Source organism: Equus asinus, chromosome 20 (assembly GCF_041296235.1).
Source record: "Equus asinus isolate D_3611 breed Donkey chromosome 20, EquAss-T2T_v2, whole genome shotgun sequence".
Taxonomy (NCBI): Eukaryota; Metazoa; Chordata; class Mammalia; order Perissodactyla; family Equidae; genus Equus; species Equus asinus.
Genome location: NC_091809.1, coordinates 20,488,039 through 20,548,986, shown reverse-complemented (window position 1 = coordinate 20,548,986; position 60,948 = coordinate 20,488,039). Strand labels below are relative to the sequence as shown.

General features: G+C 38.3%; 3 protein-coding genes and 1 pseudogene across 3 annotated transcripts in view; 3 read left to right on the top strand and 1 right to left on the bottom strand.

Annotated features, from left to right (window-relative positions):
• Positions 1–771: 771 nt before the first annotated feature.
• On the bottom strand, positions 772–1,705 carry LOC106827797 (olfactory receptor 7D4-like; annotated as a pseudogene).
• Positions 1,706–12,560: 10,855 nt separating this feature from the next.
• LOC106827783 (olfactory receptor 7E178-like) lies at positions 12,561–28,168 on the top strand. Its single transcript, XM_014835851.3, has 2 exons — positions 12,561–12,605; positions 27,170–28,168. Exons 1-2 carry the CDS (start codon positions 12,561–12,563, stop codon positions 28,166–28,168), a joined length of 1,044 nt encoding a protein of 347 aa, XP_014691337.2.
• Positions 28,169–42,713: 14,545 nt separating this feature from the next.
• On the top strand, positions 42,714–51,739 carry LOC106827794 (olfactory receptor 7E24-like). Its single transcript, XM_014835855.3, has 2 exons — positions 42,714–42,733; positions 50,797–51,739. Exons 1-2 carry the CDS (start codon positions 42,714–42,716, stop codon positions 51,737–51,739), a joined length of 963 nt encoding a protein of 320 aa, XP_014691341.3.
• A 6,642-nt stretch (positions 51,740–58,381) lies between these two features.
• Positions 58,382–60,948, top strand: part of LOC106827781 (olfactory receptor 7E24-like) — a 7,522-nt gene continuing 4,955 nt past the window's right edge. Inside the window, 1 exon segment of the mRNA XM_070491552.1 lies at positions 58,382–58,410. Within this exon segment, the coding sequence (XP_070347653.1) occupies positions 58,382–58,410 (29 nt within the window).

Sequence of the window (60,948 nt, the reverse complement as noted above, 5' to 3'; positions counted from 1 at the left end):
CTTGAAGATATGTCCCCTCTCGATTAGATTTTCTCACTCTCTGGGCTCCTGTGTTTGGTCCTTGGAGAATTCACCTGAAAAATGAAGCAAATAGACTGAAAAACATATTAGAACCTGATCTAGTTCTAATATTCTGGACTCCGTGTTTTTTCTATCTCTAGTGCTACATTTTTACAGCTTATTTTGGAAATGCCCTAAACAAACATATAGAGAAAAGTTCAGCCTCACTAATCACAAAATAAATAATTTATCCATCAGTGTATTTTCTGTTTGGACATATAACGTGATCTAATGAACTCTGAGATCCAGGATTTAAGCTTCATAAGGGCAAAGATTTTCTCTGTTTCTTTTTCTTCACTGCTGTCTTCCAGAGAGCCACAACAGCCTGGCCTACCAAAGGTGCTCAGTAAATGTTGCCATTGTTTGACTTTGATAATAACTAGCAATGGTTCTCAATAGATTTCACTATTTAATAATTCTTTCTGAACTATTCTGAGTCAATACTTGAAGTAGTTGGGGTCAATCTGCAAGACTGTAAATTCAAGCAAGGTGTAGTAATGGATAAGTAAAAGGAGGGATGAGGAGAGTAGAACTGAGAATAACAGAGGAGTCACCATAAGAGGTTAAGACAAAGTGCCTATAGTGCAATTCTGACCAAAATCACTTATAGAGGTGGGCGAGAAACAAACTTCCATGTGATTAAGAGGTAGGATGTCTTCAACCAACTGCTGCTGCCACAGTCATCTCAAAAATCTAGGATGGTTGTTCTCATCACTGAACCTAGAGAATTTTCCTGAGGACTTTTTGTAGAGCACTCTTGATGTCCCTGTTCCAGATCCTATAGATGAGGGGGTTCAGCATTGGGGTGACCATGGTATACATCACCGAGGCAATCATGCTTCTACAGGAAGATGCGTTAGAACTGAGATACACAGCAAAGCCTCCCCCACGGAATAAAGGAACCACTGACAGGTGAGATGCACAGCTAGAAAATGCTTTATATTTTCCATCAGCTGATGGGATTCTCAGGATTGAGGAGACGATTTGTGTATAGGAGAAAAGGATCTCTGAGCAGAGAAACATGCAAAGAAGGCCAGTCACTATGTATTGCAGAATGTGATTGATGAGTGTGTCTGAGCCAGCAAGCCTGAGGGCCTGAGCAAGTTCACAGTAAAAGTGTGGTATTATCCAATTGGTACAGAGGACAGTCACAACATCAGCAGACTATGGGTCAGGGACTACAGAAAGCTTATAAACCAGGACACAGAAACCAGCTGGCCACAGAGGCAGGGGTTCATGATGACTGTGTAGTGCAGGGGGTTACAGATGGCCACAAACCTGTCATAGGCCATAACAGTGAGGAAAAAATTGTCCAGCCCTCCAAAAGCCATGGAAAAAAAATTCCTCTGGGTGATGCAGCCTAGTTAGGTGATAGATTTACTTTGTGTCTGGATATCCAGCAGCATCTTGGGGCAGTGGTGGAGGTGAAATAGGTGTCAGCAAAGGATAAGTTTGAGAGGAAGAAGTACATGGGGTTGTGGAGATGGGATTCAGAACTGATGACCAGATTGATGATCAGGTTCACAAGCATGGAGACCACAAACATGGACATGAACAGACCGAATAGGATGGGTTAACGCTCTGAGTCTTGTGAAAATACCAGGAGTAAAAATTCTGAAATGTTTGTTTGATTTCCTGGTTCCATGATGCTGACACAAACAGCTAGATGATTGACAAAGGGAAAGAACATGAAATAGACACCATACAGAATCTATAGTATCTCTACATTTTTACCTCTTGAAGTGAAAGATTGGGCATAAACACCTTTACATAACAAAACTGTGGAATCCTACATTCTGTGATGTGTTATAAGCAACATTTCTTAGTGTTGATCAACCCCTGTCCATTGGCCTCTGGGACATTCATTCATCCTCTTTATCTTTGGCTTATAATGATAAATGTAAAAGTTAAGAGCAACTTTGGACCTTAGAGATAGAATGGTCCATACTCGCTCTAACACAAATGTGGAACACAAGGTCCAGGGAAGCTCAGTAAGTTGATTTGGGTTATCTACCTTGTGTGGGACTCAGAAAAAGGTCAGACATGTCTCAGAAGTGAGAAAATTTGAGAAAGTATTTCAGGATGAGTAGAATGTAGGCTTACTTCTCAAGGGGAATAAAAAGAAAGAAAGAAAATATTTTCACCAAATACTAAACCACGTTCACAAATGCTTAATGCTCTGTGTACCAGGAACCATCAACATTCTGCAGGAACAGGGCCAGATGCTTTGTGGGCATTTGCCACTTGAGAAAGTGCTCTTCATCTGTGAAGTTAAGGAATTGGTGAAACCATCCAAAGAAAGCAGGGATATCAAGGCTTAAACCATTTCAGTATGATAAGGTAAGATACTACAAAGGTCACAAACAGAATTTAGAGTAAAATCTTCTATGGTGCTCATTAAATACTGAAGGGAGAGAGAAATTGCACAAATATATTTATATATAAGCCTTAAAGAATGAGGGTCAGACATGGCAATCACATTAGAGTGATGTTTAGAATGGGGCTGGGAAGACTGGAGCGCTCATGCCAAGCCTACCTACACTCTAACTCTGTCTACTTCAGGTCCTGAGGGTTCTGTACTCAGACACAGAGGAATGGATCCTATACCTAGGGACAAGGAACAGCATAAGATCATAAAATGATCTTCAGTGTTTTGTTTGTTTTGTTAGAAGTATTTTTACACAGTTGCTATTCTGTAATGCCCCTGATTAGAAAGTAAATAGGCCACAATTGGCTGTCATCATTGTCAGTCTTTTTAGGCATGAGAAACAAAAGCAGATAGTGTCTCTGGAGTGATAAAAATGGCCATATCATATGCAAATTGTTTACCTATGGATGAACACCTTTGTTCTGCCCCTTTGGGGGATGGGCAATCTGCAATCATCTCTGGTGTTTTCTGATCAGTTGGGAGATGTTCTAAGTAATTGTCATGATGCATCTTTAAAGTGTGATAGTTTATAAAAGATTCCCTTGACTTTTAATGAATGTGGCTTGCTCTCTTGCATTCCAATTTGTTTTATTGAACAGAATAGCAGAGTCTGTGTGTGAAAGACCTAAGATTCTGGGTCTTCCCTGGAGTGTGCTGTGCATGTTAATGGCATCAATTGCATTGGGAAAGAGGAAAAACAATTTCATTTATTACTAGATCTATTGCAGGGCTTCCTTCCTGGTCTCCAGGCTCACATTGAATTCCACTTGATTACACAGTCACCTGACTGATATTTCCAAAATGGAAATCTGATTGTATCACTTCCCTATGTAAAACTCTTAGAACACCTTCCTTCCACCTTCTGAAAATGTGCAAACTCCTTGGTGTATCACGGCTCCATCCTTACCCTCCAGCATTATTTCTCAGCACTTCTCAACTTTTAAACTAAATTCTGATCATTCTTAAAAGCTTCCCTTTGTACAGATGTGTCATACTCTCTTATTTCCCCACAATTTTCAAGACCGTCTCCCTCTGCCTAAACTTCTTTCTACGTTCTTCTCTAATTCCTATCTGTTATTTTATACTTGGCACAGCTTTCACCTGCTCAGGCGATTCCTGACCTCTCCAGGTCTCAATACCAGCTGAGTTCTTTGCACACAGGAGATCCACCCCATTGGTTTGATGACTTACTAATAAATGGATGAGCCTAGAACTCAATATTTTTCCATTGCTGCAGCTTTTCAAAAGTTCCTGGGTGTTTATGACTCCAAAAGTTTCAGTAACACTTGCCTCCAGGAGATTACTGTATGGAAAGGATAAAAGAAAGATGATGGTGGTCGAAGAAAGCTGGAAAGGGAGACAGAAAATGAATATAAATTTCTGATGATTAAGTATCCAGTGTGTCTTCTCAATCTTTATAGAAAATGTTGACCCATCCCTGGTCCCAACGATTTAGCCTATTTTCTCTTGTTCTTGAATCTGCCTATTCTCTCATTTGAAATCTTTACCCATAGAAGTGTCAGAAACTGCTTTTCCACAGCCTTTGTCTGAGATACCTACTTGGATGTCCCTGAATTTCTGTCCTAATTATCTAGAAGTAAAAACAGGAGGTAAATGAGAGACTAAATAGGCCAATTACACATTGACAAGAAATTTTGCAAGCAATCAATTGTCACACAGTTATTTTTCTGGGATTATAAATGAAGACACTCATCATCTTCCAAATTCCCTTCCTGGAGGTACCTCAACATTCATATTCTCAGTCCTTTTACTTCTGTGTGAATATGATAAATACCGTCCAGCCCTGAATGAGGAGAACCTGCCTTCTTTACACTCTGTCTTCAAACAGTTGAAGATTCAGTTTCCAGGAGAGAGCAATAGAAGAAATGTTGATGAATATACTCATTCCTTTATCTCTGGCAAAAGACCTGGAAAGGAGAGAGCCAGAGGATGGGCAGAAACTGGACGAATGCCCCCTCTTTATCCCTCCCCCTAGTGCTACTCTAAGCATTGCCTAGTGTCTGGCCCTCACCCTTGAGGACTCATATGTACATATCCTGGTTCAATGTCTCTTCTTACATGTTTAATGAGCACTGTAGAGGATAGCACTCAAAATTCTTTTTATGACCTTTTCTGACTTGAGAAATCTTTAAAGAAGGAGTCAGCCTCCAAAGCTGGAATATGTTTTCAGCTGGATATTGCTTACCCTGAGAAAGAGATGTACAGACTATGCAAATCCTCAAGGTTTAGAAAGTAGATGTGCTTGGTAAAAGTAAGTAGATAACTATTTGGCCACAGAGATGGTTTGTTTCCTACTATGGTCAAATATTGCTTCCTCAAGCCAAATAAAAAGATTGAGACAATGAATAATATTCAGTGAAAAAATAATGAATACTAAGGAGAGAAATCATAAGAATCAATCTTGTTCTGGTGGACAAAACTGTGGGTCTGGCTTCTCCAGGGTTTGTGCTTAGGTTCTCAAAATTCAAATCCACTGCAATGATTACTTCTTTCATAAAGTCTCGCTTGAGTTTTGAGCAGTGGCCAAATTATGATCCAAATGTGTCATGAAATTATGACTAATAACATTCCTCCTAGGAAGAAGTTTTCCACACATTACACACCTTTTACCTTAGGAAGAGAGGTTAGAAATTAGAAGTGGAGGATACAGCCATTTGTCACTTACACTCCCCCCTTATCCATGCACCAAATAAATATGTCCTATTCTGTCTCTAGGGTCTAGTGTTAGCACATAATTTTTCTGAGATATGCCAGAAAGAGAGAAGAATTGAGATAGACTGTTTGTCAGTCAGAGAAAAAGTCCTGGAAGCCATTATGCGAGAAGGGCTTCTTTGGCTCCAGCTACATGTACGCTGTTGGGGACACAAAGATTAATGGTGTGGTGTTTGTTCTCAGGGAGCCCACCTTCAAGAGGTAAAGATGGATGCAGAAACTAGTCATTGTACTACAGTGAATTAAATCCTAAGAGGAAGGCCATCTGCAGAATGACATAGAGAAAGAAGTCCCAAATCTAGCCTGGAGTAAGGGATTCAGGGAAGGATTCCTGGAAGAAGAAAATTATGGGCAAAGAGTTATCTAAAGGGATGACTGAGTAGGGGCTTTTGTGGGAGAGAAGCGAGCAAGTGAAAAGGCCCATAAGCAAGAAGCAACATGAGACGGAATGCTTTTAGATTTTGCTTAAGCATAAAGTGAGAGATGAGAATGGTGAAAAATGAGGTTAGAGAGATGGGTGGGGATCACGTATCTGGCAACATTGAAATAAATAATGGCTAAAGGATGGAGGCTATGGAGGATCTGTGGCCAAAGGAGTAACATGATCTGTATCACAATTTTCCCTTGTACATGGAGTGAAAGATGGATTTAAGGGAGGCAAATCTAAAGGCAAAGAGATTTTCTTGGGAATTCTCACATCATTAACATTGAAGGGGCCAAACCACTTGTTTTGAGGAAGAGGAACAAAGTCCAAAAGAAGTGAAGAAATGATTCCAATATATTGCTACTGATTTCCTGTCCCTCCTTAAGAATGAGGCCTGACACCTAAGTGGAATGAAAAGGGACTATAGGGAAGGGATGTGTGAGTTTTAATGTTTCCCAGAATGTCCCCAGATTCAAAGTATTGGATATTAAGAGGGGACTGGATGTTGGACTTTCCTATGTCCTTCACTTTCCCTCTCTTACCTACCCCACCCCAGTATTCATACACTGCAGCCCTAGATACCAGGGAACGGAGACCCTGCTCTTTTGAAGTTCTCACTGGGTAAGAGTGCAGATGGAAGGGTAAGAACAGATCCTTTTGGAGAAGGGGGAGATGTTCCCAAGCAGATGAAGGTGACAGAAAAGAAATCAGAAACATTTGTGTAGGCTGAGTGAAGATGGAGTCTCTAGAACTGTTGGGCCAGATAATAGGAGAAAAGAAGAAGAAGAGAGAAAGACTTCACTGTGACAGATGTAAAGCTCTATCGGTATCTGGAAGCATCTGTTTGTATATCTCAGACTGATAACTGTATCACTGCACAATGTCGTCTTTGGGAGCGCTATGATGTCAAGATTCTTTCCAGTTGGCTACCTCTTTCCTGTTTCCCACAACACTCACTGGGCTATGCATGTTTGGAAATGTGGGCCCACCACAGAGACTAACTCCTCTGAAGCTCCCTCTCATGGAAGATGGCTGTTGAAGAAAGATCTTTCCTCTAAAAGAGCAGGGATACAGAGCCAGGCCTGTGTTACAGGGCCTGGCTGATTATTTCTGGAGAAAACACGAGTGTCTTGAACTTGGCACATGGAAACCTTGGTGACTATAAGTTGATGTGTTACAAGTTTTGTGGCCCTGAGGGTTGAATCCCCACTGAACCTTCTTAGACAAATGGATCAATGGATCTCCCATTCCCTGATCAGTTTGATTCTTTAAGGGCAGGGATCACAGAGAAAGGGGTGTCTGACCAGCTAATTCTTTATCTTTGAGAGATTAACATAACAGTGGGGCCAGCTCTGATTCCTGCCTCCTGGGTCTTTTTCCTCTGGGAAGAATCACACTAGTCTTTCTTGTATTTTCTCTTGGGGACAAGTGTCAGCATTTTCTGACTTGCAGTTTCCTCATCAGGAAGATGGCTAAGTAGTGAAGGGTCCTACGATTCACTAGGGTAATGCTTCTCAAACTTTAGCCTTCACCAGGATCACCTTGAGGGTTTGTGAGTCGTACCACCATGTTTCTATCTCAGTAGGTCTGAGTCTGAGTGTGACAAGTTTGATTTTTAACAAATTCCAAATTTTAATGGTCTATATATATCCAGAACCAATGTCTTGGGGCAATGTTTCATCATTTTTGCTTTTTCAAAGTGATCAACTCAGGCTTTTGCTAATATATAGCTTTCCATCTCATCCCAGACTTACCTGGTCAACATCTCCAGGAGAAGGGCCTGAGGATGTACTCTAAAATGAATATTACAACAGTTTTGTTTTATCATTTATTTACATTATTTACATTATTCTGTTGCGTGTATATATATATATATATGTAATGAAATTTACCATTTTAACCATTTTTAAGTATATAATTCTGTGGCATTAAGCACATTTACAATGTTGTGCAACCATTCCCTCTATCCATTTACGGAACTTTTCTATCATTCCACGCCGAAATTCTATACCCATTAAATAACAATTCCTCATTCTTTGATCCCCCCAGCACCTGAAAACCTCTATTCTAATTTCTGTCTCTATGAATTTGCCTATTCCAGGTACCTCACCTAATCAAAATTGTATAATCCTTGTGCTTTTGTATTGGTTCATCTCACTTAGCATAATGTTTTCAAGGTATGACCATGCTACAACATGTGTCAGAATTTCCTTCCTCTTAAAGCCTGAGTAATATTCCATTGTATTGATATACCACGTTTGTTTATCCATTCATCTGTTGATGGACATGGGTTGTTTCCATATTTTGGCTATTGTGAATAATGCTGCTATGGACATTGCTGTACAATAATCTATTTGAGTTTCTGCTTTCAATGCTCTTGAGTATATACCTAGACACAGATGATGGATCCTGAGAGTCTACTTTTAAAAGCATGCCAAAAGATCAAGCACTCTAGGAAAAACTGTCCTAGGACTTTGAAAACAAATCCTGGAAAGTCCCAATGACCTCTGTTCTTCAAGTTGATAGTCCTTAAAAGAAAATGGAAAAAACAAGGAATCAGTAAGTCACCTTAGTGGATCTGAAAGATTTTGAATGTGTTTTTTCACCTAGATGTCACAAATTAATTAATTAGTAATATCTTTACTGAGTGATTTAGGTCAAGTACTGTGTAAGAACCCAGCATTAAGTGGTAAACAAGATACCAGACAGAATTCCACTATAGAAGAAAGTTCACTGGTTAATGCCTTGATAGAGGGGCAGATGTATTCTCCATAGAATAATTTGGGTTGAAATGGCAACTTCACTGGTAGATGTCAGTTAGGCATTTCTTCTTTGTTAATCACATTAGAATTCTAAAAGTGAGCAAAACGTATACTTCTTGTAGACTTTAAAACAACAGACAATATAGTAAAATGAGAAAAATAAAGTACAGGAAAACAAAACAGGATCCAAGACATCCATGCATATCCAAATACTTCTCTCAGAAGGCCAGGATGTGTATTATCTTCCAATTATAAACCATCAAATTAAGTGCAGATATCTCAGTGTCAGGGAAGTAAAAGCATGAGTGCACTGAAAGGTCAGTTAAGCCCCATTGGTCACAGAGTCAAAACCAAGCTATGCAACCCAGTTTTGGATCATCAATCTATAAATTTTGAATGAACGATGCAGAAAAGCCGATATGGGAGATACAAGGGAGGTTTCTGTATTTCAAACAGCACATGGTAAGTTATTACATAGTTATACTTCATTTCTATCTTGAACAAGACTTAGTATCCTGATTCCAAGTGACCTGGGAAATAAGCCTAGAGATACTAAAAATCCAGTTGCAAGTTAATCCTATCCTTGCATGCCCATCAATAGGGAAATAACTGAATAAGCATGACAAGCATACATTGGAATACTATGCAGCATGTTGATAAGGAAAAACAACAAATCAATATAATCAATACAATCCCATCTAGTTAAAAAACACAATACAAAATCACACATTTTCTGTGGTTATATATGCATGTATGTGTAAGGATATAAAATATTTTCATGCTAGATGAGAGATGGCCACCATGGACCTCCCTCCCTCCAGCATGCAGAAACTGTAGATTGTAAAATTGGTGCCAAGAGGGCGATAGGTTGAACAATATATGAGATAGAAGAACCATCTGTTTCCAGTCTCTCCCCAAGAGTTTGCTCTCTTAGGATTGGGCATAGAGAAGAGAGAATTGGATATGTTGAGTAATGGAGGTTGTAGTTTGCTCTGATGTGATTCCCTAGAAATGGAAAGATCTTAATTTTGGGAATTGATTTCTTTTGGGGATAGAATGAAGTCAAGACTTGGGGACAATTGTAGGGACACTGGCAGGGAAGGAGTGCAGGTTCAGGTGAGCCACAGGTAGAGCCATAAAGTCCAGAAAGATGGAATGCCATCTGCATCATGGATAGAAGATAAGGACAGTGCAATCTAGTGACTGCCTTTTAGAACAGATGAAAGGTTTACCATTCTCTTCTTTTCTCTCTGTTTCTTTCTATGTCTTACCAAATTAAGAGCTGTTCAGTCACACTGTGATTCTCCATGCAGCTCCCTCAGTAAAACCTTATAGACTCAAATTGTGGCAGTTTTAAGACAGGGTACCCAAATTCTTTGGTATTCTTCTCATGAGAAATGTCATGTCTCCTGTCTTGAACCTTAACCTGTGATGCTAAGTTTGAATGACAGTTGAAACTACTTACTACCTCTGTAAACTTTGGGTAAGTTAGCCAGCTTCTCAAAACATCAGTTTCTTAGTTTTACAAATGGAGCCAATAAAAACGACAATTTTGCAGAATATTTTTTAAAAAGTGAGAATCAAATAAGGTAATATCTCATCTATTTATTCCCACATGACAGACCAAGCCAAAATTTAATGGCTTAACGAGAATCATTTTACTTTTCTCTCATGATTTTTTGGGTCAGGAGTTCAGGAAGAGCTCAGCAATTCTGCTCTACATTACATGGTGCTGTTCAGCTAGCAGTTTGGCTGGCTGAGAAGTCCAAGAGGGTGACACTCCTATGTCTGATGCCTTAGCAGGGAGAACTGGAAAGTAGCCTTAGCTGAGACTGTTACCAGAGCAGCTACATATGTCCTCTCCAGCATGCCAGTCTCAGAGTAGTCAGAATTCTTATATGGTGGCTTAGTGCTGCCAGAATAAATATTCAAAGAGGCCAAGGATTTTATAACTTAATGTTGTAGGTGAGACAGCATCACTTTTGTTGAACTCCATTGGTCCAGTCACTGGCCATTTCTCATTAAAAGAGAGAAGAAATGGACATTGTCTCTTTATGGGAGAGAAACTGTATTCGTCTTTAATTTGTTACACATAATGAATGTAAGCTTAGTATTAAATCTAGCACATGGCAAATAATTAATAAACGTTGGCTCTTTTAGTATTATAATGGTGTGCATCATCATGTGTGCAGAAATAAAAATGCATCAACAGAAGCAATGTGAGTAAAGACACACTCAATCATAGAACCAAACTAAAATTTAGCAAGCGATGCTTTTAGATCATTGTTATTATTATCATAATTGTGATCATTATCATTATTTGAGAATACTATTCTTTCGTGGGACACCTAGAAATGCTTCAAGTCTAAGTTTAGTACTCACTGGCGTAGATGTAGGACATTAATCAAGACAGAAATTTTTAGATATCATGATGATAGAAACTGCTAAAGAAATTACATAAGGAAAACTTGATTTTCCTAATGTATAAAGATAAATTTGTAGATGCCCAAGGAATAATGAGCAAGAAGCAAAGTTATTGAAAGATGAGCTAGGTTTTACTATTGCTACCTACCTATAGGATCCATGTAAGTCCCAAATTCATGATGGACAACAGGATGTTCTGCCTAGGAATATTCCCAGGGCTCCCATGCAGAATTCTAAGATGTTTCTCCAAGATTCCCAGCCCTTGGAATGAGATTTTCTTTCAGTTATTCAATCAAACCCTAATCTAGGTGCCTCTAGGAAGGGATTTTGTAGCTGAAATTAAGGTCCCAATGCATTTGACCCTAAAATAGGTAATTATCTGGGTGATCTTAATATAACCATATGAGCCCTAAAAACCCAGAGTTTCACTAGCTGGTCAAAGAGAGGAAGTAGGAAATTTGAAGCATGAAAAGGATTTGACATGTCATTGTTTGCTTGAAGAAGGAAGCGGTAATGTGTTAAGGAGCACAGGGGGCCTCTCAGAGTTGGTATCCCTAAGTTAACAGCTACTAAATAATAGGGACTGTAGCAGACAGCATAATAGAGCTCCAAGATGCCAACTCCAGAATCCCCAGAAGCTTTGAATATGTACCTTACGTGGCACAATGGCTTTGCAGATGTGAATAAATGAAGGATCTTGAGATGGGTAGCTTATCATGAATTCTCAAAGTGGCTTAATCCCAATGTAATCATGAGGATCTTTGAAAGAGGACATCAGGAGGATTAGAGTGAAAAAAGAAGATGTGAAAATGGAGCAAATGAGAGAGAAAGAGAGAGAGATTGACAGTATTACTATCGTTGAAGATATAGGAAGGGGGCGAGAGACCAAGGAATATCAGAAGGCTCTAGAAACTGGAAAAGACAAGGAAATGGGTTCTTTCCTAGAGACTCTGGGAGGAATGCAGCACTGCTGACTCATTTTAGACTTCTGACTTCCAGAGCTGTAAGGTGATCAATGTTTGTTGTTTTAAGCCACTTAGTTTGTGGCAATTTTTCTAGCAGCCATGGGAAACTAATACAGGGCCTCAGTCCTACAACCACAAAGGACTGAATTCTGCTAACAACCCAAATGAGCTTAGAAGCAAAATTTCCCTAGAGCTTCCAGATGATAATTCAGCCTGTCTGGCACCTTGATTTTCACCTTATGATTCCCTGACCAGATAACCTTGTTAAACCAAGCCTGAATTTCAACCTACGGAACTATGAGATTAAAAAAAGTAAATTGTTTTAAGCCACTAAACTTGTGGTAATTTCTTAGATAGCAACAGAAAACTGAGCCTGGTATATCAAGCTGTAGATGCAGGGGTTCAGCACAGATGTGACCATGGTCCCCATCATTGGAGCTATTGAGCTTCTCTAGGAAGAATTGATCATCAGAGAACTGAGTTATAACACAATGCCTGTCAGACAGAACTTGGAGCCCAATAGATTTGACCTTCAGAGGCTCATTGGCACAAAAATGAAATGCCTGAGAAATGTCCCTATATGCAGAATGAGAAGACAGCCAGTAGTGACATGGATACTGAAAAATCAAGTATTTGAAGAGTGAAAATATCCCTGAGAATTTATTGAGTACATAAAGTCACTGCAGACCTCAGGGAGAACAATTTGGGATGGAGGTAGAAAGACTCCAGGTGAACTGGATGAAGAGAGAGTGAGCAGAGTGGAAATGGAAGTAACAAAATTCTTCAAAAGTTTGGAGCAATATCGAAAGGTGAGTACGAGTCTAGGAGTGAGTTTCATTTTCATTGAAAGAAATGGGAATGTGGATCATTCCCAAGACACTGGAAATTTTAACATTGCATGCAGACATAGCAATGTCTGCCGGATAAGGAAGGGATAAGTGATGGTGTAAATCCCGCCAAAAATAATGAAGGGATGGGATTCAAAGTTCAGGTACAGGTTTTTAAGAGACAGTCAATATTAAAATATTAAAATGGAAGTAATTATTTAATTACCATGGTTGCTAGTGTTGTGATAGATGGTATAGAGTCCAATGAGAGCCTTATCCAGTGGGCCTTATAACTGAGAACTGAAGGATCATGGGTAGGATTTGGCCAAGCATCAGCTTCTCTTTCTAACTCCTGACTCTCTCAACAGGAACTTCTCCCTTTTTCTATACAATTAGTTGATTCATACTGTCAGCCAGGGAGACAGATGATCACCAGACCTATACGTTTGACCTCTGAGAAAATAGCACCAATGAGGTGTTCTGTATGATCCCCAACTCAAGCTTTCCAAGATTCAACCAATGTTTTGTGTTCCCTAAAATGTTGCTTTTCCTCTGATTCTCTTCTCTTTAAAAGCTAACACTATCAACTCTGGCACCCATGGACTATGCAAGTTGTTCTCAGTCAGGTTGATGTTTCAGCCTCCAGGACAACTGGCAATGTCTGGAGACATTTCTGATTATCACAACTCAGTGCTGTCCTCTAGTGGGTAGATGGTAGGGGTCTGTCAAAAATCTTACCATAAACAGGACAGCCTAGACCAAAATGTCAATATTGTGGTGGGTTAGAAATCCTGGTAAAGTCTGTGGAGGTCTAAAGTTGAAATTTTTATCTAAAAAATCCCAACCATGCTTTATTTTATAATGATATTGAAAATTCATCTGAAAGAAATCTCACAATATTTCTGCATTAGTTTGTGTTACTTCATCTTTTTTCTTGTGGTTAAATTTGTATAACATATAAAGTAGGATTTCAACCTTTTTGAAGTGTACAATTCTGTACACCTGGCATTAAGTACATTCACATTATTGAACAACCATGTCCAGCATCTGTCTCTAGAACTTTTAATTTTCCAAAACTGAAACTCTGTCCTCATTAAATAATACTCATTCTCCCTCCCGTAGCCTCTGGGACCCACCAATCTGCTTTTTTGTGTCTATGAATTTCTCTACTCTTGTTCCCTCATATAAGGGGAATTATATAATATTTTTCCATTTGGAATATCTCAATTTTAACATTTCAAACACTAATTTCTGATATTCCCTTTCCTTCCCAAATTTGCTCCACCCACAGCCCTGTCTTTCTCAATGGATGCAATTCCATTCTTTCAGTTGTTCAGGCTCCAAACCGTGGAGTCATTCTTGTCTCTTCTCTTTCTCTCACACCCATATCCTGACTAAGAGCAAATCTTCTTGGCCCAACTGACTGCCTCTCAACCCTTACATTACTATTCCCCTGGGTCCTAGCCTCCTATATCTGACCTGGTTTGTTGAATTCAGTTCCAAGCAGGCTTCCCCATACCCTAAAATCCATTCTCAACCATGCAGTCAGAATGATCTTTTAAAATGCTAAGTCAGATCACATCACTCGACTGCTCACAGCCCTGCAATGACTGCCCATATCATTCAGAGTAAATGAAAGCAAGAGTCCTTCAATGGCAGACACAGTCTCACAGGATCAGCCCCTGATATCTGCCTATCTCTTCTACTGTGCTCCCCTCACTCTCTCTGCTCCAGCCACATGCTCTCCAAGTAACCTCCCATCTCAGGGTCTCTGTATTAGCCTCACCTTCTGCTGGGGGCACTCTTTCCCCAGATATGCACTCATCTAGGTCATTCACTGTTTCACAAATGTAAGTTTCTCAATGAGGTCTATTAAATCATCCTTTATAAGATGACAACCTGCACTCCCCACACTTGTGATACTCTTTATCCTGCATAATTGAGCCTAAAATAATGAATGACACATAGTAAATACTCAGTAAAAATAGGTTTGACAAATTGAACAAACACATGTGGTTGTGAAGGCACTGCCAGTAACGTTATCTCTTGACCACAGTTGATTGATCCAAGGTGGGTAGAGGACATAATTGTATCAGTTAGAATTCTTTTCTGGAAATGTTTTTTTACACATGAGGAGTTAAAACTAGTTCCTCTTTAGTACTGAAGCTATGAGGTGTGAGTTGTGAGAGCTGTTGCCTTCTGAGTTTCTTTTCACCTGGGGGTAGCCAGTCTGAGAAAATAAGGATGATAATCTGAAAGGAAATCTACTTAGCGTTGGAACCCCTGTGTCCAGTGTCCAGCTGAGCCTCTGTTTGGTTATATTCAGATGAATCAGGAAATTCTCTTCTATTACTTGCCAGCAAAGCAGACCTGTCTATTGCGGCCTTACTTTTACATAAGCCAGGACCATGAGATGATCTGCCCAATGAAAATCAACAGGGAGTGCTGTGACACTTTCTCAGTTCAAGGCCTTATAAATCAATTACTGGCAAATTCTAACACACACACATATATATCTCACAGTAGGTTGAATAGTAGCCTCCCAAAGATGTCTATGTACTATACTCTGGAATTTGTGAAAGCGTTACCTTAGACTTCAAAAGGTACTTTACAGGTCTAATTAAGTTAAAGATCTTGAGATGGGAAAGTTATTCTGAATCATCTTAGTGGGCTCAATGTAATCACAGGTGTCCTTAGAAGAAGATAGGAGGGCTAGAGAGAGATTTGATGATGCTATACTGTTGACTTTGAAGATTGAGGAAGGGGCCACAAGTCAATGAATGCAGGGGTCTTCTAAAATTTGGAAAAGGCAAAGAAGCATATTCTCCTCTAGAGCCTCCAGAAGGTAGGCAGATATGCTTATACATTTTAGACTTCTGACCTCCAAAATTGTAAGATAATGTATTTGTGTCATTTTAATCCACCAAACTTATGGCATCTTTCTTCAAAAATCTACTCATCTTGGGGCTGGCCCCGTGGCTGAGTGGTTAAGTTTGCGCCCTCCGCTGCAGGCGGCCCAGTGTTTCGTTGGTTCGAATCCTGGGCGCGGACATGGCACTGCTCACCAAACCACGCTGAGGCAGCATCCCACATGCCACAACTAAAAGGACCCACACTGAACAATATACAACTATGTACTGGGGGGCTTTGGGGATAAAAAGGAAAAAAAAATCTTAAAAAAAAATCTACTCATCTCACTGCTACTGGCTTAGGTCAGGTACCCATCATCTCTCCCCTGAACTACTTCCACAACCTTCTAATTATTCCCTCTGCCTCTAATTTCTCCTACTCAGGGAAATCCTAAATTCCTCGTGTTATATGTATGATTATAGCATGGCTCTGGTACTCAATCGCTTTTAAAATATTTAGTATGTCAAATTAGACTCTCAATGATCTGTCCTCCATCTACACATCCAATCTTATTTCTGATGTCTCAGCCATAAGTTCCATATATCTTGATGATACGCCTCACTCTTGAATGTCTCTTGAATGTCACCCAAACCCATTCTCTAGTTAAATTCTATTCATTATTTGTTCCTCAACACTCAAACATATTCTCTTATTAGAAGTTTTTCCTAAATAACAAGTGTTGGCAAATGTGTGAGAAAACTGGAACCTTCGTGCTTTCCTAGTGGGAATATAAATTGGTGCAGCAACTTTGGAAAATAGTTGGGCAGTTTCTTAAAAGGTTAAGCATAAGTTTACCATACAGCCCAGTAATTGCACTCCAAGGTATCTACCCAAGAGAAATGAAAATGTGTGTCAACACAGAAACATGTCAACACAGAAAATGTTCTTAGTAGCATTATCCGTATTAATCCCAAACTGGAAATATCCAAATGTACGTCAACTGGTAACTGGATGAGCAAAATGTGGTATATACATACAATAGAATACTACTCTACAATTAACAGGAAGAAAATATTGAAATATACGTCCACATGGATGAGCCTCAAAAACATATGCTAAGTAGAAGAGGCCAGATACAAAAGACCACATATTGTATGATTCTATTTGTACAAAACATCTAGAAAACGCAAATTTATACAGACAGAAAGTGATAAGTGGTTTCCTAGGGCTCTGGTAAGAGTGGGAATTAACTGTAATTGGGCACAAGGGAAATTTTTGAAGTGATAGACATATTCTAAAACTGGATTTTGCTAATGGTCACATAAACCTACATTTATTAAAATTGTTAAATTTACGTTATCAATGGATGAATTCCACGTATGTAAATTACACCTTGGTAAAAACGTTAAAGAATAAATGTCCAAAGAGTTTTTCCTGGAATTACTCAAGGGGAGTTGAAAACATTTACCTTTGTTTTCCAAAGAATCTACTACACATCAATTTTATTATGCTCACCTCTCTGTATTGCAATCATTTGTATCTCTCTGGTCTCCTCCTCAAATTGTCCACAGTAGATGATAAATGCACATTAGGTTAGACCTAAAGGAATCGCAGTGAATTAAAGTCATACCAAATAAGTCTTTTATCTTTAACAAATTATAATATTTGAGCAATTTTGCAGTCCTTACCATGTCTGCAATAATTACTTTCTTTTTTTCTTCCTTAAAGTCCCTAAATCCATTCATGATATTGTCTTGATACATCACAGTCTTTATCATCTCTATTGGTTTTGGTTCCCACAGAAGCAGACACTGAGCCAAGAATCTATGTGCAAGCACTTGTTGTAAGGAGAAAGGAACATGGATGGGAGAGAGGAGAAAAGATACATGGAAGAAAACACATCCAATAAAGCTTGCATTAGATCAGCTACCACTGTGATTGAGCAGTTTTCATCCTGCGGGAGAAATTCTGGAAAATGGTACAAATCTAAACCTCAGAATTAGTCCTGCTTAAAGGTCAAGGAGATGGCATACCCCACATTTCTTGCTCAATGGCTGTCTCTGATGGGCAATAATTCCCTATCACTTCTGCCACCACATATTGGGCAAAGTGGGTTCCAGTTGGGGCTGGCCATAGGCAGTCACTCAGTGAAGAGGGTACAAGGATCCAGGGAATGTGTGAGGAATATTGACAGCATCTACTACTCCATCCTTCCCTGCAGACTCGATTCTATCAAGATTGTTCTGAAAAAGTAAAATAGGTTCTCAATACCTTCCACACGTGTGTAACTATGATTCCTGATGGCGCCTCCAGAGAGTCTCAGAAGAAATAAATTAAATCACCCAAGAAAACAACTTTGATTCTATTGTATTCATTATTACATGATTTGGGATCTTAGAGGGTATATCTCAAAATTGCGATGATGAGAAATAAAGGTCAGATAAAGGAAGGAAGGAAAGAAAAGGATGAAGGAAGGATCATAAAGAATGAAGCAACAACTCAGTTATCTTTGGTGGTGTACTTCTATTAATCATCTGAACAAACCAACTTTAAACCTATATTCCTCCTTTGAAGTTGAAAATCACATCACTGTTCTTATGAAAACACAGGAAAGCAAAGTTAGTGTCAGGTGGCCTAGTTAGAGTCCAACTCAATCTCAGTCTCTTCTTTTGAAAGTGGAGTGAATAGGAGAAAATATCTCAAAGAAATGTTCTGAAGATGACATATAATGATACATGTGAAGAAACAAGCACAGACCTAATACGTAAGCACTTGTTTTGATGACTGTATTATTTACATTCATTTCTTCTGGAACAAACCATCACAGAACCAAATGAGGTTAAAAACACCAATGTTTGAGAGGATAATTTTGGGGTAAGTATGGCAGAACTTGATATGATAGTTTCTTTGAATCTAAAATTAGAATATATAGCTTTTGTATCTTTCAGATCTCTTAATGCATGATATGTGTAAGGATGCATGTAACTGGTCCTCAACTTTGGCTTCATGTTGGGTTCCCCTGGAGATTTTTAGAAATATTGCTGACTACTTCTCACCACAGATTATAATTTAATTGAACTGAGGTATAGCCTTAGCATGAAGATTTAAAAATTATCCCAGTTTGTTCTCATTTATAACCAAGGTTGTAAACTACTGATTGAATCACATATTTCATTCAAAGATGACTAGTGTGTTTGGATCTTTTACTGCTCATGAGCAGATGCTGAAGTTCTTAAAGTAAGTTTTACTAGCTCACAAGAGGGATGATATGAAAAAGTTCACCCTCACTACAGCCACTGTGATTTTTCACAACATTTCCTGATATTTCTTCACATATCTTCTCCTTCCATAGTATACAAGTAGTTATCTGTGCTGGCTAATAAGATATTGTCACCTAACTTCAAACTCATCCTTCTATACTTTACTTCAGCAAAGGGTGGCTCTTTCCTGTCACTATTAACAGTATGTTTAGGACTTCACTTTGAAGCTGTTCTTCCCTGTCTCTTGTCCTAACAAATCTGTCTTTCAGCTATCATCTGTGTCCAATCTATGGGTACCCATCTTTCCTTTAGAGATATCTCACAGAGTTTCTGAGGCAGTTATCTGGAGCTCTCTGAAAGGCTGTCTACTAACTAGTTTAATTTGCTTGGCCTTTTGCATTAAGGTCAATCATCTACCAACTTTGCTGATCAGGAACTTTGATACCGGAGAAAGGAATGCCCTTTACAGAGGTTGGAGCCATACCACCCAGTGAGAAGAAATACTTCCCATTAAAAAATGACTAAACTAGGGTTTTGAATCTTTGGTTTGAATGAACTGAAATGAGACAGTTTGAGTCTGATGTACTCTGAAACAGTGATGAGGCTATGTCTCCATTTCTGAAAACCTAAGTAATGGGCAAAAGCCCTTGGAATTTGCCAAGGCAATTGTATTGGTTAATTTTATATGTCAACCTGGCTGGGTCATGGTGCCCAGATATTTGGTCAAGCATTATTCTGGATGTTTCTGTAAAAATTTTCTTTGGCTGAGATTAACATTTAGTTTAGTGGACTTTGAATAGAGCAGATGACTCTCTCTAATGTGGGCAGGCCTTATCCAATCAGACAACGGCCTTAATAGAACAAAGACTGACATCCTGGATGAAGAAGAAATCCTGAAAGAAGACAGGGTTTGAACTTGAACTGAAAGTCTCCCCTGAATCTTCAGCCTGCTGGCCTACTCTGCAAAATTTGGACTTACCAAGCCTCCACAATCACATGAGCCAATTTCTTAAAACAAATCTCTCTCTATATATACCTTTATCCATATCCTGTTGCTTCTGTTTCTCTTGAAAACCCTGAGCAGTACAGTATTGTTACCTTTTGATATCTCATTTTATATTCTTCCCAGTGGTAATATATTCTTTTTTTCTCTTTAAACTTCAACTTTTATAATGAGTGCTACTAATTGATTAACACCATGCATTAGAGGAAAGCCTCAATGGAAATATGCCAAAAGGTCCAGAGTAACTATGTAGGACTGGTGCTACTATCTTTGATATGGAAAAGGCCTCACAGATAATAGATAACCTATGGAATTTGAAGACAAAACTTCACCTAGATCTTGCCAACAATTTGAGACCTGTTGCAACTTAGTGCACTTCAGATTCCTCATCAGCAAAAGGCAACCTATGGAATGGGGGAAAACATTTGTCAACCATAGGTCTGATAATTGGTTTATCTCCAAAATATATAAAGAGCTCTTACAACTCATTAGTAAGAAAACTAATAACTTGGGTTATTAAAAAATGAGTAAGTACTCAGATAAACATTTTTCCAAAGAAAACATACAAGTGACTAACAAGCATGTGTAAAGATTCTCAATACCACTATTCATCAGGAACATGCAAATCAAAACCACACTAAGGTATCACATCACCCATGTCAGGGTGGCTATTATAAAAAAAGAAGAAGAAGCCAGGCCTGGTGCGCTACTGGTTAAGTTCAGCTCGCTCCACTTTGGTGGCACAGGTTCATTTCCTGGGTGCAGACCTACACCACTCATCTGTCAGTGGCCATGCAGTGGTGGCGGCTCACATACAAAAAGAGGCAGATTGGCACTGGATGTTAGCACAGGGCAAATCTTCCTCAGCGACAAAAAAGAAAAGATAAGTGTTGGCAATGATGTGGAGAAACTGGAACATTTGCACACTGTCGGTGTAAATAGGAAATGTCTTAGCCACTAAGGAAAACAGTTAGGAGGTTCCCCAGAAAATGAAAAGTAGAGCTGACCCATCATCCAGTAATCCCACTTTTTCATATTTTCCCAAAAGACTTGAAATCAAGACATTAAAGAGATAGTAGCACTCCTATGTACATTGCAGTACTAGTCACAAAAGCCAAGATCTAGAAATATTAACCTAAATGTCATTGAGACATAAATGGATAAGAAAATTGTATCATTATATATATATATTGAATATATACAGATTATATATATAATGAAAATATTATATATATAATGGAATAGTATTCACCCCCCAAAAAGAAAAAAATCTTAACATTTGCAACAACATGGATGAAACTTAAGGATAATATGCTAAGTGAAATAAGCCAATCACAGAAAGACAAACATTACTTGATTGCACTTACCTCATGTATGTGCCAGGAGCTGGCAGTAGGGGGAAATGGAGAAGTACTAATTAAAGGCATAAAATTTCATTCAAGCAAGATGAATAAGCTTTGGAGATCTGCTGTACAATACTGTACCTATAGTCAACAATAATATGTGAATGCTTCAAAATTTGTTAAGAGGATACATCTCATGTTAAGTGATCTTTCCACGACATAAAAAACAAAGTTATCCTTAGAAACACAAATATTAACTGAGAAAATGGAAATGTTGTCATATTCTTGATATACAAGACCTAATTCTCCCTCAATTACTTGGTCATTTGAGTGCATTTGATGATGATAAACTCACATGTTGATGTATGTTAATTTAAAATGTAAGTCTAAATTTTTTATTAAGATGTATGAAACCTGAAATTCAGAAGGAAGATTATAAGTGAGATTCCTCCTTAGAAGTGGAGATTTACATTTCCTATGATCCTATTCCATTACTCTTAACGAATCCTCAGGGATTGGGATAACATGGACCAATTCGTCTAATTATGAGCTCTGCGCATTGAGCTCTCCAGCCCACACAGCTCTAAATAATCAGCCTGTGTTCTCCCAACTTTCAGTTTGCTGATCTCAGTACAGTAGGTATTATATGTGTGTCTTCTCTTCCCAGAGGTATTGTATGCATCCAGGAGTCTATGCCTGACTCTGTCTTCCTGCCAGTCCAGAGAACAGGGCCTGAGCCTTCTCTACTCATCAGGCATTGAAACAATGATGGATAATCATCCCATCATCACGCCCACACATAGAAGCAGCACAGTCCAGTGAGTGTCCTTGCAGATACTTGATATAGGAAAGGCTGTGAGAGCATTGTTCTTTACCATCAGGATAAGTAGGACAGTTGTAGTAGCTAGACTTAAGGGCACTAATATGCAATTTCAGCTCAGAGGCCTATGCAGTTAATGTTCTTGGCTCTGGTTGGGATCTGGGAACTCTCATTCAGAGTTCAGCTTTCCTCCCACAGCGGTTCTAGCCCCCATAACCATCTCTCTCACTGGAGCAGGAAATGAGCCCCTCTAATCTGTCCTCTAAGCACTCCAAAATGATTCATAAAGGTGATGATGAAGATGAGTGGGGGATGATGCAAGAAGACCCTGTACATGGTATCATTAACCTTTATTAAAGATTCTCAGGTGCTAGGCTCTGAACTAAATGCTATGTATGACTTGTTTCATTTCATCTGCACAGACACCCCTAAGATATATGTGCGCATGTTATTGTTCCTTTACAGATGAGGAAAGGATTCTAGACTTTTAATCTAACTTAATCTGGGATAGAATGAGATGAAGCCAGGTTTCAATCAAACAGTCTGACTCTAGACATAGGGCCCCTGGCCTGAATTTTCCTTCTGCAAACCCGACCAGCCATACCCCTTCTTTGGTCATTTCATACAGACACCCGCTGCTCACTGTGTTCTTCTCCTTGGAGGGTACTGGTAGACCACAGTGGAGAGCAATGCCTGGCACTTGCTGCCTGAACTATAGGAAGGATGGCTGAGGTCACAGGCAGGGATCACAGAAAGAGCTGGATCCTGACAATTTAGAGCAGATCTCTCTCTTGCTTCTGCTCCTGGATTTTGCCTCAGCTGTCCACTTCCTCTTCCATTCTTATAATTTAAGGCTTCTCTGTTTCAAAGGGAGATGTAACATCATGTCTCAGATCCATCCTCAGTTTCCATCAGGAAACAGGAAGCAATTAAAAGATGTACAATAGATGAGTCATTGGTTAAGACCTATGGATCTCCACCTTAAATGTTCTGGATTTTAACAGAGTGAAGACATTAACTGCATGTGCTACAGAGATACATAATGTAATTTTAAGTCCTGTCTGCTCTATTTTTTATCTAGTGACCTGGAGCAAGCTCTTAATATGTCTGAGCCTCACCACTGTCATCCGAGTTGATTCCTAGTTGATAGCACTCCACTGAGAAAGGACTAAATGGACAAGGGATCATTTATGCAATTAAAATGTGATGGGTATATATAAGGGCAAAAAATTTATACATTGTTATTATTAATATTGATAACAATAAGCTTCATTCATACCATTCAACCAAAATATTCAATGATCTGATGATTTGGTTTTCAAAGGATACCTGACAGAACACTTTATTTTTGTTCTTATACAAGTAGACATTGAGTACTTGGATGAAAATGACTGAATCGCATTCACTTCTGATTCCTTAGATCTTACATCATCTTTGTCACAGAGTAGGCAACAACAGCAAGAAGAAACAAAATATGTTAGATAGTGAGTAGACTCTTTTTTGGCTCAAGAAACAGAGCATAGACACTATAGGTTGCACAACTGGAGCTTTCTTGTCTGTGCCTTCATCCATTTAATGGATGTCTCAGAGGTCAAAAGACAAAATAAAATAGCACTTGTTTGTGTTTATGTCACAGACATTCAATAAGATTTATTATTTTAAATAGCATCTGCAAAATTCAATTATTCAGAAACTGTCATAGTGATTTTCATAAGTATGAAAAGGAAGAGGCAGAATGAGAACAGGAAGGTACATTTTGTTGTGTGGGCTGAGACACACTTTAGGATTTCTAGTGTCCTGAGACAAGAGAGCCTTCAGATTCTCTGCCATATAATCAAACAAAAGGTTATTAAAAACTTCTTAGGGTTGCATTTCATCAATAAACCCACTGTTCCTGTAATGATTCCAATTCCTGCTACAAAACAACAGCCAACTATTTCTTAAGTTCTCCCCCCCTTGGATTCCACACATCTCTGGAGACGACTGTTGTTCTCATCATTTCCACATCAAGAACACGAGTACAAAGAGGTTGAAGGATTTATACACACTTCTGTTAATTAGGGTAATGAAACAGTGGTTTTAGGGGTGCTTACAGCACTAATATGGAAAGCCTATGGATTATGGGATTTTCTATTAATAGTAATGTACTTTACAGCTCAATTTGAAAATTTAAAATGTGGAATTATTATTCCCCATCTAAGATGTGAATTTTCACATGGAGCTATCATGGAATGACTATCATGGAGGTATCAAGTTAGATACTTGTTGATATACCTGATTCTATACTTTGATAATAGCATGTAGTTGATAGCAACTGATTTTTCTGTTAGGAAAACAAATGTAGGCAAGAAACAGTAAAATTTAACTGGCATTTATTTTTACGACAAAAACAACTGTCCTCCATGCAACTATCATATAGAAATTCTCACTTGTATGAAATGGATGAGGCAAAGGAATTGTTATAGGATTGTTGAAATAAGGAATTAATACATAAAATGAAGTTCATTCCTTAGTAATCCTACATATCAGTTAAAGTATTATATCTAATATTAAACACAATGTTGTAGTAAATAAGCATGTTTAGATCCAATATGTAACAACAGTTGTTGTTTGGGGAGACAAGTGTTCAGGGCAATAGAATCACGCAGGGATTTAAGAAAAACTTAGTCTTATGTGTAATATTTGAAATCTATATCAAATAAGAGTTTGAAGAAGGTATTATTAAATGTTTATGTATTTAATATAGACGTTTGGCGTAAAGTATAACAAAAGTGGGTGATAGTAACTGAACGTTTTCTAAGTGCCTGGCAATGTTCTAAGGCATTGTTCTTGACCCTGGCTGTATGTTGAGACCACTAAGAACAGCATGTATGGGGATTATTATTTAACCGGTTCTAGTCTGTGGCCAGGGCACTGGTACCTTTTACAATATTCATGGGTAAATACAATAAGAAATTAGGATTGAAAACCATGGGTCTGAGCAGTTTATGTTTAATTTAATTTAATTTGTTAAAACAACCCTATAAGGTAAGTTCAATTATTATCTTCATTTTACTGAAGTGAAACCTTTCCAGGTGTTTGATATATCCATCTCTGTCCTTTTCTCATTTGCATTGCCCCAAATTAACTCACATTGTGACCTGTCAAGGAAAATGAAGATCTGAGTTGCCTTTAGGGAGTTGATTTAAGAACTGTGTTTAAGGAGAATTGATTTAAAGGAAAATTGATTCATGGAGATTTCTCCCTGTTTTGGTACAGATTTAAATGAAGTAGGCATAAGAAGGCTGGGTTTCAGACCTGGTTTTGGGAACTCCCGTGGTCCTAAATTCTTCAAATGTAAATAAGAGAGATGGAATTAAGGAGGACACAGTATTTGCAAATGCTTAGGATAAAAAATACTTGTAAGCAATTTTACCAAACCACTACAAAAGGGAGACCAGAAAAAAGAAAGAACAGTGTCTAACATCAGATGTTTCCCCAAGTTTATGTAGGGTTGATATACAATCCTGCATAAGATGTAGAAATTGTAAGAAACTGGTTTTTTTTAAGCTAATTATTGTTGAATGATTGAGAAATGTGTTGTACACTAATGACATCTGTGGGGCCAATGATGCTGTATGATTTTGCTCATTTACCAAAATATATTTATCAAAATTTGAAGTCTATAAATTAAGGGTAGGAGTTATATTTGAAATGATTTTTACCTTAGTTTTATTGAGATACAATTGACATCCAGCACTGTATAAGTAAGGAGTTCAGCATAATAACTTGATTTACGTATATTGTGAAGTGATATCAGAATATTTTTAGTTAACATCCAGCATCTCATATGGAGACAAAAAAAGAACAGAAATGGTTGTTTGTCCTTACGATGAGAACTTTTACAATTTACTCTCTTAACAACTTTCAAATATACCATAGGGCAGTGTTAACTGTAGTCATCATGTTGTACATTACATCCCCAGTACACTTTTATCTTTCAACTGGAAGTTTAAACCTTTTGACCACCTTCATCCATTCCCTCCAATACCTAACCCCTGCATCTGGTAAGCACAAATCTGATCTCTTTTTCTATAAGTTTGTTTATTTTTAGATTCGATATGTAAGTGAGATCATACAATATTTGTCTTTCTCTGTCTCACTTATTTAAGTTAGCATAATACCATCAAGATCCATCCATTTTATCACAAATGACAGGATTTCATCCTTTTTTATGCCTGAATAATATTCCATTATATATATCACTTTTTCTTCATCCATACATTTATTGATGGAAACTTAGGTAGTTTCCATGTTTGGATATTATAAATAAAACTACTATGACCATGGGAGTGTGGATATCTCTTCAACATAGCGATTTTGTTCCTTTGGATATACTCCCAGAAATGGAATTGCTGGGTCATATGGCAGTTCTATTTTAAATTTTTTGAGGAACTTCCATACTGTTTTCCATAGTAGATGTACCAATTTGCAGTCCAACCCACAGTGCATAAGAGTTCTCTCCAAAAGTCTTTTAAAAACTACCCACATTTTGCAAGCACATATTCCACAAAGGAGAGATGTCAGAAAACCAAAGAAAGATGAAAATCCAGACAATAACTGGCACGTTAAAAAAGGACTCTCTGGGGCTGGCCCAGTGGTGCAGCGGTTAAGTTCATGCGTTCTGTTTCAGCCGCCCAGGGTTCACTGGTTCGGATCCTGGGTGCGGACATGGCACTGCTTGGCAAGCCATGCTGTGGTAGGTGTCCCACAGATAAACTAGAGGAAGATGGGCACAGATGTTAGCTCAGGGCTAATCTTCCTCAAAAAAAAAAAGTAAAAAAAAGACTATCTGATTATGATTATTTGACTTTAACTTAGAATCCAGATATTGCAGTTGTAGCAATTATAAGGTTTACTAATATTCCAAAAAAAGGCAATTTCTTGCATTCTATCTGAAAAAAATAAGACTACTTCTAAGTGTCCTTTAATTAGCATGATTTTTCTTCTTAGAGGGAGAAGAATGTTTCCTTTTCAATATATTTCTTTTAAAAAGTAGGCTACATTTCATGGTGTTCATGGATTTGTTATATCTAAATTTCCATGTTCTTATAACATACTTCAAGTGAGTGTCTCTAAAGTAAAGTGTGTATAGAAAGAGATGAATGACACGGAAACCAATGAAGAAACGTTTCTAAGAAAATTAGATTTGAGACACTGATGAATATTGTGAAGATCGTGGGGTGTGTGACCACACAGATGAATTGCTTGAATCCAAAATATGAACACAGTGCTTGGTGTCCATTTACTTGTTTCCATTTTTCCAACCCTCTTTTATTCTTCAAAGGTGTCCAAGCTACATAGAAAAACAAAATTTTACATGTGTCTCAGAATTCTTCCTCATGGGCCTCTCAGATGATCCAGAACTACAGCCTTTGATCTTTGGGCTCTTCCTCCTCACGTACCTGGTCACCATGTTGGGGAACCTGCTCATCATCCTGGTGGTCAGCTCTGACTCCCACCTCCACACTCCTATGTACTTCTTCCTCTCCAACCTGTCCATAGCTGACATCGGTTTCACCTCCACCACAATCCCCAAGATGATGGTGGACATCCACACTCATAGCAGAGTCATCTCCTATGTGGGCTGCGTGACTCAGATGTCTATTTTTACTCTTTTTGGATGTTTGGACAATCTACTCTTGACTGCAATGGCCTATGACCGGTTTGTGGCCATCTGTCACCCCCTGCACTATTCAGTCATCATGAACCCAGGCCTATGTGGCCTCCTGGTTTTGGTGTCTTTTTTTATCAGTCTTTTGTACTCTCAGCTGCACAGTTTGATGGTATCACAACTTACCTTCTTCATGTATGTGGAAATCCCTCATTTTTTCTGTGACCCTTCTCAGTTATTCAACCTTGCCTGTTCTGACACCTCCACCAATAACGCATTAATCTATTTTATGGGTGCTATCCTTGGTGGTGTTCCACTCACAGGGATCTTTTTCTCTTATACTCGAATTGTTTCTGCCACTCTGAGAGTGTCATCCACAGTTGGGAAGTACAGAGCCTTCTCTACCTGTGGCTCTCACCTGTCAGTGGTTTGCTTATTTTATGGAACAGCCCTTGGTGTATACCTCAGTTCTGTTGCTTCACATTCCCCCAAGAAGAGTGCTGTGGCCTCAGTGATGTACACTGTGGTCACCCCCATGCTGAACCCCTTCATCTACTGCCTGAGGAACAGAGACATCAAGAGAGCCATGCAGAAGTTCCTCAGAAGAACAGCCTAATAACAATACCTGTGTCATCTTTTTCAGTTATGTGGGTTAGAAAAGTATGTAAAACCAAACACCTGGAATTAAACATCCTGCCCACTTGCTGTCATAACTTGTGTATCCATTGTGCCTTTCAATCCTCTCAATCTTTCATATCTAAATATTGCTTCATTTCCTGCATCTGTAATGGGTTTGAGGGATACTGTGAGATCCTATACTCATTATAATCAGAGCATGATTGAATCATATTACTGCTCTAGAGTCTTCTATATTCCTTCTCCAAGGCATCCTGGAGAAATGTACAACACTTTTCTTTTAAATAATTACAATTGTCAACCCTTTAAAAAGTTTGTGTCTGTTGTCCATACTTTTGTATCTTTCAGATCTGTTTATGCATGCTGTGTGTGATGATGCATATAACTGCTCCTCAAATTTGGCTTCATATAGGGGTTACCTGGAGAATTTTAAAAATATTGATGATTGCCTATAAATGAATTTGCATGAAGTGAATCCTTAGCATGAGGATTTGAAAATCACGCCAGCTGGTTCTCATGTATAACCAAGGTTATGAACTACTGATCTAATCATATATTTTGTTCAAAGATGACTAGTATGTTTGGATCATCTACTGCTCATAAGAAGATGTTGAAGTTCTTAAAGTCCTCCTAGTTGACAAGAGGGATAATATGAAAAATTTCTCCCTCACAACAGGCACTGTGATTTTTCCCACCATTTTTGATATTTCCTTACATATATTCTCCTTCCATAACATACAACTAATCATCTGTGCTGGTTTAAAAGATATTTTCACCTTGCTCCAAACTCGTCCTTCTATACTTTAATTCAGCAAAACATAGCTATTTCCTTACACTAGTAACAGTATCTTTAAGACCTCACTTTGGAGCTATTCTTCCCTATCTCTTGTCCAGACATTCTGTTTTTGGGCTCTGATGTGTGTCCATTATAAGGGTATCTATCTTTCCTTTAGGGATGTTGCACAGAGTTTCTGAGGCAGTGATCTTGGGCTCCCTGAAAACGTGCCTACTGCCTAATTTAATTTCCTTGGCCTTTTGCCTCTAACCTCAATCATTTACCAACATCACTGATCAGGAACTTTGATACTGGAGAAGGGAATGCCCTTTACAGAGGACGAACTCCTATCAGCCAATGAGAAGAGACACTTCCCACCAAAACTGGTAAATTAGGGTTTTGATTCCTTGGTTTTCATTAACTGAAATGGCATGGTTTTGGTCTGATCTACTCTGGAACAATGAATATGCTGTGTCCCCATTTCTGAACACCTAAGTAATGGTCAAAAGCCCTTGGAATTTGCCAAGGCAATTGTGATGGTTAATTTTCTGTGTCAGCTCAGTTGGGTTATGGTGCCCAGATATTTGGTCAAACGTTATTCTGGATAAATTTATGAAAGTGTTTTTTGGCTGAGATTAAAATTTAGAGCAGTGACTTTGAGTAAAGCAAATGACTCTCTCTAATGTGGGAGGTCCTTCACCACTCAGTTGAAGGCCTTCATAAACAAAGACTGACCCACTGGAGGAGGAAGAAATCCTGCCGGTGGATTGCCTGTGGACTTGGACTGCAACTGTTCCTGAATCTTTAGCCTGTTGACCTACCCAGCAAAATTTAGACTTGCCAAGCCTCCACAGTCACATAAGCCAATATCTTAAAACAAATCTCTCTGTAGATAAATAAATACATATCCTCTTGGTTCTGATTGTCTGGAAAACCCAAACTAATACAGTAATGTTGTCTATGACTTTATATTTTCCCCAGAAGTTATGCTTGCTTTTTCCTCTATAAACTTCAACATTTAGAATGCATGGTAATAATTGATTAACACTATGAATGAGGGGGGAGCCTCAATGGAAATATGCCAAAAAGGGCCACAGTAACTATCTAGCAGTGGTGTTACTATCCTTGTCATGAGAAAGGCATCACAGATAATAGAGAGGGTATGGGATTTTAAGACAAAACTCTACCTAGATCTCAGCAAAAATTTGAGACCTGTGGCAACTCAGTGCTCTTAAGATACTTTGTCAGTGAAAAGGCACCTATGGAATAGAAAAACATTTGCAAACCATACATATGCCTGACAATTGGTTAATTTCCAAAATATATAAGAAACTCCTATAGCTCAATAGAAAAAAAATACTAACCTGATTAAAAAATCGGTGAAGGAGTTAAATAGAGATTTCTCCAAAGAAGACATACAAATGGATAACAGGTACATGAAAGGTGATAAAAATCACTGTTCATCAGCAAAATACAAATCAAAACCATACTGAGATATCACTTCACTCTTGTCAAGATAGCTACTATATAAAAAAACAAAAGACAACAAGTGTTGGCAAAGATGTGAAGAAATTGGAACCCTTGCACACTCTTAATGTAAATAGAAAATGTGGTAGCCACTATGGAAAAAAACTTGGAGGCTCCTTAGAAAATTAAAAGGAGTACTACTGCATTATCCAGCAATTCCATTTCCTGGTATTTATCGCCCCCAAAATTTAAATCAAGATGTCAAAGACATAGTAGCACTCGTATGTTTATTGCAGCACTATTCACAATGGCCAAGATATGAGAACAACCTAAACAGTCATTGAGAGATAAAGGGATAGAAAACTGTGAGATAAATATATATATATATATATATACTATTTAACCTGAAAAGAGAAGGAAATCCTGCCATTTGCAATAATATGGATGAACCTTAAGGTTATCACGCTAAGTGAAACAAACCTATCACATAAAGACAAATACTACATGATGTGTCTAAAATACTTAAATTCATAGACTCATCGAGTAGAATGGTGGCTGCCAGGGGCTGGCATGAGGGGGAAATGGAGAGTTACTAATTAAAGGGCAAAAGGTTTCATTCAACCAAGATGAATAAACTCTAGAGACCTTGTTAGCAGCATTGTCATATAGACAAAAATAACATATGAACACTTTAGAAACTATTGAGAGGCTAGATCTCATATTAATTGTTATTTCCATAACCATAAAAAAGTGTTGTCCATAGAGATACAAATGTTAACTGGGAAAATGGAGATATTGTCAGAATCTTGATGTAGAAAAACTAATCTTCTTCAAATTACTTTGTCACTGGAATGCATTTGACAATAAATTCACATGTTGATGTATGTTAATTTAAAAAGTCTGAATTTCTTATGAAGATGTATGAAACTTGAAGGTCAGAAAGAGGAGTACAGGTGAGATTCTTCATGAGATGTGGATCTCCTCCTATGCTACAAAACACATTTACTTTTCCTATGACCCGCTCCATTACTCTTAACAAATCCTCAGACATTGGGATAACAAGGGCCAATTTGACAAATTATGAGCTCTGTGCATTGAACTTTCCAGCCCAAACAGCTGTAAATAATCAGCCTGTGCCCTGCAAACTTTGTCTGCTGGTCCCAGTACAGTTGGACCTATATGTGTGTCTCCTCTTCCCAGAGTCATTGTATGCGTCCAGGAGTCCATGCTTGGCTGGTCTTCCTGCAAATCCCAAGAACCAAGTCTGAGCCTTCATCACTCACCAGGCATGGGAAGGGCGATGGATCTTCATTCCTTTGTCATGTAGCTGCATAGAGGAAGTACAGTCTGATGAAGCCATTGGAAATACTGGATACAGGAGGGACTGGGGGAGCATTATTTCTTTATCATCAGGATAGTTAGGGCAGTTGTGGTAGCCAGATGTGAGGGCACCAATATACAGTTTCAGCTCAGGGGCCTATGAAGGTAATGCCTTGGTTCTGATGGGGATCCAAGAACTCCCGTTTAGAGTTCTGCTTTCCTCCCACTTTACTTCCAGCTCCCATAGGCATCTGTCTCACCAGAGCAGGAAATGAGTTCCTCTAAACTGTTCCCTAAACACTCCAAAATGATCATGAAGATGAGTGGGGAATGATGCTGCATGATCACATACATGATATCATCAATACTTATGAAATTTTCCTACATGCTAGGATCTGATCTAAGTGCTCCATGTAACTTGTTTCTTTTCATCTGCATAGTCACCCCTAAGATATATGTGCATGCATTATGGCTATTTTACAGATGAGAAAAGGATTATAAACTTCTAATTTAACTTGATCTGGGACAGGATGAGATGAACCCAGATTTGAATCAAACAGTCTGACTCTGGACATAAGGCCTCTGGATCGAGTTCTCCGCTGCCAACCCAACAAGCCATATCCCTTCTCTAGTCATTTCATGCAGACACTCTGTGTTCCCTGTCCTCTTCTCTTTGGAGGTTACTGGTAGACCAGAGTGAGAGCAGTGGGTGGCACTTGCTTTATCAACTATAGGGAGGATGGCTGAGATGACAGGCAGGGACCACAGAAAGAGTTGGCTCATGACAATTTAAGGCAGATCTCTTTCTTGCCCCTGCTCCTGTATTTTGCCTCAGCCATCCATTTCCTCCTCAATTCTTGTAATTTAGCCCTTCTTTATTTCAAAGGGAGATGTGACATCAGTGTTTCAGGTCCATCTATATGTAGAAAACCAGAAACTATTAAAAGGTGTACAATAGATGTGTCATTGGTTAAGGCCTGTGGATGTCTGCCTTAAACTTTCTGAGTTTTAATGAAGTGAAGAAGTTAATCGCATGTGCTACAGAGATCCATAATGTAATTTTTAGTTGAACCTTCTCTACTTATTATACATTGACATGGAGCAATTTCTTAGTGTCTCGGAGCCTCAAGATTGTCATCAGATTTAATCCTTAGTGGGTAGCACTCCGTTGAGTAAAGACTAAGTAGATAATGCATACTACCTATGTGATTAAATATGCAAGGGATGCATATCATATATGGGCAAACTATCTAGATATTGTTATTATTATTAATAACACAAAGCTACATTTATACAGTACAATTTGATCAAAATATCTTGTGATCTGATGGTTTGGTTTTCAATGGATACCTGACTAAACATTTTATTTTTGTCCCTATGAAAATAGATACTGAACAAGAAAGGAAATGACTGAGTCACATTTATTTCTAATTCCCTGGACCTTATATCTCCTTTGGCACAATGTAACAAGAACAATAGAAAACCCCAAAATAAGTTAAATGTTGAATAGACCCTTTTTTGCTTCAAGAAACAGAGCACAGTCAATATGGTACACACACAGTGCTGCTTCCTTGCCTGTGTCTTCATCCATTTCAGGGACGTCCCATGAGATAGCAGACAGGATGAAATAGTACTTGTGTGTATGTCATAGACCCTCAGTAGGATCTATTATTTTCCATATAATAACATATAAAGCCTTGAGTTATTAAAAAAAATCACAGTGATGTTCATAAATATGAAAAAGAAAAGGCAGAATGAGAACAGGAGGGTACATTTTATCGTGCAGTCTGAAACACGTTTTTAGGATTTCTAGTGCCCTGAGACAAGAGATCTTTCAGATTCTCTGCCATATAATCAAATAAAATGTTATTAAGACTTTCTTAGAGTTTATTTCATCAATAAACACACTGTTCCAATAATGATTCAAATTCCAGTTACAAAACAATGACAAATATTCATGAATTTCCACTTCCCTTGGATGCCACGCATCTCTCAGATGGCTGTTATTCTCTTCATTTCCAGATCAGGAGCACGAGCACAGAAAGGTTGAGAGATTTACACACACTTCTGTGAATTAGAGTAATGAACCACTGGTTTTTAGGGGCACTTAGCACTAATATGGTGGATGATGGGATTTTCTATTAATGGTAATGCACTTTACAGCCTGGTTTGAAAATCTGAAATATGGACATATTATTCCCTATGTAAGACATGAATTTTCATATGAAGCTATCACGGAATGACTATTATTAGATATTTGAAAATATTTCTGATTTTATATCTTAAAAATACATGTAGTTGATAGCAGCTGATTTTTCTATTGTTAAAACAAATACAGGCAATAACTACTAAAATTTAACTGGCATTGGTTTTTACAACAAAAACAGTTGTTCTCCTTGCACATATCATATAGAAATTCATACTTGTACAACGTAGAGAGAGGCAAAAGAACTTTCCTGGGATTGCTGAGTAAGGAATTGGTACATAAAAATGAAGTTCATCCCTCAGGTAATACTATGTATCTGTTAAAGTATTATATCTAGTATTAAACACAGTGTGGTAGTAAATGAGAACATTTTAGGTGCAATATGTGTAGTAATATGCTATTTAAGTAAATTTCCAAGAAAATCCTTAATAGATAGATAAATAAATATGACCATGATGGAAACACTGACAAAAAATATACCCACCAAATTAATGACAGTGGTTATTTTGGGGGACAGGTGTACAAGGCAATGGAACCAGGCAGGGATTTAAAGACAACTCAGATTTTATTGGTAATATTTCAAATGCCTATAAAATATAAGTTTAGAAAAAAAATATTATTAAATGCTTATATTTTTAATTTAGACACTGTATATTAATTACTCTAATAATAGGTAATATTAACTGAACATTTTCTAAGTGCCCAGCAATATTCTAAGGCATTCTTCTTGACTCTGGCCTTACATGAGACCACTAAGAAACATGTGTGTAGAGATTATTATTTAGTTGGCCCTTGGCTGTGGCCAGGGCATTGGTACATTTTACCATATCCACTGGTAAATGCAATAATCAACTAGGACTGAGAACCATGGGTCTGAGCACTTTATGTTTTATTTCATTTAATTTCTTAAAACAACCCTATAAGGTAAGTTCAATTATTATCTCCATTTTACGAACCTGGAAACTCCCCAGGTGTTTGATAGATCCATCTCTGTTCTTTTTTCTTTTGCATTTTCCCCAAGACTAACTCATAGTGTGATCTATTAAAGGAAGTGAAGGTCAAAGTTGCCTTCAGGAAGTTGATTTAAGGAGAATTGTATATAAGGAGAATTGATTTAAATGAGTATTGATTGAAGGAGAATCCTCTGTTGTTTCAGTACAGACTGAAGTGAAGCAGGCATAAGCAGGCTGGGTTTCAGACCTGGTTTGGGGACTCCTATGGTTCTACATTCTTTAACTGTAAATAAGACAGTTGGATTTGATGAGGACACTGCACTTCAAATGTTTAGTTTAGAAATGCACGTAAGCACTTTACCAAGCAGTACTAAATGGAAATCAAAAAAACAAAGATCCGTGTCAAACACCAGATGTTCCCTCAATTTTATGTAGGGTTGATACATAATTGCACATAAGGTGAGAAAGTGGAAAATTTTTTTTAAGTTTACTTATTTTTTAAATTGTGAGATATGTTGTGCACTAGTGTCTCCTATGGGGTCAATGATACTGTATGATTTTGTGCATTTAGCAAAACATGTTTATCAACATTTGAACTCTACCGGGTCAAAGTTAGGAGTTATATTTGAAAACACTTTTAAAAGACAGCAATAATACTCTGGTGAGCACGTATTTCCATGGAAGTGAGAAGTCAGAAAATGAAAGAATGATAAAAACCCAGGAAGATATCTTGAACATAATAAAAAAGTCTTTTTGATCATGAACATTTAATCTTAATTTAGAATCCAGATAATGCAGTTCTAGCAATTATACAGTTTATCAGTATTCCAAATAAAAGTAGTTTCTTGCACTGTATCTGGATAAAATAAAACTGCTTCTAAGTGTCACTCAATTAGTATGATTTTTTTCTCTTGGAGGCAGAAGGATGTTTCTTATTTAATATATTTCTTTAGAATAATAGGCTGTATTTTATGGTGTTCATGAATTTGTTATCTTTAAGTGTCCTTGTTGTTATAACGTTTTCAGGTGAGAAGCTCTAAAGTAAAGTGTGTGTATAAAGATGAATAACACAGAAAGCTATGAAGAACACTGCTAATAAAATTGGATTTGAGACACTGAGAAGTATTGGGAAGGTCCTGGGGTGTATGGCCCCACAAGTGAATTGATTGAATCAACAATATGGACACAGAGCTGGGTTTCCATATACTTGTTTCCTTTCCTTCCAACCCTCCTTTCTTGTTCAAAAACTGTCCAAGTTACACAGAACCAAAAAGTCTAACACATGTCTCAGAATTCTACCTCAAGGGACTCTCAGATGATCCAGAACTGCAGTCTGTGCTCTGTGGGGTGTTCCTGTCCTGTCACCATGCTTGGGAATCTGCTCATCATCCTGGCTGTCAACTCTGACTTCCACCTCCACACCCTGATGTACTTTTTCCTCTCCGATGTACTTTCCTCTGGTTTTGATAGATGTGGAAATTTCTTATTTCTTCTGTGACACTTCTCAACTCTTCAACCTTGCCTGTTCTGACACCTCCACTAATAACACAGTCATGTATTTGATTGGTGCCATCTCTGGTTTTCGCCCTATCTCAGCGATCCTTCTCTCTTACTATAAAAGTGCTTCCTCCATTCTGAGGGTTCCCTCATCAGGTGGGAAGTACAAGCCTTCTCTACCTGTGGCTCTCATCTGTCCATTGTTTGCTTATTTTATGGAATAGGGTTTGGGGTTTGTCTCAGTTCTGCAGTCTCACTTTCTCCCAGGAACGATGTGGTGGTCTCGGTGGTGCACGCTGGTCACCCCCATGCAGAACCCCTTCATCTATAGTCTGAGGAACAGAGACATCAAAAGAGCCATGTGACAGCTTCTCAGCAAAATATCTAATGTCAGTACCTGTGCCATCCATTAGAAGTGAAAGTTGGGAAATGTAGCACAACTAAATATCTAGATCTGAAAATCCTATATCTCTTAACACACAGTTCTGTAGCTTTCATTTCTCTCATTTTGTAATATCTGAATATTGCTTCTTTTGGTATGTCTTTAGTGGGACTGGGGGAATATTCTGGGTTCCTTTGAATATCATAATCACTGCGTGACGTTATCCTGTTATATCTATTGAGCCTTCTGTAGTTTATTATTGATGACCCAGGCATCCCAGAGGATGAACAACTCTTTTTTATATAGTAAAAAGTTACATCTTTCACAAATCTCTTGTGTATTTTCTGTATAAGTTTCTTATTTATCAAATTTGTTCATGCAAGTTATGTGTGAGGATGCATGTCGCTGGTTCTCAGCCTTTGGTTTTATTGAAATCACTGGGAAGCTAAAAAATACTGATAACTGGATAGCATTACCAGAGATTCTGATTTAACAGAACCGGGATGTGCCCCGAGCATGAGGATTTTTAAAAGCCCCAAGGTGGTTCTATTGTGCAGCCAACATTGAAAACTACTGATCTAAGCCAGATCTTTCATTCAAAGATAACCTGTGTGTCTTGGGTCCTAAGTACTCATGGGCAAATGCCAAAGATCCTAAAAAGATGAGAGCTCCAAAAGGGAAGATACAAAAAACTCTACTGTAGCAGTAGCAATGTGTTTTCCCCATGATTCCTGATAACGTTCCTTCAAATATCTTCCCTCTCTCTACACCATACAGCTGGGCACTTGTGCTGATTACAAAGCTCTTGCCCCTCTGGCTCCGAATTCACACTTCTCTGCTTTGCTTTGTGGTGCTGGGGTGGGGCTCTTCAAATCACATCCATTACCTCACATAATTACCATTTTGTTGTTGTTGATATTATGGTGAGAACATGAACTCTACTCTCATAGAAACTTTCAAGTACACAATACAATATTGGTAACTATAGTCACCAGGATGTACATTTGATCCCTGGGACTTATTCATCTTAAAACTGAAAGTTGGTATCCTTTGACCAACATCTCCCAATTTTCACCACCCCTTAGCCCCTGACAATCACTAATCCATCTTCCATTTCTATGAGTTCTATGTGTTATATTCCACATAAAAGTGAGATTGTACAGTATTAGTCTTTCTCCATCTGACTTATTTCACTTAGCAAAATGCTTTCAACGTCCATCCACATCATAGCAAATGGCGGGATAGCTTTTTTTCCTGGATGAATAATATTCCACTGTATGTGTTTGTGTGTGTGTGTATGTGTATGTGTCTGTGTGTGTGTAGATGACCTGAATCTTGAAGTTCTAGGAGCACAACGTCCTTGTATAAGATGAAGCCTGTGTGGTGGGCAGTACTTGAGATGCTCCCAATGGTTCCTAACTCATTTTTTCATTCCCTTGTGTATTTCGTATTCCTTCACAATAACCATTAGATGGACATTGTGACTCACTTCTGACAATGAGAACGTGAAGAAATGTTGGGAAGTCACTTCTGGGAATAGAGTGAAAAAAAATCTATTTTTATTTTTGCTGCATCTGTCTTGCTCTCTATGTTGCTCACATTGATGGAATTCAACTGCCAAGTTATGAGCTAACCCATCAAGAGGTCCAGATGTCAAGGAACTGAGGGAATTCTCTCACTGATAGCCTGCAAACGCATGAAACCTACCAATAGCCCATGTGTGAGCTTGAAAATGGTCTTCTGCCAGTCAAGCCTTGGGATGACTGAATTCTTAGTCAACACCTTGATTGCAACCTTGTAAGAGGCCCTCTGAAGTTTTAAAGTATCAGTTGCCAAATAAATATGTAAAAATCAATAGTTTTGTAATATGTCAATGTAGTTCGATTAGATAAAAAATTTAGAACTTGTCGCATTCAAATTAGCAAAAAAAAAAAAAAAATCCTGTAAATCTCCAACATGCAAAATGCCAACCCAAACAAGAGCTAAGGAAATGAAAATAATTTATCTTCAGAGACAAATTTTAACTAAGAAAATGGAATAGTATCACATTCTTGTTATAGAAGAACTAATTTTGCATAGATTTCATGATTAATAAAATGGATTTAAAGACATCAAAATCACACACTGAGTTGTTAAATTGAGAAGAAGTTGGAATTTTGTGTTAAAGTCCTGCAACTTGGAAGTAAGAAGTAAGGAGTACGGGTAACTTTATCCTGAGGAGAGGAAGAACACAGATCTTTGAAGGCATATTCACTTGTCTCCAATTCTTCTTCCATTAGTATTAGCAAGTCCTCAGAGAGTGGGATAACATGGCACAACTTGTTAATTATGAACTCTGTTCATTGAACCCCCAAGGTGATGAAACTGTAAATAAATGGTCATACAATTATAAATGAAAAGATAATGGACTGCAGCACTTTAGTTTGCTAATTCTATTATTGTGCTTCTGTGCCTGTGTCTCCTCCCTTGATGGGCATCTGCATCAGAAGGTCCCAGCATGAGTCTGTCTTCCTGCCAGTCCTGAGGAGGGATCCTGAGACTTCATTACACCCCAGACAAGAGAGGGGTAGTGAATCCATACTCCTTGGTCATGCTCCAGCAGAGATGCAGCCCACCTCAGTAAGTGCTGTGGGAGACAGTGATTAGGGGACAGACTGTTTGAGGCATTATTTCCTCTTCAAGAAAACAAACTTGACAGTTGCAACAGACAGATGGGAGGGCACCAATATACAAAATTGCAGATCAGACATCTATGAAGTTTATGTTCTTGTGAAATCTTGTGAGATCTCTAATTCAGAGTTCTGCTTCCAGTTTCAGTGCTGTTGCTTCTGGTTGACATTTTCCCCTCTGTAGCAGCAAATGGGTCTCTCTAAACTTTCCCATTAGCCCTTCAAAATGATCATGAAGGTAATGATGATGATGAGGAGGAGGATGACATTAACCAAACATCATGTTTATTGAGAGCTTCCTGAGTCCTGTGCTCTGAGGTCTGTTTCATGTATTTTATTTGATTTCATCTGCATAATCTCTCCCAAATTATAAATGTATAATTTTTATTATTTCATGTAAGAATAAAGGAGCACAGTATTTTATATAACTTGAGCAGATCATAAGTTAGCAAGAGTTGCAGTCACAATTGAATCTGGGCTGACTCTAGACTCAGGGTGTCCGGCCAGTCTTCTCCTCTGCCAACCCAAACACTCATTTTGTTACCTGCCACATACACAGGTTCTTTACCCACACAAGAAGGGCCGCATAAAAACTGGAATGCTAGGCTTATGGAAAGGAAAGGGATTTTTATTTCAGTTAATATCAGGTGGGAGATGAGAGTGAGCCTTCAAATTCATCTTTTCTCCCCAAAAGATGGGAGAAGGTCATAGGTTTTAAAGTTTGTAAGGAATGCGAATGATTGTAGGGAGTGGGTAGCCTGTAGGCTTGCTAGTTGGTGTTTTCACATCAGCCTGTGTTAGGCCTTGTGAGGCTGCTTGCAGCAAGGAGAATGGCAAGATAAGGGAATCTGGAGGTGGATATCCTTGGTTGTCTGCTTCTGTGGTGGGTGGTGTATTCTGGTGCCAGGAAGCTGAAGAATAAGCAGGGAAAGGGGATGAGTGCTTTGATTTTGACCCCATATATGCTTGGTTTAATGTAGGGGAATGGATATCATGGCCAGTATCAATTTCAGTTCCCTGTCAGTCCTGGCAGAGACCCCCTGTTTACTATCCTCTTCCCTGTAGGGGTTTCTGGTAGACCACAGTGGAGAGTAATAAGTAGCACTTGCTGCGTCAACTCTAGGAAAAATGGGCAATGATCATAGAGAGTTCATGCACGATAATTCAGGGTGGATGTCTCTCTCTTGCCCCTGCTCCTGGATTTCACTTCAACTGCCTATTTGCTCCTCCATTATTATAATCAGCCTACTAAACCAAAGAAGGAGATATACAGTCAGAGTCTTGAGATCCGTTCCTGCTCAGGAAACTGAAACAGTTGAAAAAATGTGTCTCATATGCACCTGTGGTTAAGACCTCTGTACCTCTGCTCAAAACTTTCAGAAAGTCGGGAAACAATGAAGTTGAGTGCATGGGACTCAGACTGACAATTTAGTTTTGAATCCTGTCTGCTCCACTTATTATTAATGTGTTATGAAGCAAGTTCTTAGTATCTGTGAAACTTACAATTATCTTTTGCATCGGTTCCTAGTTGATGCAACTCCACATAATAAGGATTAAACAAATAACGGATGCTCTCTCTGTGATAAATATGTATTGAATGCATTAAGTAAGGATAACAAAAAGTTTTAGATATTTATTCCTAATAATGATACTGCTAATTCTCATGTCATTTGACTTAAATCTTTGGTGACCTGAAGTTACAGTTTGCCTACATCCCTGACAGGACACTTTATTTTTGTTTACAAAACTACAACCTTAGTACATGGAAAGAAATGACTGAATGTCATTTAATTCCAATTCCCAAGAGTCTGTACCTTTTTGCCACAGAAGATATATCTTAAAGTGTGGGCAATATGACTTGCACACATTTGACAGTTTCATGCCAATGTGTTCATCCTTTTCAGGAACGTTCCAATGTACTGAAAAATAGTGCTTGTTTATGCCTATATCAGGAACTTTCTAGGGGACTTACTATTTTTCATTTAAAATAGTATCTACAGCATTCAATTATTGGAAAACCACTAGAGACTTTCATAAATTTGAAAAAAAAAGAGGCAGAAATGAAGGAGGCGGTAAATCATATTGCATGGGCTGATACATTTTAGGATTTCATGTCATTCCCTGCTCCAGTGCTCTGAGACAGGAGAGGCTTTGACCTCTCTGCCATATAATGCATAAAATGTCATTGCAGTTTTTGGATGGTATTTCATTACTAAACACACTATTCCAATAATTATTGAATTTTTTTTATTAAAAAATTGACCAAATACTTATTAAGTTTCAAACTTCCTTTAGGTGTCACACATGTTCAAGAGATGGGTGTTACACTCTCCATTTCCAGGAGGGAACAAAAGTGCAGAGAGCTGGAGAGTACATACACTCCACATACAGTGGGTGAAAGACTCAGGACTCAAGCATCAATCTCCTTGTTTTTGCACTAGGTCTCTGTTACCTCCATTGTAGCCAATGAGTAATTCTTTTCAAACCGAGTTTGATACCAAATGAGCAAATGGAGGCAGAAGAATTGATTCCTACTCTTTTGGTTCAGTGAGTCCAGCTATGAATTATGGGAATGAGCCAGTATTTTCTAGGGGCAATAAGGGCATACATGTGGTGGATTATAGGGGTTTCTATGAATAGTCATGCACTTTACAGTCAGTTTTGAAATGTAAGACTGAAAATATTTTCTATGCAACCTGAAAATTTGATATGGATCTACCATGGAATAATTATCATAAGATAGACTTCAAGGATATTTGTAAATGTATACTTTATTACTAAGAGGATGTAGCTGATAGGAAATTCTTTTTGTAATGGAACAACAAATATAGGTAATTTTTAGTAAAATTGAACATGCACCAATTGTTAGAAGTTGAAAAACTAATCCCTTCTCACCTACTATATACAAATTCTCACTTGTGTGATATGGAGAGAGGCACAAAAACTTTCATAGGATTGTTTTAAGAAGAAAATGATATAAATAATAATATAATATATGTATAAAATATATGTAAAGATTTATTTAATATATAAATAAAATAATTTAAATTATAAATACATTATTATGTTATAAATATATATTTGAAATTTTTTGAATTTATATTACAGTATATAAGTATAAACTTAAACACCGTATAAAATGACATCTTCCCTTATGTAGTAATGTACATCAGTAAAATGTTTGAAGTAGTTGTATGTACTTCACAAAGAGAATCAAACCCCATGCTGTGGTAAACAAGTAGATTTCAGAGGTAACATGTCTAGTACACTGTTTAGGTAAGTTTTTAAGAAAACTATTTAGGGATACATCAATCAATATTGACTTTGTGGAAACACTGACAAGAAAGTATTCTCATCAAGTTTATGACACTAGTTGCCTTTGGGGACAGGTATGCAGAAGAATGAAGTCATGGTAAGATACCAAGAAAAGTCAAATCTTATTGTTAATGTTTCAAATCTCTATATGATATGAGATATGCAGTATTTTTCACAATAGCCAAGAAATAAAAACAACCAAAGTGTCTGTTGACATATGAATGGATAAAAAATGTGTATATACACACACACAGACACACACAGTCTTATTGTTAAACTATAAAAGGAAGAAAAGCCTGCCATTTGTGACAACATGGAGGGACCTAGAGGACATGATGCTAATTGAATTATGCCAGACATAGAAAGACAAATAACGTACGATCTCACTTATATGTAAAATATAAGAAAGTTCAACTCATATAACCAGTGTGTAGAACTGTGCTTGTCAGGGTCTGAGGGTTGGTGGAAGGTCTGGGGGTTGGTGGGAGATGTTGGTCAAGGGTACATTCTCTAAGTTGTAAGATGAATAAGATTTGGGGATCTAATGTACATCATGGTGACTATAGTTTATAATACTGAATTTAATACTTGAAAGCTGTTAATAGAGTATATCTTAAGAGGGCTCGCTACACACACAAAAATGGTAAGTATGTGAGGTGATGGGTGTGTTAATTAATTTGCTTGTGTTAATAATTTAACATGTCTATTAAATAATCATACTGTATACCTTAAAATACCTTCATGCTGTACACCCTAAAGATACACAATTTTTATTTGTCAATTGTACCTCACTAAAGTTTGAAAAAAACCCAAAAAACAATGAAGCAGTATTATCATGCCACTACAGAACAGAGTCCAAAAGAGAAAAGAGTTGTCTCATATACTGGATCTTTTACTGAGATGGTATGGGGTTAATACAAATAACCCTGTATATAATAAACAATTTCAAGAGTGTTTCTTAAATTTCATTATTTTTTAATCATTGAAAGTTGTTCTGTACACTAATGCCATCTTCGTAGTCTTCAATGCTGTATGATTATGTGCATTTAACTAAACCATATTTACCAAAATTTGAAGTCCATCAAAACCAAAGATAGGAATTATTCGCTAAACAACTTAAAAAAAAAACCCTCAAATTTGAGCAATCACTTATTTCCATGAAGGAGGGAAGACAGCAAACCAAGAATGATATAACTCATGATGATAACTATCACATAAAAATGTTTTCTGATTATAAACATTCAACTGTAATTTAGAATCCAGATTACATAGTCCTGCCTTTTATACTGTGTTGTCATGAATATTCTAAATGAAGGGAATATCTAGCATTGTATTTAGATAAAATAAGGTATGTTTAACTGCTTCTTTCTTAATTTATTTTTTAATTGAGATTCATAATAGTCTACATCATTGTGAAATTTCAGTTGTACATTATTTCTTGTCTGTCACAACATAAGCGTTCCCCTTTGCCCCCTGTGCCCACCCCCCACCGCCCTCCCCTGGTAACCACTGAACTGTTTTCTTTGTCCACGTGTTTGTTTATATTTCACATATAACTGAAATCATATGGTGTTTGTCCTTCTCAGTCTGGTTCATTTAACTTAGCATAATACCCTCCAGGTCCATCCATGTTGTTGCAAATGGGATGATTTTGTCTTTTTTATGGCTGAGTAGTATTCCATTGTGTATGTATATATAGATATATATACACACACACCACATCTTCTTTATCCAATCATCGGACGATGGGCACTTGGATTGCTTCCATGTCTTGACTATTGTGAATAGCACTGCAACAAACATAGGGGTACATATGTTACTTTGGATTGTTGATTTCAAATTGTTTGGGTAGATACCCAGTAGTGGGATAGCTGGGTCATATGGTATTTCTAATTTTTAGTTATTTGAGGAATCTCCATACTGTTTTCCATAGTGGCTGCACCAGTTTGCATTCCCACCAGGAGTGTGTGAGCATTCCCTTTTCTCCACATACTCTCCAACATTACTTGTTTTTGGTCTTGGCAATTACAGCCATTCTGACTGGTTTAAGGTCATACTCATTGTAGTTTTGATTCGCATTTCCCTAATGATTAGTGATGTTGAGCATCTTTTCATGTGCCTGTTGGCTATCTGTATATCTTCCTTTGAAAAATGTCTGTTCACATCCTCTGCCCATTTTTTGATCTGCATGTTTGTTTTTTTTTTGTTGTTGAGTTGTGTGAGATCTTTATATACTTTGGATAATAACTCCTTGTCTGATAAATGATTTTCAAACATTTTCTCCAAGTTAGTGGGTTGTCTTTCCATCTTGTTGATGTTTCCTTTGCTTTGTAGAAGATTTTTAGTCTGGTGTAGTCCCATGTAACTTTTTCTTTTGCTTCCCTTACCTGACTAGACACGGTATTTGAAAAGATGTGGCTAAGACCAATGTCAAAGAGTGTACTGCCTATATTTTCTTCTAGGGTTTTTATGGTTTTGGTTCTTACATTCAAATCTTTAATTCATTTTGAATTAGTTTTTCTTTATGGTGCAAGATAATGGTCTACTTTCATTCTTTTGCATGTAGCTGTCCAGTTTGCCCAACACCATTTATTGAAGAGACTTTCCTTTCTCCATTGTATGTTCTTGGCTCCTTTATCAAAGACTAACTGTCCATAGATGTGTGGTTTTCTTTCTTGGCTTTCAGTTCTGATCCATTGATCTGTTTGTCTGATTTTGTTCCAGTACCATGCTGTTTTGACTACTATAGCTTTGTAGTATGTTTTGAAGTCAGGGATTGTGATGCCTCCAGCTTTGTTCTTTTTTTTCCTCAGGATTTCTTTGACTATTTGGGGTCTTTTGCTGTTCCATATAAATTTTTGGATTCTTTGTTTTATTTCTGTGAAGAATGTCATTGGGATTCTGATTGGGATTGCATTGAATCTGCAGATTGCTTTAGGTAGTATGGACATTTTGGCTATGTTTATTCTTTGGACCCATGAGCATGGAATATCTTTCCATTTCTTTATGTCTTCCTCAATTTCTTTGAATAGTGACGTAGTTTTCAGTGTACACGTCTTTCACGTCTTTGGTTAAGTTTATGCCTAGATATGCCATTAATTTTTTGCAATTGTAAATGGGATTGTATTCTTGATTTCTTTTTCTGCTAGTTCATTGTTAGTGTATAGGAATGCAAGTAATTTTTTCAAATTGATTTTGTACTCTGAAACATTGCTGTAGTTGTTGATTATTTCTAGTGGTTTTCTGGTGGATTCTTTAGAGATTTCTAAATATAGAATCATATCATCTGCAAATAGAGAAGTTTCACTTCTTCCTTTCCATTTTGGATTCCTTTTATTTCTTTTTCTTGCCTAATTGCTCTGGCCAATACCTCCAGTACTATGTTGAATAGGAGTGGTTAGTGAGCACCCTTCTCTTGTTCCCGTTCTCAGAGGGATGGCTTTCAGTTTTTCACCGTAAGTATGATGTTGGCTGTGAGTTTGTCACATATAGCCTTTACTATGTTGAGGTACTTACCTTCAATACCCATTTTGTTGAGAGTTTTTATCATACATGGCTATTGGATCTTGTAAAATGCTTTCTCTGCATCTATTGAGATGATCGTGTGATTTTTATTCCTCATTTTGTTAGTGTTGTGTAACACATTGATTGATCTGTGGATTTTGAACCATCCCTGTGTCCCTGGAATGAATCCCACTTGATCACGGTATATCATTCTTTTAATGTATTGCTGTATTTGGTTTGCCAATATTTTGTTGTAGATTTTTGCATCTAAGTTTATCAGTGACACAGTTCATACAGTGAGTTCATACAGTGATCAGCCTATAGTTTTCCTTCTTTGTGTTGTCCTTCTCTGGTTTTGGTATCAGGGTAATGTTGGTCTCATAGAATGTGTTAGGAAGTGTTCCATCTTCTTCGATTTTTCGGAATAGTTTGACAAGGATAGGTACTAAATCTTCATTGATTGTTTGGTAGAATTCTCAGGAGAAGACGTCTGGTCCTGGACTTTTGTTTTTTGGGAGGTTTTTGATTACTGTTTCAATCTCTGTACTTGTGATTGGTCTGTTCAGATTCTCTGTTTCTTCTTGATTCACTTTTGGGAGGTTGTACGAGTGTATGAAGTCATCCATTTCTTTTAGGTTATCAAATTTGTGGGCATATAATTTTTCATAGTATTCCCTTATAATCCTTTGTATTTCTTCAGTATCTGTTGTGATTTCTCCTCTTTCATTTCTAATTTTATTTATGTGATCCTCCTCTCTTTTTTCTTGGTAAGTCTGGCTAAGGGTTTGTCAGGTGTTTTTTTATCTTCTCAAAGAACCAGGCGTTAGTTTCATTGATCCTTTTTACTGTTTTTTCATCTCTATTTCATTTATCTCTGCTCTGATTTTTATCATTTCCCTCCTTCTGGTGACTTGGGCTTTGTCTGTTCTTCTTTTTCTAGCTCTGTTAGGTGTATTTTCAGATTACTTATCTGAGATTTTTATTGCTTGTTGAGGTCGGCCTGTATTGCTATGGATTTCCTTTTATGACAACTTTTATTGCATCTCATAATAGTTGGTATGTTGTATTTTCATTTTAATTTATCTCCAGGCATTTTTTAATTTCCTCTTTGATTTCTTCAATGATCCAATGGTTGTTCAATAGCATGTTGTTTAGTCTCCACATATTTCTGACTTTCCCAGTTTTGTTCTTATAGTTGATTTCTAGCTTCATAGAATTGTGATCAGAAAAGATGGTTGTGATGACCTCAATCTTCTTGAATTTATTTGGGCTTGCCTTATTACCCAACATATGGTCTATCTTTAAGAATGTTCCATGGGCACTTGAGAAGAATGTATATTCAGCTGTTTTGGGATGGAATGCTCTATATATGTCTGTTGAGTCCATCTGGTCAAGTGTTTCATTTAAATCTACTATTTCCTTGTTGACTTTTTGTCTGGTTGATCTGTCCGTTGGAAGTAAGTGGGGTGTTAAGGTCCCCTACTATTATTGCGTTGCTGTTAATTTCTCACTTTATGTCTGTTAATAATTGCTTTATGTACTTTGGTGCCCTGTGTTGGGTGCATATATATTAATAAGTGTTATGTCCTCTTGGAGGAATGTCACTTTAATCATTATATACTGCCCCTCTTTGTCTCTCACTGTCTTTTTTAACTTGAAGTTTGCTTTGTCTTATAAAAGTATGGCAACACTTGCTTTCTTTCATTGGCCATTAGCTTGGAGTATTGTCTTCCATCCCTTCACTCTCAGCCTATGTTTGTCTTTCTAGCAGAGGTGCATTTCCTGGAGGCAGCATATTATTGGGTCTTGTTTTTTAATCCATCCAGCTACTCTAGTCCATTTACATTTAGAGAGATTGTTGTTACATGAGGGCTTAATGCTGCCATTTTATCTCTTGTTTTCTGATTATGTTTACACTGTTTCTCTTCCTTTGTATTTCTGACTGCCATTTCATTTTGTTAGTTTTCAGAGTGGGATTTCTCAGTTCTCTCTCTTTTTGTGAACTGTGGCTCTGCTCTGATTTTTTGTCTAGTGGTTACCATGAGGATTGTACGACAGATATGGGATATGAGATAGTCCATTTTCTTATAGCCTCTTATCTCCATTACCCTAAGAAGGTTCCTTCCCTTTCCTCTCCCCTTCTGAGTAATTGCTGTTATGCACGGTTCTGTTTTTAATTTTGTGAGTTTGTGGCTAAGTTGAAGTGTTTATCATTGCTTTTGGTGCTTTCTTTCCCTTTCTGTTTTAAGTTTTAATTGAACCTTTGCCTCTCTGTTCTAGTAGAGAGCTACAGGTTTCTGATCATGTCTGTCTATTTATCTCCTTGCTCAGAGCTTTGTAGACCTTTGCGTTTTTGTTGCTGGTGTGAGGGCATCTTTAATTATCTCTTGTAGGGGAGGTCTAGCAGCAATATACTCCCTCACCTTTTGTTTATCTGGGAAAGTGTTTATTTCTCCATCGTATTTGAAGGAAAGTTTCACTGGATAGAGGATTCTTGGCTGAAAGTTTTTGTCTCTCAGTATTTTGAATATCATTCCATTCTCTCCTAGCCTGTAGGGTTTCTGCTGAGAAAACCACTGAAAGCCTGACAGGGTTTCCTTTGTAGGTTATTTTCTTCTGCTTTCTTGCTCCTAATAGTCTTTCTTTATCCAAAACTTTTGACATTTTGACTATTACATGCCTTTCAGAGGGTCTTTGAGCATTGATAAAGTTGGGCCTTCGAGTAGCTTTGTTTATCTGTAACTCTGAAACTATCCTCATGTTCGGAAGTTCTCAGCAATTATTTCTTTGAACAAGCTCTCTATTCCTTTCTCCCTCTCTTCTCACTCTTGAATACCTATAATCTTTATGTTGTTTTTCCTAATTGAGTTGGATATTTCTTGAAGAATTCCTTCATTTTCTTTTAAATCTTAGTTCTGTCTCCTCCTCCACCTGTAGAATTTCTATATTTTTATCCTCATGAAGACTAATTCTTTCCTCCATAAGCTCAATTCTATTTCTAATGATTCTAGATTATTATTTATTTCATTGTGTTTTTCATATCAAGAATTTCTGCTTGGGTTTTTAAAAAAAATAATTTCAACCTCTTTGGTGAAGAGATTCATTTTATTGCTGAGCTCCTTGAATGTCTTTCTGTGTTTTCTTATGTCATTGAGTTTCCTTATGAGAGCTATTTTGAATTCTCTATTATTTAGGTTGTATATTTCTGTGTCTACAGTGTTTCTTTCTGGAGAATTGTTATTTTCCTCCTGGTTTAAATTGTTGCTGTAGTTTCTCATGGTGTTTAATGAACGAATCTTTTGTCAGGGCATTTGTGGTATTCTTAGGACACAGATTCTCCCTGTTATGGTAGAGGAGAGCAAGAGCAGTGTTTCTGGCCCCACCCATCTGCTGGAAGCTGTGGGGATATTATGGGTGCTTGCTCTAGCCTGGGGTGCATACAGGCACTTGAGTGGACTCTCCTTGTTTGGCCTGGCTTCCTTGCTAAGTTAGGGCCCCTCTTTGGCTCCTCAGGGGCAATCTGAGCTCCCCTCCCCACAAGAAAGTGATCAACAGTGGGCTCAAAGCTGCCACACCTATTCCTGCAGCCACCTGGATCTGTTCCTTTTTTGGGAGTGTAGCTGCACTGTGAGTGTTAGCACACACTGGGGAAGTGTTTGCCCCAGCATGGAAATCCACTGAGGTCCCTGTTTGCAATCCACAATCTGTGGGCCACTGTGCTTGGTAGGCAGGGCTTCCATGCTGGGGCCTGAGCTATGGCTGCTCCTTTATGGCACAGGGGCACGGTGGGCTCCCTTTCTTCACTGGGAGAGTGACCACAAGTACAGGCTAAAGGTTACCACCTCCTCTTCTTATGGTTGCCCCTCTGCATGTTCCAACTTTCTGGGCTCTTGCACTAGGTTGGAAAGTGTTTGTGTGTGTGCACAGGGCTACTTGGGGAGTGCAGGGTGTGCTCACCTATCTCTGCCACTTCCTGGAGGGCCAGTCCATCCACTCTCATATGTATAGCTGCATTGTCTCTTAGGCGTCCTGTTGTGCTGTGTGGGCTTCCTTAATTGGTCAGTGAATGTCTGCTTAGTTGTAGTTCAAAAGGGGGAGAGACAAAGGGAACAGCTCACTCCTCCAAGTTGTTGATGTCCTTAACTACTTCTTAATTGTTTTAAATTTAAATGATTTCTTTTTCTGAAAGGGGGAAGGGCATTTCTTATTCTATGTTTTTTCTTAAAGAAGTAGGCTGTATTTTATTGTGATCATGGATTTGTTCTCTCAAATTTTCCTGCTACTCTGAACTCTTCAGTCATGTTTCTGTAAAGTAAGTATGTGTAGATAGAGGTGAATAACACAGAAATCAATGAAGAAACAGTTCTAAGAAGATAATATTAGTCATACAGAGAAATACTGGTGAAGGTACTGGGGTTCATAACATCACAAGAGAATTGTTTGAATCCAAAATACGGACACACTGCTTGGTGTTCATTTACTTGCTTCCTTTTTTCCAACCCTGCTTTCTTTTTCAACAGGTGTCCAAGCTACAGAGAACCACAAAATCTAACAGGTGTCTCAGAATTCTTCTTCATGAGACTCTCAGATGATCCAGAATTGCAGCCTTTGCTCTTTGGTCTCTTCCTCCTCGTGTACCTGGTCACCATCTTGGGGAACCTGCTCAGCATCGTGGTGGTCAGGTCTGACTCCCACCTCCAAACACCCATGTACTTCTTCCTCTCCAACCTGTCCTTGGTTGACATTGGTTTCATCTCCACCACAATCCCCAAGATGATTGTGGACATCCAAACTCAAAACACAGTCATCTCTTATGTGGATTGCCTGACACAAATGTCTTTTTTTGTCCATTTTGCATGTATGGATGATATGCTTCTGACTGTGATGGCCTATGATCGGTTTGTGGCCATCTGTCACCCTTTGCACTACTCTGTCATCATGAGCCCATGCCTCTGTGGCTTCTTAGTTTTGGCATCTTTTTTAATTGGCCTTTTGGACTCCCAGCTGCACAATTTGATTGTGTTACAACTTACCTGCTTCAAGCATGTGGAAATTTCCAATTTCTTCTGTGGCCCTTCTCAACTCCTCAGCCTTGCCTGTTCTGACACTATCTCCAATAACATAGTCATGTATTTCGTTGGTGCCATTTTTGGTTTTATCCCTTTCTTAGGGATCTTTTTCTCTTACTATAAAATTATTTCCTCCATTCTGAGAGTTCCATCAACAAGTGGGAAATATAAAGCCTTCTCCACCTGTGGCTCTCACCTGTTAGTTGTTTGCTTATTTTATGGAACAGGTCTTGGAGTTTACTTTGGATCTACATTGTCACTTTCTCCATGGAAGCATGTGGTGGCCTCGATCATGTACACCATACTCACCCCCATGCTGAACCCCTTCATTTACAGCCTGAGGAACAGGGACATCAAAAGTGCCCTGTGGAGACTTTACAGTAGACTAATCTAATCTCAGAGGTATGTGTGCCCTTTCTGGAATCTGAGTTGGAAAAATCAGCCAAACCTAACATGTAAATCAGTGAATAGTGCTTCCTTGGTCATGTACTTTTTCAGTCTCATGGTTTTCATTCCTATTCATGTTTCATACACAAAAGTTGCTTCTTTTGTTTGGTCTTTAATTGAATGGGGGAATCTTCTGGGATCCTTTGTACATCATAACGAATGCATGGGAGGTTTTCCTCAATAACCCAGGTATCTAGGTGAAATGCATAACCCTCTTGTCATATGCTTAAATTCCACATCCTGTTCTACAGTTCCTGCGTATTTCCCATATGAATTTTGCATCTGTCAAATCTATTTATTCAGGTAATGTCTGAGAATGCAGCTCATTGGATCTCAACCATGGATTTTATTGGAATCTCCTGGGGAGTCTTATAAATACTGATGACCAGCTCCCATCACCAAAGATTCTGATTTAGTCTAACTGGTGTACGTATAGGTATGAGCATCTTTAAAAGAATCTGAGATGGTTCAGCTGTGAGTTCCTGAAGAGATCAAGCTCAAAGTGGCAAGTTCTGAAAGAGCTAATTGTAGCTTCAGACAATGTCATTTTCTTCAATTTTTTTTTCTTCAAATACCTTGTCCTTCAACACTGTAAGATTTTCATTTGTGCTAGTTATTAAGCTATTGTCTCTCTGCTCCACATTCATGCTTCTGTACTTTTCTTTGTGATGCTAGGGTGGGTCTCTGAAATCACAGCTCTATTTTCCATGTGGCTTTATTGTTATGTATATTTAATAATTGGCAGTAAATTTCACTACACTCTAAAGTTAAGTTCAATATTCCCTTTACACTCCTAAGTTGTTGGTATTTATTAGCTTCTGTTTGGCACCACATTGTTCTATTTTTCCTGTTGCCTGCAGCAGCTATTTAATAAACTCCCTGTATTCAATTCTCTTTGTTGAAATAGTTAGCTTGGTTTCTTTTTTCTTGGCTGAACTCTGAATGATAAATCATAACATAAGGAGAAAGGTATATCATGAATTGAGTGCAATTGGAATATTGAAATATGAGCTCATAAAATAATAGTGGCTTTAAATATAAACTTTGTAAAGAGTGTACAACTGAGACTTAAGTGCTGATATCATATTTCCAGTCAATGTATGTCTCTAATGGTGTCTGAGGATTATTAAATCACAAATTTCATCATACATTAATAGAACTTTGTCTTCTTTTACTTTACCCTATTCAGCAAAAGTCTGTGTTGTCAGCAAAGATGAAGTCTTTCCTTTTAATAGTAACAGCTTGGTTAGGACTTTACCTTGTTACCAGGCTTCCCTGTCTTTTGTCATTATAACTCAGTCTTTGGGCTCCTTTTGCATTCTTAAAAATGAGTATCTATCTTTCCTTAGAGATGTCACACATAGTTTTTGGGTAGCGATCTTGGTTCTCTGAAAACCTGTCCAACAACTAGTTGAATTTACTCTGCCTTTTACTTCTAAGGTAAATCACCTACCAATTTCACTGACAATGGACTTTAAAACTGAGTGTGCTCTAACCTGGACGCCAGAAAGGAGACCTTCTAATTTTTGGAAATGAAACTATGAGCAATTTAAGGACTGGGACATAGTATCCTTAATGCTTATATTCCAAATCTAGCACAGTGAGGGCAGAGATTAGGCACAACTTTACTTTGTATAATGTTGAATAAATTATTCCCTCTCTTAACAGAGAAAGTGAACATATTTTTTAATCCACATAGTCAGCATTTCCCTTTCTCCCTGAACCAGTGGAAGTCCTGGAGAGTGTTCTATAAACTCTTCAGAGAAGACATTTATCGTTGGTTTATTTCAATTAGTATTAATATTCAACAGGAACTATATTTGCCCATCTAATAGCATGTACAAGATTAAAAGTCACAAAATAGGGGCCGGCCCCATGGCCACGTGGTTAAGTTTGCACACTGTGCTTTGGTGGCCTGGGGTTTTCGCGGTTTGGATCCTGGGTGTGGACATGGCACTGCTCATCAGGCCATGTTGAGGTGGCGTCCCACATGCCACAACTAGAAGGACCCACAACTAAAAATATATATATTTACAAACTATATACTGGGGGGATTTGAGGAGAAAACGAAGGGGAAAAAAAGTCACAAAATAAAGGGTGGGCTTATAAGTTCTACAAATAATAAAGGAATAAAAGGATAGAAATTTATCAAGAGGACATCTAAAAAGAGAATATAAAAAGGTGTTGGTCTTTTTGTTTCCATCAAGGATACTCATCATAGCAGGGAGAGGGGACTGGGAAAAACACAAAACAAATCACTCATAAACATATCTTTGGTTTTCATACCATGTCTTCTAAACTCAGTTTAGCAGTGACCCTAATATCTAAAATATCTCATTACTCATCTCTCTTCTAATCCTTCTCTACACTTTCTCCATTTGGTCTCCCCAAATTTTCCTCTGCCATTGATCCACGCACACATAATTAACATCTTTTCTTTTATCTGCAACTTAGTTGGGTATATATTCTAGTTTTCTACATATCAGTTAACGAGAAATCAATCTCTGAGATCCTCATACAGAGAACTGTGAGGCAGGAAGACTGCAAAGATAAGATGTGAAAGTTTGCAACAGACTCCCACACATCCCACTTTCTAAGCCCAAAGCACATTATATTAAAGATTTCAACACAAAGATTCTAAAGAAAACACATTTAGAGAGAGATTAATCTTCTCTAGTTGAGTATAAATGAGATGTTTGTTGAATGTGGGCACTGGATAGCTATGGCTTGCTCAGACATTGATGGACATGATGACATCAATGGAGGAACTCTACTGGTGTAAGAGAAACCAAAGGGATTTCTGACTGTATGGCAATGAGCAGCATAGTGGGATCTGCAGATGTACCCCAAACATTGCAAACCCAAAACGTGCAAATTCTTCCATGTGCCAGTTCTTCCCCAGGGAATTTTTCCTAAAAAGATGATGGTATGATGGGTTGGAGAAGATGTTGGAAAACTAGAAGAACAGCTCCATTGTCTTATTTTTCTTACAGCCAACAGTCCTGTTAGAGGGTCAGGATTGTTTGATGGGTGGCTTCAAAGATGCTCACAATTCCCCCTGCCACTTGTGTCCATGCCCTTGTATATCCACATCTCCTTGATTGCTGGATGGATGTAGTGACTTGCTTCCAATGAACAGAATTTGGAAATATATGGGTTTTCCCTCCCAATATTAATCTGTAGAAAGACTCAGCTTTGATCTTGCCTGCTCTCTCACCAGATGGCTCTGATGGAAGCCAGCTGCCATATTGACAACTGCCAGATAGAGAGGCCCATCTGGCAAGAAACTAAGGCAATCCTCTGACCCTAAAGGAGTTGAATTCTATCAACAGCCATGTAAGTGAGTTTGGAATTAGATACTCTCCAGTAAAGCCTTGAGATGACTGTAGCCCTGGCCTACATTTTAAATATAGACATCTCTGAGACCACTTGAAGTATCCAGGCAAACTATCAAGCTATCAGAAAATGCGTCAAAATAAACAGTTGTTTAATGTAACAGCATACATCTACTGGACAGAGAAACTAGAACCTGGACTGTCATTCAAAAGAGCATAAAACATAAATCTCCAACGCGTGAAAGCTCTAGACCAGAAGCTGGCAAACTACAGTTCACAAGCCTGTTTTTATAAAAAACATTTTATTGGAACAAAGCCATACTCATTTGTTCACTAAGGTTTGTGACTGTTTGTGCACTATTAAGGCAGAGCTGATTAATTACAGGCCATATGGTCCACAGAGCATAAAGGACTCTACCTGGGATTTTTCAGAGGAAAAGTTTGCTCATCTCTGTACTGGACCCAATTACCGGTTTACAAGAATTAAAAGAAATGTAAGAAACACTTAAACACACCATGAAAATAAAATTAGAAACATCAAAAAATGTGAGTTTCTAAAAGAATACATGACTCTTCAAAGTCAATATTTCAAGAAACAATAGCTCTGTTCTATGTTAAAAGAGACTAAAGAACATAAGCAACGTCACATGTAAATCTTGATAGAGTCCTAGATCCAAAACATATTTTGGAACAACGTAAATAATTTTTGTTTTTACAGAGTAGATGTTAGATGACATTATTTTTAATTTCCTTGGGTGAAATAATAGTACGATTTAGTCCTTATCTTAAGGAGATGTATTATTGAGTATTTAAATGTCCAGTATCATGTCTGCAGCATATTTTCTAACTACTCTCAAAGAGTTCACTAGAAAATGTATTTCTTTATCTAGAGACAGAGCAAGCATGCAAAATGCTAAAATGGATGAATCTACGTCAGTGGACACTCCTTGTACTAGTTGCTTACATTTTCTTTAGCTTTAAGATTTTTCAAAAGAAAAATGTCGGAAAAATACCCTCACTTCAAACACCCAGTTAAGGAGTAATGCAATTACTCAGGAGGTAGTGCTATAAAGCCTCCATTCTTTTCTCCTGGAGGCCTCTGGTTTGAAGCTCTGTGGGCACGTACAGGCCTAGGAAGTTCAGATGAAGAGACAGGTAACAGCCTTGTTTCTCTTTAGCAGAAACACTTGTGTTCTATATATGTTTCTAATTAGATAGGGAAATACCCACACCATAGACATCTAAGAAAGTATATTATCTTTCTACTTGAATGTAGTGTTTCAAACACAAGTAAGAAACACATAAAGACAAAGCCAAATTCTCACTTGAAACATTCTTTTGTATACAAAAGGAAACAGGCCATTTGGAACCAAGTTTCCCCCAGTGCTCACCAGAATATGCCAGAATTGCCAGGCCCCTGAAGAAGCAAGGACGGGCGGGCCGAGTCAAGGTCACTCCAACAGGAAAAATTCTTTTCCTTTTGGAGAAAAATCACAAAGCTTGTTTTGGAGGCTTCTGAAGAGGGGAGCAGTGTGGATGAAAAGACCCTATGAAAGCGCCTTTCCCACATTTTCCAACCCTGGGTATCTGGGGATCTATAGCACCAGCGGGCTATCCAGCAGTCTAGGCGAATGTGAACCGTGCAGGCCTGGCATCTCTAAACAGGCCTCTCAGCCTCCTTGACCGAAAGCGTACTTTGATTCCTGTCCTTAATTCCTACCCTTCTCCTGAGCCTCACTAGAGCCCACAGAGACTGGACCAGACCCTCTTGATAAGATTTAGGCTGTACCTAGGCCGCAACGGAAAAGAATGCAAGAAATTTGTGGTTTCACTTCTGCTTCTTGCCTTGACCCGGAAGGGACGAGGCTTCGGCGTTCCAGCCGTGACGTAAGTTCCACCGCTTTAGAGCATAAATTGTAGATTCCTCCCGCGTGGATGCGGTTGATCCCCCCAGCGTGGATGCGGTTGATCCCCGGGTCGGCTCATGTTAGAGGCCGAGGACAGGAAGAAGCCCAGAGGCCAAGGCTGGAGCTAGAACCAGGTATTTAAGCGGGTCTACTGGTGGAGGGCGGGGCCCATACATGGGTCGGGGTTGGAGGCGGGACGAGGCCCAGCTGCTGTTCCGAAGATGGAAAGTCAAGGCTGGGGTGGAGGCTCACCTCACAGCCTGCGCAGCAAAAGATTTTCTACCTTCCTTTCCCCACATTCCTAGAGTCTTTACAGTGAGTTTCCCATGTTGGTAAACCTGCAAAGCCGTGAAATAGTCTTGTCCTCCATTCAATCAATCCCGTATGTAGGGCTTTATTTGGACACCAAGCCAAAGTGTCCTCATTGATATTTTGCGTTTTCACTGGAACATTTTCTGTAAATTTTTTATTTTTTTCTGTTTGAAATATGTATTTCTGATTTTATTTTTGTGAAATAACACTGATGCCAGGCATTCTTCACTTATTTAGGAATGGTTCTAAAGTTTCTCTGGTAATCATGTTCGCTGTGGTTTTCACTGGATGGCCTTTGTAGAGTTAATAAAGATCTTTTAAAACACAGATTTAGTAACACAGTTAATCAAGAGTTCATGTGCATCGTCAAATGTGTTCTATGCATGTATTGAATTGAAATATATTTAGCTCTAATATTTCATCTTTTACTGTATAAATCATTTAATTTTTCTGTAGCCAAAGAAGTCTGTTTTTTAAAATAATAACCGGATTTCCTGCTTTGCCTTAAGTCTCTGCCAACTCTAGGTTATATACAGACCATATAATTTTCTTCTTAAATGTATTGTATTTAAAGACACTTTAATCTTTAATCATTGTGATTTGCTAAATTGAAAAGAAGCTGAATTTTATGCTAAGATCCTCTAACTTGGAAGTGAGAAGCAAGGAGTACAGTTGAAATTCCTCCTGAGGAGAGGAAAGACCTCGACCCTTTCAAGGACATTCACTTGTATGTTTTTCCTCTTCCATTAATATTATCAAATCCTCAGAGATTCAGATGGCATAGACCAATTGGCTACTTATGAGTTTTGAGCGTTGAGCCCCCAAGGTCATACAACTCTAAATAATTGGCTGGTGACTCCAGCTTTTTACTTTGTCAGTTCTACTATTGTACCTCTGAGCCTGTCTCCTCCCTGATGGGCATTTGCCTCAGACGGTCTCAGCGTGAATCTGTCTTCCTCCCAGCACTGAGGAGGAACCCTGAGCCTTCGTCACACATCAGGCAGGAGAGGGGCAGTGAATCCATCCTCGTTGGTCATGCTCCAACAGAGATGCAGCCCATCCCAGTAAGTGCTGTGGAAGATGGTGATTGGGGCAGGGACTGTTGGGGGAATTATTTCCTCTTCAAGAAGACAAATATGACAGCTGTACTAGACAGATGGGCGGGCATCAATATATAAAATTTCAGATCAGACACCTATGAAGTTTATGTTCTTGGTTCTGGTGGAGGTATGAGAATTCTAATTCAGAGTTCTGCCCCTACTGTCACTGGTTCTAGCTCTGATTGGCATCTCCCCTACCATAGAAGCAAATGGGTCTCTTTAAACTTTCCCCTAGGCACTTCAAAATGGTCATGAAGGCAATAGTGAAGATGAAGAGGAGGATGACATTAATCATAAGATCATATTTATTGACGGCTTCCTAAGTGAAGGATACTAATGTGTGTGTTTTATATATCTTTTTGGATTTCTTTTGCATAATGTCTCCCAAATTATAAGTGTACACATTATTATTGTTTTATGTAAGAGGAAAGAGTGGCAGCATTTTATGTTAATTTTACCAGGTTGTGAGTTAGAAAGAGTTGCTGCCATGTTTGAGTCTGGGCAGTCTGATGCCAGACTCAGGGTATTTGTCCAGTCTTCTCACCTGCACACCCAAATAGACATTTCAATTCCCTGTCAGTCCTGGCAGAGACCCCTTCTCACTGTGCTCTTTCTTTTAGGGGTTTCTGGTAAAACATAGTGGAGAGCAGGAGGTAGCACTTGCTGCATCAACTATAGGAAAGGTGGCTGAGATCATACGCAATGATGACAGTGAGTTGGCACACAATAATTTAGGGTAGATCTCTCTCTCTTGCCCCTTCTTCTGGATTTCACTTCACCTGTCCACTTACTCCTACATTCTTATTATTAGCCTACTCAATCACAAAAGGAAACATAAAGTCAGAGTCTTGGGGTCCATTCCTACTCAGGAAATGGAAACAGTTTAAAAATGTATCTCAGATGTACCTGTGGTTATGACATCTGTTCCTTTGCTTAAAAGTTTCAGAAAGTCTGGAAACGATGAAGTTGAGTGCATGGGACTCAGAGACTGACAATTTATTTTGAATCTTGCCTTCTCTCTTATTATGAGTGTTATGAGGCAAGTTCTTAGCATCTCTGGGACTTAAGCTTGTCCACTGAGTTGGTTCCTAGTTAATACAGCACCACTGAATAAGGATTAAACCAATAATAGATGCCCTATCTGCAAGAAATATGAGACGAATGTACAAAGTAAGGCCAAAATAAATTTTAGATATTTTATTAGTAGTAATGATAAAGCTAATTCTCATGTCATTTGGCTTAAATATCTGGTGACCTGAAGTTATGGTTTTCCTACATTCCTGACAGGACACTTTATTATTGTTTATACATCATTAGTATTTGGAGAGAAATGACTGAGTCACATATATTTATGAGCCTCTATCTTTTTGGCACAGAGGAGGAATTGAAAGCAAAAAGCTCTCAGTTAAATATTGAATAGACCCTTCCATTCATTGAATGACCTTCTATTCATAGAAATAATGAGTGGGCAATGTGGCTTCCACACATTTGACCATTCATGCCTTTTCAGGAATGTCCCATAGGACTGGAGACAAGATAAGATAGTGTTTGTTTGTGTCTATGTCATAGACTTTCTGAGGGACCTATTTTTTTTCCCATTTGATGGTATCTACAGCATTCAGTCATCTAAAACCATTGAAGAGGTTTTCACAAATCTGAAAAAAAGAGGCAGAAATGAAGTAGAAAGTAAATCAGGTGTAGGGCTGAGACACACTTTAGGGTTTCAGGTCATTTTATGCTCCAGTGTGCAGAGACAGGATAGGCTCTGAACTCTGTGCCATATAATCCATAAAATGTCATTAAATTTTTGGATTGTATTTCATTAATAAACACGCTATTCCAATATGATTGAAATTTTTGTTAAAAAATTAATCAAATATTTATTCAGTTCCAGACTTCCCTTAGGAGTCACACATGTTCCAGAGATGGGTGTTAGAGTCTCCATTTCTAAGAAGGAGTAGAAACACAGAGAGGTTGAGAGATTTACACACACTTCACACGTGGGCGGTGAAAGATTTGATACCGACCTTGATATCAGTTTCCCCACATTAAACCCAGCATATATGGGGTTAAAACCAAAACACTCATTCCCTGCTTACTTTCTGGCTTCCTGGCTCCAGAATCCACTATCCTCCATGGAGACAGACACCGTCAAGGACAAGCACCTGGACTATCTCCTCCCGCAAAGAGATATGGGCTGGTGGGAAAGCTGCTGACCAGCAAGGTCATGAGCTCCCTCCTCTCTGCAAGTAGTCTCAAGGTCAAAGACAGGCTGGTGGGAAAGCTCCGACCAGCAAAGCCATATGCTCCCCCTCCCCTACCTAAAACCCCAAATAAAAGCCCTTCCTTTTAGCTTTTCGGGGAGTTTGGGATTTCAGCGTTAGCTGCCCTCTCTCCTTGCTCAGTGCTGTGCAAAAATGAAATTCCTACTTTCTTCCACCACACCCGGTGTCAGAGATTGGCTTGCTGCACAATGGGTGAGCGAACTCACTTCAGGTTTGG

What these genes read in the sequence shown, in the direction of transcription:
- LOC106827783 (XM_014835851.3), top strand. Translation starts at nt 12,561, where the DNA reads ATGGAAGTAACAAAATTCTTCAAAAGTTTGGAGCAATATCGAAAG. An exon ending in GTTTGGAGCAATATCGAAAG is followed by an intron (nt 12,606 to 27,169) that starts GTGAGTACGAGT and finishes ATATGAACACAG; the next exon opens with TGCTTGGTGTCCATTTACTT.
- LOC106827794 (XM_014835855.3), top strand. Translation starts at nt 42,714, where the DNA reads ATGTCTAGTACACTGTTTAG. An exon ending in ATGTCTAGTACACTGTTTAG is followed by an intron (nt 42,734 to 50,796) that starts GTAAGTTTTTAA and finishes CTTTTTCAACAG; the next exon opens with GTGTCCAAGCTACAGAGAAC.